Below are 60,948 nucleotides of genomic sequence, written 5' to 3'. Positions count from 1 at the left end.
TTTAACTGTTTTAAAAAGTAGAGTTGAGAGAAAGATTCAAACTTTAGCGTAAAGAGCGGGGCGTTGACGAGGGAAAAGCTCCTTCCGTTTGTTTTAAGCTTTAATGTCGCTCCTTATTTTCAGTTAAAAATTCTTTTTTTATTTAATACCTATTTAGAGCTGGGTCAACTCTGAATGTCCTTTCAGAGTCATGCCACTGAAATCGCTACAAACTTTGCCGAAATTCTGAATCGGTTCCTATTATTAAAAATTCAAAGCGGAGAACACATTTTCTCAAATATTTAAATCTTAAAAACGTGAATTGGGAAATGACTTCAGTTGACTCTTGTAAACTTGCTTCAAAAGCTGCAAGAGAGCTGACTGGACTGTTTTGTATTCACAAACCGTCTGGTATTACAACAGGGAGATTGAAATACAAAATTTTGCACAAGCTTTCCCATGGTTTGTTCCTCTCATAAATTTGTTTATTGGCTAGACCTAGGGTATACAAGGTTTGAACAATCATTTTTTGGCAAGCCTCTCTTATTATTTATAAAAATTATAGATAACCCAGTGTTTCTGCTTTTAAAGTAGGGTACTGAGCTAATGTAACATTACTTACATAAATAAATTCAAAGCCCAAGCTTTATTCTTGGGAAGGGGTATTCAAGCTCCTATTTCTAATTCCTGGAAAACTGCCTTGAATAGATGGTATAAGTTCTTATGGTAATTTTTTAGAATAGTAGCTCTTCAGTAGTAGAATAAAAAGAAAGACTTTTAGATTGCTAATGTATGTTCATTGTTCTGGTTTATTTGCATGTTAGACACTACATCCTAGCCTATCCTTCTAATGGGCTCATATTGCCCTAGGATATGTATAACTTAAGGTAAAATTCTAGTTAATTGACTTCTTGCTATCTTGGAAAGGGTTTAGGCTAGGAAAATGAAACTTTGAAGTGGAAGGAGTGGAAGTACCCACCTCCACTCCTTCTCCCTCTAGAGGACCCTGAAATTTGTCTACATGGCAGGTCTATACCTATTGAAATTTTGACAAAACAACATTTAATCTTAATTTTCAGGTACTAATTGCTTTTTCTCTGCCTTTAGTTCTGAAAATGCAATTCCTGTTATTTAGGTAGAATTTTGAGCCATATCAATTTTCTTTTTCAAAATTTAGGAAATTTATTTTCATATTTTTAAAACCTTATAAAATGGAATTGAGCAAAGTTATGAAGCAGAAAACAATTTTGTTGTACTTCAATTAAGCAGAAGATCTATTTTGCAAGGCTTTACATTTATAAGACACATATTTTAAAGGTCATCAAAGGTCAGGGCCCTCTAGAGGGAGAAGCAGTAGAGGCAGTTGTTTCAAAATACCTTCCTGGGGCATACTTTAGTCTGTAGATTCATCCCTGAAAGTTTCATTTTCCTAACCTAGACCCTTTCTGATATAGCAAGAAGTCAATTAACTAGAATTTTACCAAACTTAATAATTTAGGAAAATTGGGTAAACCTTTATATTAACAAGATCTTCAGATATCTAAGAAACAAACTTATTCTCTAAAATCAGAATTTCATCCTGAATCCAAAAATGACATTTTTCTCCATTGCAAATTGAATATTAAGGTCTGTTCAGACCCTCAAAGATTATACTGTTTTCTTGTATTTTACATACAGCTTATATAGCCTACCTGCCATACCATTAATGTTGCTATAAGTGGTTTACCTGTAATTTGAATTAGTGGTGACAAATTTGAGAATCAATAAACACATAGAAAATTTATAATATGGGCTATGCATTTAGGTAAGGGAAGATTTAGAAGAGAAATGAATATCATATTTGGATTCATGATGAATTTGCTGATTCTAGAGGTAAGTTGGTTTCCTGGCTATATGAATGATTTTTTAACATAAAGTTTCACCAAAAACTGATGGAAAAACAGATAAAATGGGGAAACCAAAGGACTATGATTCATTGATGTTTGCTATGTATTATAAAGTAAAAATTTCTTTGTTTTTTTGTTGTTATTTTTTTTATCTAGCCTAGGCCTATATTGTACCATTTGAGGGGGGTGGGACTAAGGATGTATTATGAAAATGTAAAAATTAATAATCTAAAAGGGTCTATCTTTTAATTCTAGAAAGCAGCTATTCTAAACCTTTTACTGTTATTACAAGTCAACAATTAGGCCTACTCAAAAGGAAATACTATGAATTTGTGGACACAACTTTAAAACACTCTGAAATGCTTACTTATATTAAACCACATCACTTTACCTTACCTCTCCCCTATGCTTTTGGTCAATCAGTAAAAAAAGAAGTTGGTAAAATTGTGGCACTTCACAATGCAATTTTTCCAATGCTGCTAAAATTTTTTCCATGTTGCGAAAATGGGACAGAAGTAGTTTTCTGTCCCAGTTTTGCACAGTCAATTTGGAAACACATTTTATTTGAATGCTTGCCCATGCTGGATAGAGCCTTTTAAGAGATGACAACAACAACAACAGCTAAATTGACCTAGAAATAAAGAGAAGAGGGGTCCAAAGTTCTTTTAACATTGCTAATCATTTGAAGAAAACTGGGAAAAAGGTAGACATTTTTAATCCCTGCAGCCAAAAGTGCAGAGTGTCTGCTCTATTAAACTAAGACTTCAAGAAAGATGATGTGAAGTCAACAAATGCATTTTAACTTAATTGAATGGCCCAGATGTTACCTTTCCCTTGAAAGAATTTAGTTCTTTCAGTTCTGAGTTCAAATGCACAGAACTTTCTCTTGACACTGAAATCAAATCCTGGTTTGCCCCATGATGCAGTTGAAAAGATCCTCACAGCTGTACAATCTTTTAACACAGAAGCTGTGCAGCAGATCCAAATTAAATTTCATTTCAGTGATGAAATTTAAAAATATGCAGAAAGAGTTGACCCTGTATCAGACCAGTCACTACAGCCTGGTTCCCTCCACTCCTTTGTTCAAAAGTATGGGAAAATATCATGAAATGGAAACTTAATCAAATAGGAGTGTAGGAAGCAAAGTCTCATCAATCTTGAAAATGTGGATATGGTTACCTACTGGTGTTTTTTTTTTTTTTTTTTTTCAAAGAAAAACTTCCAGAACTGAGGTATATGCAATCTAAAACTCAGAGTGATATTTGTGCTATCTCTTTTTTCTCAAATGTTGGTTGCCAAAAATTTTTTGAGTCCAACAAAAATCATAAAGACAGACAGGCAGAGGAAGCTTAAAACAGAAACATATGGAATTCTGAAAATAAAATATCATATGAAGTAAGCCCAATAAAGTGCCCCATGCACTTGTGGAGACAAGCTGCTACTGCTGCATATAGAAAGACTCAAGGCTTCAGCTAACATTAGAAAAAAAGATGGTCTTAAATCTGATTCTTACTAAAAATTGATTTTTTTTTTATCAATTTAATAGGATACTGCCAACATCTAATGGATTGTTCATACTGGTATGATAAACAGTGTGGCATACAACCCAAATTACCAAAAACAACCACATAAAATAAATATTTATTTATTTTGATCACCATATCCACTGGCATACTGACAACAACCAATTGCTGTGTCATGTCATGCATAACAGAAAACAGAATTGAAATCTATTTCTCTTGCTCATCTTTGTATATCAAATATGCCTTTTGCACCTTATTACACAAATTATGAACAGTGCCTCAGTATTGTTTTGTTTTTTAACTTTTCTATATTACTCAAAATACATCCTGAGCAACTTTCTATCCTTGAAGTTTAATATTCAGTTGTATTTGAGTAGATCTGTCAACAAACAATTTTTTTCTCAAACATTTTATTAACATAAACACAACTCAATATGAAAACAAGCAAGAAAAAAAAATAATAATAATGCTTGAAAAAGCAACCAGCTGGATATCATTAATGCCAATCCATTGTACCAATTAGAATGAGAAAAGGGGTATTCCAAAAACAATAGTAGAGAAAAAAAAATAATGGCAAAGAAAACAAAATATCTGCATATGGTCCAGAATCCAAAATCTGGCACAGGTCTTGAGTTGCAAAATAAGTTGTCTTGAACAAATGCTGTTAAAAGTCAGAATAACACAGCTTTACTTGTGATTTGGAAAGAGGTTAGAAAATGTTGAAACCTATAAGGATTCTGGTATTGAAAACAGGTGTTTTCCCACCAATCTTTTAGGGATTTCAAAAAATATGAAGTGGGAACACTGACTTTTTGCCCTTAAATCTGTTTCAACAAAAGAAGAGAAATGTGAAATACATAGAATATTTAATTTGAGCTATATGTTTGCTCATCATTATGGGTAAGTAAAGTAATTTTAGGAATGAGATAATTGAATATTTGATGATTTTTAAAAGTTTTTTTGTTAACTTTATGCATTTCCTTTTCAAATTAGTTGTTGTTGGTACTGGGATAATTTTTGAATCCTGTTTAGAGGTTTAAAATCATTGGCACTTGCACTGGTTTCTCCATCTTTAATTCTGCTAATTATACAAAATCTAAGAGATGATATGACTTCTGGATTTGACTGAGCACACATTAAGTGCTAAAAGCAGTTGCCCCAGCAACCATAGAGCCATTAGGGTAAAGAAACCAATGATTTGACAGTGTAAGTTTGGAACCACTGTTGAAATTTCCCTTCTAAACAGGATAACTCTGCTTAGTCATGACTTGGAACACTATCTCTTGAAGCTGTTGTTATATTTTGACAATGCAAAACATAGACGTTATGTCCATTACACCTAGATGAGAAAAGAATATTCAATCAGTTTCCTGTTTTTGACACAAAATCAGCTCCCAACAATTCTTTAGCTATGTAATGTTCAAACTGTCATTACTTGGTTATTCTTCTTTTTTTTTCAAAGTTGTGACCAGCACCAATGCATCAAGATGCATCTGGTCTTTGCTAAAATGTAACCACATTGACTTTTTCTTGATAACATTAAGTTAAAATGGCAGCTAATATTTTATTGACAAAACTATGTTCCAAGTGTCAAAAATTCTTGTCTGATGTTGTGGAATACCAGACCAACTAATAATGTTCCTTTTGCCTTCTACTATGGGATTCATTTCTTTTGAGAATATCTTGTAGTAACCTTGTCAAAATTTTTGATAGACAGCAACAGGCCCTGTCAAAACATAGGTGACTCTGTCAAAACTTTACTGAACATATAAAACAGATGAGAAACAATTGGTGTTGAAAGTCAAGGGTCCTCTGACAAAACATAGTTATTGAATTTACAGGTGCTTTATCAGCAAAGAGAGATCTTGATGATTATTATTTGCAATAATATTTCACATGAAAAAAACATTTAAAAAAGTTTTTTTTTTTAAATTGTAGTTCTAGATTTTTTCATCATCTGAGTAACTGCTATTTGGCCTCATACTAGTTTCATATTTTTAAGCATAGCATAGTATATATTTTTAAGATAGCATAAATTTGAAGTAGACCCTTTCTTAGTAAATTTTGTATGTTTTTCTTTCAAATTGATCCCAAGCCATAAAAAACAAAATATTCTCCCTGTACCCCTACCTAATTATTGTGGAATTCCTCAAGGAATCTCGTTAGGACCATTCCTATATGTAGTATTGATTAATGAAATTGGTAAGATTCCCTCAAAGGATCCTACATCAAATTCCCCATCAAAATCCTACCCCTGTTTTGGACAAAGCTAAGAATTTACATATGAAAGTAAATTCCACTGAGTCAAATATAATGACAATAATCTTCTTGAAATTCTTGAAATCCACCCAAGTTTTCTTAGACCCAAAAAGCTAATAAAGCATGTTAAACTCCTTGGTATCACAGGTTTCTAATAATCTTAGGTAGAACATGCATATTTCAAGAATTCTGAACTTTCCAATCAAAGGATAGTCAAAACTAAAATTGTTTAAAGTGGATTAAAATGGTAGATTAAATTAGAAATGGCCAAATGTTGACAACACTTTCACTGTGAACAACAAATAAATCTTTGCTGGGCCATTAAAGCTTAGAGGAAGTGGGCCATTCAAGATAGCATTTGTAGAGAGACCTATATCATATATTATATTTTAGAAACCTAGTTCACACAATTACACTCCAAATTCATCCCTATACTTGAGGCAATTTTTTCAGTTTTTTGCTTCCACTGCCTGAATAGTGTTTTATACATTTTCACATTAAAAAAAATTGAAGAAAAACGAAAAAATAAAGTAAAAAGAATAAGTATGTTGAATGTTGAATTCACAAGTATTCAAAAACAGGTAACTTTTTTGTTCTATTGAATTTGTCGGTGAAAACACTCCAATTTCGGAAAATCAGAGTTTTGTACCCTTTTCTTATAAAACATCAAACTTCTAGCTAAACAGTTTGATTCTTAGATGCTTTTTCTACATGCTGAAACCCAATTCAAACCAAAAGTCTTCAAATTAAGCCTTCCAGAGTAGAAAAAGTTTTTTTTTTTTTACAAAAACTGTCTATCATTAGTGCCTTTATCCTACTTACTTGATATATTTGTTTTTGCCAAGGGTACTTTTTCAGAACTGCTAAAAAGGCTAGAATAATTACATTGCATGAAGGAGGTACTCAAGTTGATCTTGCTAATTAGACCTATTTTCATTCTTTTAGTTTTTTCAAAAGGTTTTGGAAAGCCTTTGCAGCAGCTACTACTCCAGTTTTTAGAAAGGAAAGGGTTTCTTAATAATTGCTAATTTGGGTTCACAGTGCACACCAGGGCTTGCCACCCAAGATACACTAATGATATTGTGATTATTCATCAGTAAATCTCTGGATTCTTGTTGACTAACTGCTGCAGTTCTCCTCTGTGTCAGAAAAGAATTTGATAGTATTTGAAATTCAATTCTTCTTGAGAAACTTGAACAATTAGGAATGAGAGCGATTGCTCTGGACTTGTTTAGGTCTTATCTGAGGAAATCTCCCATTTATATGAGAGAAGATTCAGGAAAAAATGTACTCACTGATAACGTTGAGCATAACTTTTGTGAGTTTTTACTTCAAACATTTAAGCTGATGTAAGTCATGTTTCAGTTCAGCCTGGAAATATAGCCTTAGGGTAGCTCGAATATTAAAATTAAATTTAAATGGGGCCTTAGAAGTTTAAAAATAACATTATGGCTCTCATTGTTTGGAGACCCAAAAATAGAACCACTCTTGAAGGAGATGTTTCAAGGATTCTGCATTCTAGTAACTGAATTTTAATTTCCTTTTCTTTTTAGAACTGTCAACAAAGTTTAAGCCACAAGTTCCTCGGCAGTACTTTCAGATTGTCCCACAACCACAGCTTTCATCAGTATCTGAACATTTAAGAGTAAAAACTATTGAGAATACTGTAACCGAAAATTTGCAAGATGTCGAAAATACAAGGATACCTTTGGCAGAGGTGACTCCAAACAGCTCAGATCTAGTAATGCACACAGACTATAACGTTATAGTTAGACCAAACTTTGCAGACCTGCCTATAGTTTCTGGAGATCCAGTTTTGCCAGAAGATTTCAAATTTGGCTTTCTGAAATATCTTGGGTTTAATACATCTGGACTTTTACGTAAGTTGGTTCATCTTATCATAGTTGAAGAGTAGCTGCCTAATGAGAAAAGGGTGTACAGCAGATGGCTCTTTTTGAAATTTGTAAAACTGTATAGATTTCATATTATTTTAAATCAATAACAATTAATTTTAGCAGCATAATTAGTATACACTTTAGTAAGCTAAAGTGTCCAGAGATCGAAGGCTGCAGCTTTAGTCCTTCTCTCTTCTTGTCAGACTAGCCCAAAGATACAATATTTTCAACACTTGGACAAAATATTGGATTTTCCCAAAAAATGTATTTTTTTTTATCAAAAGCTTAAACCCTTGAAGATGTCTAGATAACTCCCATTCTTTCCTGAAAGACCATAAATGTAAAAATTACCAAATGCAAGATCATGGGAATATGACACTTTTTTTTGTAAGAAACTGTTTTTAAACCTTCCTTGCCACACGGAAATTTTTTTACACCCTTTTCCTGGAAAAACATTTCGGGTACCTTTTTACCTGGATAAAGCTTCTCAATAGCTGAATAGGCTACAGACAGCTCAGTGAGTTTGAAAACTCAATTTTTGTAGACGAATTTCATTTAACATAATATTTTTTTTCTCCTCTCTGCATATAAAGAACTGTAAAATAGATGAATAAATGATAGATGGAAAGAAGAAAAAGAGGACATGCAAATTAAAGACAATAGCTTTTAATATTTTGAGTTTATTAAAGTTTGACAAATTATTTGACATACTATTAAAGCTATGACAATGAACGCAAATAATGCATAATAATACAATTTAAAACATAGTAAACAAACAAATCGCTTTTGCTTCGTCTGCTAAAACCTGCAGGGATAGCACAATTATATCAGGATAATGGTAAAATATAACTAAAAGCTCTTCTCACTTTCTCCTCGAATGCATAGGATAAGTTATCTGATTTTGGCATGGACCTTTCCCTGTCTAGTTCCCCGAATAATGATCCAGACAGCCCTTTGGATTATATTGATTTATTAATCAGTGAATTTGTTGTATTGACTCAGTTTTTGTTGATGGTTAGTTATATTAATCTGACAAGTGTCTGTCTGACATTGTATGTCTGTGTCTGTGTTTTTCTTTCTTTTTTTCATATCTGACGTAAAACACTAATTCGGCGCCACGCGCTGTAAAACTTGTTTTAAAATAAAAGTCTCTCTCCCTCTCTCTCTGTCTCTCTCTCTCTGTCTGTCTGTCTGTCTCTCTCTCTCTCTCTCTCTCTCTCTCTCTCTCTCTCTCTCTCTCTCTCTCTCTCTCTCTCTTCCATCTTATAAAAATTCCAAAACACCAAAGTCCCTAGTGATGTGGCCTATGTGTTTCTCTCCCATGCTGAAGTCGTGTAGAAATTTTATAAAATAGATAAAAAGATAATCGAAAGTCTAAAAAACAGATTTTCCTATCAATAGATGCATCAAAAGAATTGGGTGTTAATGCTGATTATAAGAAATGCTTTAAGTTTAATTTTACCTATCAAAAGCTACGAGCCTGAGAGAATTTGGCTGATTTATGAAAAAGTGAGCCAAAGCCAAGGAATTTTATTGAAAAATGCACTTTCAGATTTGTCGTATCAAAAAACCCTACTGTAGAGTTTTCAAACTCCCATCTGTAAAAATCTGAAATTGTGTATGTTTTGCCAGAAGAAAGGTTGTAGATATATGTTTATTCTTTTTTTTCCATTTTTTTCTTTGTTCTTCTCAGGATGATCGTATTGAACCAATGGTCTGAGAAGACTGGGAGAAGGCTCATTTGAAAAGATATGAAAAGCTATAGTGCCCTTTTTAAGTGCCCCAAAAATTGGAGGGCAACAAGCCTTCTTCCCATGCCCTTTTTCCCAAAATTCGTCAGGTCAAAATTTAAGATGGTAATTTTGTTCAGTATAGTTGAAAGGTGCAATAACCTTGTCTTCAGGGATGACATAACCCCCAAAAACCCTGAAGGAAGGGCTGCAAGCTATGGAATTTGCCCATTGTTTACACATAGTATTTTGTATCAGGAAGTATACCGACATTTTTAGGGGGATTTTCTGGGCGATAGATTTTCTACAGGGAGAATTTTACATTAGGATGAAAGTTTCTGGGGCGAGCTTTCCAGGGGAAATTTTACAGATGGGGACTTTGCCAGAATTTATATACGAAATTCGTTTTATTTTTTTTTACTTTTTTGTTGGTAACCCCATTCGAACCGTAGAGATACTCTGTTGACCATCTGCGGAATTTTCAGCGAAGATGGAATTCTCTGGGAGATTTATACGTGGTGGCGATTTCACACAGGAAAAATTCTCCATGAAGGAATTATCACCAAGAGAAATTGTCTATTGAGAATTTTTCTGCAAGAGAAACTTTATACTGGGAGGAGAGTGATTTCGGAAAATATTCTCCACAGAAGTTTGCGTCATTATCTGAAAACGACCAGAAAAAAAATAGAATGAAAGTATAGTAAGGAGTATTTTTCAGGCGAAATCGTAAGCACGAAATTTTTCTGGGGAAGTTGCAGCGAGGATGAAATTGTCTGGGGTTATTTTTCCGGGAAATTTTTTTTCCTGGGAGGTACTTTCCATGGAGGAATATTTAGTAGGGGGATTTTCCGTAGAGAGGGAGGCGAATTTCCTGGAATCACTAGAAAAACAATTTGAAATTAAACTAATTTTTCTGCTGAAAATAAAGAGCAACATTATAACTTAAAGCGATTATATGTTATTCTGTATATGAGGAGGGCTGCGACCTGCTCGATACCTCAATCTACGCTGAAGTTCGATATTTTGTTCCTATTCTTTAAGAATAATTCCTGAAACACAAAGGCCGTTTAGTTAGATTCAGAACCTTTTTTTAAAGTGCTTAAGAAACTTTAGCGTGAAGATAAGGGCATTCAGGGGGCTGCCCGCCCCCTATAACACGGAATAATTTTATGTTTAATTTCCACAAAATTATGAGAAAAGGATGAACTTTTCATTAAACAAATTTCGGATTTTGAAGACTTACAAGTAAAATTTGTCTCTGGTGTCATGAATTTATGACAAAAATTGAGCTGGGCTTGACTTTGGAAAAAAGAGAGAGGTTAGGATATTGACGATTTGTTGTGCTCTATAGATTTGTTACTTTTAGGCTGGAATTCAGATGAATTTTCTTTTCTTATTTCTTTTTATCGAAAAGTCAAATGGAAATAATTGATAACCACATTGCAACAAACTGTGTCTGGATCGAGGTGGCTGGACCCTGGATCTACCTCTGGTATAGAAATTAAACCCCTATGCTGGTGGAAGTGCAAGATTATGTATGCTCGCAGAGATGTGGCATTTCATCTTTTTTCTGCCTAAAGGAACTTGATTCTTACAAAAAGAATAAAGATCCTCCGGAGCCATTGCTTGTCTATAGGGCATCGAATCGACGTTTCAGTTGCTGGGTGTTTTCACAGGGACAAGTAGCAAGCTTGTCGCCCAATTGATTCTTTAGTGTAAGAATTTTGATTGAAGGGATAAGAGGACTAGACTATGGAACGTTTCTTTTTAGTTTTGGACTAAATAACCAAAAAGCGCGTTGTTTATCTGATTGTTTATATTTTGAATAGGAGAGAGTTTACACTCCCTCCCTTTGGGTAAGACTTTAGAAACTCGATATAAAAGCCAAAAGTTATCTTTTGGGGGCCGGGCTGAGCCTCTAGAACTACTGTGTTTTAATCCGCTTTTCCGAAAAATTTCATTTTTCACCCTGTTATTTATTGATTTTATTTGGGTTATACCGCCCAAGCACACCCTGGAAATAGCATTAGTGATGTCAAATTGTCCTTAGAATACTATAATTTTTGGTTTCAACTATAATATAGAATATTCCAGTTGCTGGAATCAATTTGACTGGTCGGGCTATGAATGTTTTAAAAACTATGAAATGGGGAAGAACCTACCAAGTGCATGGGGAATTTGGAATTGCTACTGACACGTGTTGGTCTCCGGATGTTCAGCCAAGTCCGTTTCAAAATGGCGTGGGCCGAGTTCTTGAGAGGTCAACTTATGGCCATTTGACAGCTAAAAGACTTGAAGGCTTATTGGTTTCTGTCCAAGCGAATTATATGAAAGCTATGCTTATGTAAGTTTTTTTTAGCTATTTATTTTTTTGTGGTGTGACTTGTTTTGGTGTCTTACACCTCCCACGTCCTCATTTAATATTAAAATGAAATGGAAAAAGTGAAAAAGATAGAGTTTTTAATAAGGCATTAAACTTTTAAAGAAAAAACCTTTTCACACAAATAATATTAAAAATTCCGAATGTTTTGAATTCATATCTAGAAATTAAAGGAGAAGAAATGAGAAAAAGCTAGTTAATTTAGTTAACTAGTTAAAAACTAGTTACCAATCAAGGTTTGCATAAAATATGAGAAAGATCATAAACACGAAGAAAGACAAAGAAAAATACGGTTATAATCAAGACCAACAGGATAATTACAGTCATGCGACTAAGTAGAATCAATTGGTTCATGTTATTGTTTATGTCCGGATTTTCTCCTAAGAATGTAGCAATCTTTAACAATTAAAATGTAATAATTTTTTTTACAATCTTAAGTATAATTAATTTGACCTATTGTGCCATTTTGGCCAAAGCTAATATATTGTCTTCTTTCCAACATAAAACTGAAATAAGGATAATTGATTAACGGAATAAACACTGTAACAATGACCTGTCTCCCTGGGTTGCTGTGGTTTTGTCACAAGAGCGACGCAAATTATTAAATTAAAGTTTCTGGCAAATTAGTTAAAATTCCTAAATTGCAAAATTAGTCAGAATAGATTTCAGTTTCCAGAAAAGTTAGAGATATTGGGAGGAAAAATCCATTAAAATGATATCAATGATGGTTTTTCCTTTGTTGCTTCAGTTTGTAACCCTCAGTGAAGTTTGTTTGTCTGACATTATAAAAATGGATCAAACGGTATTTCCTAGCAGATTGATATTGAAAAGTGTACATGGATTCAAGACCAAGTTAGAGCCAATGCCTCACCCTAATTTCGGTCTTTAGAAGAAGAATATCTTATTGAATTGTCTTGCGGTAGTACATTGAAGATAAAATTTGGTAGAATGGAACTTTCTGATTTTTGGATATTAGTAAAAGAAGACTATCTGTAGCTTGGTGGTAAAGTTCTATAAATATTAATTCCATTAGCAACAAAAATATTATCAATCATTCTTACACTTTGTTTAGTTACTATCGTTGATACACCAATCAGAGGATACAAATGTTTTGAAATCATGAAGTTTAAACATCAACATGCTGATTGGGGAAATCTAATAAAATAAAATCAAAATCACCTGTGAGAAAAGCAGTGCACTCTGGCGGTATTTTAGCAAACAGCTTATCAAACCCGTCAGTGATATATCATCCAAATAAAAGCTATGCAGCTTATACACCGTCCTAATTAGATTAGTTTGTCCCTTGTCATAGTAATAAAATTATATTCCTTAAAAAGTGTTATCGTCATATCTCAACCTTGCTGCTACTCTTCGTCAGTTATCCCAGCTGTGTTTTTTTATCCTTATAACAAGTTTAGACACATTGGTTTCAACACAGGTATGCGAAAAGTTACAAAGCAGCCCGTAGCAGAACTCAACCAAATTGCAAAAGTTGGGGATAGTAGAAGCACTTGTATAGTAGAAGAACTCAACCAAATTGCAAAAGTTGGGGATAGTAGAAGCACTTGGAAAATTGTGTCAGACAAAATTTTCCGACGAATTTTACTAGGCCATGGAAACTCAACTTTTACTATGCTACCGTACTACCCAACTTTTTGCACGCCAGTTTCTAAGCCTGTAGAAAATCCTTGGTAAACTGCCTAATGTTTTTCCTACAATCCTATACGTTGGTTTGCAATGTCTATGAATTTGAGAAAAAACAAGTTTGAGGGCAACCCGCTTTTTGTTTATAAATACTCTAAAGGGGTAAATACAATGAAACAAACCCCAGCAGCTCTATCGGTAGAGTATGTGGTCGGGAGGACTCCTGATATGAGGGTCGTGGATCCGATCCCTACAGATGATGTGTTCTTTGATTGGTAAAATGTACTAATATTAATAATTCTTTCTCTCAAGGGATCAAAGAATTCAATTAAAGATGGATGGTTTTATCTTTCTTAAAGGAAGTGTTTCCAAAATTATAGCTTTGTTAAGTGTTTCTTGTTTTGTCTCATGGATTGGAGAAACGAATTGAAATTTTAGGGAATATTCTGGAGGAGGAGACGGGGCGACTTTCTCCTTATTTTGAGGGGAATGGGTCGGTGTGAGGGAGCTCCCTCTCCAAAGAAATAGCATGCCTCAAGTTCTTTTTCTAGGTACTTAGATTCTCAGTTTTGATAAAAGTAAGCGTCTGGTATGCCCCTCTGCAGTGCACACGAAGGGCACTGCAGTACCCTCCGATTTGTTGCGGTGGTTTTGCCAGATTTTTGGGAATAAATTGTGACATAACTTGTAAGTATGATGAAATTTACGCTGAAAATATGGTTCCTGTCACTAAAAGAATAGTTCCTGAGGTATGGAACGCCAAAATAAATACATACGAAGCCCGTTTCTTGTCATTCGACTGATTTTTCCCTTCTGTTACAAGGGGTTGCATCTGTGACCCCGCCAAGACCGGTGAGGATAGGGTTCATGTTCGTTTCTTGGTCATATACCTACTAAGTTCTGGTTAAAGCTGTATTACACACTCCATCTGAAGATTTATCTATTTTTATTGTGTATCTCCTTGTTTATTATTTCAGGAATGAAAAAATTGACCTTGAGTCCGAAGCTGCATATGAGCTAGCTGTTTCTGGTCTACTATTCCCGGGTGAAAATTTGAGCGATTTATCTGATCCCAGATATGAAAAAGACTCGCAAAGTTTTGGAATAACTGACATTCGCCTTGTAAACTTCAAATCCCCACACTTTGTTTTAGGTAAGTGAATCCTTTGAAGTAGGCCTAGGAGTAAATTGGCTATAGATTTAACGTGAATTTGTAGATTTTACGTTATTTTGACTGCAAGATTCATATCAAGTGTGGAGTTGGAGTTTTGGTACCTGTGAAGATCCAGTTGCTAGTTGTAGGAGTAGTAGTATCATATTCATCTAATCCATTAGAGCTTCATTTTACACATCATTTTGTAGCTTATTACGAAAAAGAGTTAGAACAGATGAAAGGAAACATGAAGCGGACTCGGACTAAAATCAATGAAACACTGGGGCATAAAAAGGAAAAGGACCAGATTAAAACGATGAATTTCAGTGAAAAATTGTTAATAATCCATAAGAAATTGCGAACCTTCCTCTGAATTTTTCAGAGGAAGGTTCTAAGCTGTGCCAAAAGCAGTTAAAAGATCAAAAGACCAGTCCCCAAACTTAAACTTCGTCATGTTACTTCTGAGTTCCTTTTTACAAATTGTGATGAAAATGAAATAAATGAAATATTTATGAGAATGAAATCGCAATCTTGTGGAGTAGATGAAGTATCGTCAAAAGTTGTTACAGCAACAAAAACAATTGTTATTCCTATTTTGACTCATCTGATTAATATATCACTTGAAGAGGGAACTTTTCCAGAAAGACTTAAAATAGCCCGAGTGCTATCACTTCACAAAGGGAAGTCAAAAATTGACCCGAGTAATTACCGACCCATTTCTATTTTACCTTTTTTTTTTCGAAGATTTATGAGAAAGTAGTCCATAAAAGAATGTATGAATGTATGATTCTGCTCCAAGAGCAGAATCTTCTTTGTTATACCCAATTTAGCTTTCGAAAAGGACTCCCTACGGACCTTGCAATTCTGAAATTGGTTGACTGGGTGATTGATGCATTTGATAAAGGCCTAATACCCGGAGCTTTACTTTTGGACATTAAAAAGGCATTTCAAACTGTTAATCATGATAAATTACTCCAAATTCTTGAATCAATTGGTGTACATAATGTGGCTTTAAAATGGTTTTGTTCGTATTTTACAAGTTGTAGAAAATGCAAATGCAATACCAGAGCGCCATCTTTTACCATGCGGAGTGCCACAAGGTTCAATAATGGGGCCACTAGTTTTTCTCATTTATATTGATCATGTAAAATATTGTTTATCTGAAGCTAATATCATAATATTTGCAGATGACACTTCTTTTTGTTGCATGTGAAAATCTACCTTCTTTATTTAGAAAACAAATGGAAATTGCTCTGTCTGAATTTGTATCGTGGGCTGATTCACAATATGTAACACTAAATCATGGTAAAATAAATTTTATTTTTTGTATAAATCGGATCAGTCTAAAAAGACCTCAATTTAAATGTATAAATAATATTATAAATAGAGTAAAAACCAGTAGATATCTTGGATTTATTATTGATGAGAATATTTCGTGGAAAGAACATGCCAAATTAATTGGTAAAAAACTTTCAAGGTCCCTTGGATTTATCCGCCGTCTTAAATTCCATTTTCCTAAAAAAAAAACCTGAAAATGATTTATCATTCTATTTTTCATCTCTATTTGTCTTATGGATGCTCTATATGAGCAAGTAACTCCATCTCATGTTATTAAAGAATCCAGATCATCTAAAATAGGGCCATTGAAATTATATCATCTCTTCAGCATTCAGATAACATTAACCTCCATTTTGAACTTACTAAAATATTTGATGTGTCAAAGATTAGGGATTTTCAGATCGCAACTTTTTGTTTTAAATATTTTTTGGCAACCTCCTTCCATCATCATTTGAAAATCTCTTCACTTTAAATCAAGATTGGCATACTTACGAAACGCGAAATCCATATGACATTGTCCACGAGACACCGTCAACAAAAAGAGCTTCTTTTTTAATTAGATTTTTTGCACCAGCCTTTTGGAATTTAATCCCCTTGGAATTCCGGAACTCAAATAACCTTATTACCTTAAAGCGAGTAGTGAAGGGTCATTACAGAGATACTGCTTAGATTTGTATATCGTGCGGTCCTCCTCTTTTCGGTTTTTTTTTTCTTTTCTTTCTCTTCGTCACATCCCCCCTTTTTTATCTTTTTGTATAAATTCAGTCGATTGGTTGTTTCTATTTGTTGTTTGTTTAATTATTATTTAGTTAAGTTTCTGTCCTAGCCAAGCACTTTTTGTGCTTTCCTGGCAGATTATGTACAGTAGTTATGTGTTTTTTTTTAATATATATGATTGAATTGAATTGAAATTGCTGTTGGTTATTAGTAATTTTCTACATGAAAAATGCGAGGTTTTTTCAAGAAGAAGGATAATAAAATCTTTTCTTTAACCGAGTTAATTAAATAAAAAATAAGAATCTTTTTTTTCCATTCATTATTATTTCTGCATGTATTAGCTAAAAAAAAAATTTTAAGTGGTGTCAGTACTCCAGTCGAGATTTTAAATTTTGTGGGATGTCTTATATGTCTCAATAACCTAGGGGACCTCTCAATGTGTTATAGCTCTATATTTTTTCTCAAAACATACAACCAGGACGCTAACTGTTAGTTTCCAACCGAATTCGAACGAGATCCAGTAATCTTTTAATTTGGGTGTATTGGTAACAAGACAATGCAAGAAAAACTCTTGCGGGGCAAACTAGCTCACAACATCCAATGTGTGAATTCTGATGTATGGAGTTTATAGACATAACCAATTATTATACGCTAACAGATGTTTTTAATTATGAAGGAGAACACATAAATTACAAAAATTAGGTAGTTTTTAGGTTTTGCAGGCAGCTGTCAATATTCTTATCAATATTTATCTGAGTTTTGGTTTAATCATCATTTCCTATGAATTTAGTAATTTAATCAATGGTTTAAAAATTTTAAATTTGGAAATCCTGGAGTTCCAGGCTATCCAAAAATTTATACTGGAGGTTTCCCAATCAATGTATCATGTATGTTAAAAAAAAGAAGGGTATAGATTTCGACTGTCCAAAGCTCTAAATATTCAATTCCTTTAATCCAGAAGTTTTTTGTTTTGCCCGTCTTCATTGTTTGACTTTGAAAATCAGTTTACAAGTTACCTGATTATTGATTATTATTAATTTTTCAAAGAGATAGACGGGTTAAAAACTCTATTCTTGCTTTACAAGTATATTACATAATTTTAGAACTTCATGGAAGGGAGTGAACGGCGAAGCTCTGAGGGTTTAATAGAATCCGAAGCTGAGCTAGCCTGCTATGGATGCTCTTCCTCTATTAAACTCTTGTCAGAGGTTCGCTCTTTACTCCCTTCCTTGTAGTTCTAAGATTACCTAAATTATGCCACAAGGGGAATTATCCCCTCCAAGAAAATTCCCAACGAGAAGATTCCCCTAGGAAAATTTTCCCCGCAGAGTATCTCCCTTCTTCCTCCTGGAAAACTCCCTTATGTATCAATAACGACCGTATTTTTAAATTTAAAAATATTTAAACATTTCCTCCAAAACGTTCTCCCTCCGACTATTCTCTTGCTGAAAACCCCCCTCAACTCTCTGGAGAAAATTACCTCCGAAAATGGCCCTTCATTAGGAATACAGTCCATAAATCGGAAAATACGACACCGCACTGAACCGATAAACACGAACATCAGTTTTTTCCCAACAATCATGCTCTTTCTAATAGAGCTAATGTAAGACTCAATAAAGTTGTAATTTATCCCTTATTTATGAAAATTCCCTAATTAATCTATATAATTTACTTATTCAGAGAGTCAGAAAAAGATATAAAATTCAAATTTATTTTAATACCGGAATCCCTCCCCACAGAAATCCCTCATTGCCTGTAAAATAATGACATTATTTTTGAATTTGGATTAATATTGTTGCATACCAAATCCAGAGAGTTTACTGAAAAAGAAATTTTATATTTCCGGAATTGCGTCAGATGACATAATTCATAGTTCACTGTAATTCACAGTTAACTAATCTGTTAATTGAAAATCCAGAAAGTGTAAATATTTTTACCGGAAATAGCAGTCAATTATTTTGTTCAGGGGGTCTCTACATTTAGTTAGCGTGGAAATTATTAAGAGGGTCTTGGGGGCGGGGGACTTAATACCTAAAACGTTGACAAAAATGCCGTCAAAAGCTTCTAAAAATTTCTTGGCAATGGGATGAATAGTAATGCATATGGGACCACCAGATAGTAAGATACATACGTCTAAACGTCTAAACGTCTATGCGTCAAGATACTATACGTCTATTCGATATATCTAGATTATTTTATGGACTGCTATTTGTATATATTATTTGGTTTTTGAAAGGCTAAGGGAAGAATTGTATTTCTGGTCCCTTTCCTAATTTTCCTTCAGTTCCCATGATTTAAAATGTAATGCTTGTGCCTGATGTTTAATTAGAAAATTGAATTAAAAATAAAGAATAAAAAAATAAACTATTAAGAACAGTTTAATTAAAAACTTGGATATAGATAGATAGATAGATATTTATTGCAACAAAAGCCACTTTGTGCCAGGCAAAAATGAAACAAAATAATACCCCATGATGCTAACTAACATAAAAAATGTGTAACAAATGGTATATAATAATAAAAAAAAGTATAACAATTGCAAACAAAAAACAAAAACAATAAGGCACATAATACCATAAAACTAACATAATTACGCAAAATGTCACAGACATTATCAATATATTTTAAAAGTTTTAAAGCTACATGGATCATGGCTGCAAATAAGAAAAAAGAAAATGCTTCAAGTACACCATAGAAAATAACTTTCAACGTTCGTTTTTTGTCCTGCCTATCGTCCACCCTCCAAAAATCTCTCTCTGTGGTGCATGGCTACACACACGTACCTCACATTCTTAATATCCACTTTACTTTTACTCTTTGAAATTCTGACTATCTGATCCGTCCCATTCACCCCAATTCCAAAACTTCTTCCCTCAAATCCTTCAAATAATTTCAATTGAACATAAAGTGCTCTAAGTCCTCATTTTCTCCGTATTTCGGGCAAAAATATAAACCCCTCTGTGATCTAAGTCTCACCGAATACTTCCTTTTTCACCAAAAGACCAGATTAAATTTGAAATTGTCATTTCCCTGATTTGACCATCTGGGGGGGGGGGGTGAGGGACGGTTAAATTGGAAAAATTAGAAAAAATAAAGAAAAATAAGCAGAAGTCCTAGATGCGTTAATGATATAACCGAAAGGGATTGGCTCCATTTGGAGAATTGGGGGGAAGGGCTAATTCTGAAAAATTAGAAAAAATGAGGTATTTTTAACTTACGACGGAGTGATCGGATCTTAATGAAATTTCATATTTAAAAGGAACTCGTAACTCAGATCTCTTATTTTAAATCCCGACAGGATCCAGCGCCATTGGGGGGGGGAGGAAGTTAATACTGGAAATCTTGGAAAACACTTAAAGCGGAGAGACCAGGACGAAACTTGGTGGGAAGAATAAAAACAAGCCCAAGATACGTGACAAACATAACCGGATCGGATCCGATCTCTTTTTGTGGAGTTTGGGGGGGGAGTCATATGGAAAAATTAGAAAAAATAAGGTATTTGTAACTTACGAACGGGTGATCAGATCTTAGTGAAATTGATATTTAGAAGAATCTTGTGCTTTGGACCTCTCATTTTAAATCCCGACCAGATCCGGTGACATTGGGGGGAGTGGGAGGGTGAAACGAATGGGTGATCGGATCTAAATGAAACTTGATATTTAGAAGGATCTTATGTCTCAGGTGCTTCATTTTCAATTCGAATCTGATCAGGGGACATAGGGGGCTGGAGACGGGAAACGGAAATCTTGGAAACCGGAAATCTTGGAAAACGCTTAGAGTGGAGAAATCGGGATGAAACTTGGTGAGTAGAATAAGCAAATGTCGCAGATACGTCATTGACGTAATCGTACTGGATTCGATCTCTTTGGGGAGTTAGGGGGTGGGTTTAGTGCTATGGCGAGTTTGGTGTTTCTTGACGTGCTAGGACAATGAAAATGTGTAGGCGTGTCAGGGAGCTGCACAAATTGAATTGATGAAGGCTTTGCTCCTTCAGACTCAATTATATTGCTCCGCTGCTTGAATTCATTCACTGATGTATCCATTCACTCTGACAATATTCCCAGATCCCCTCTGATCGATTATCCCTGTTGAGCTATTGGGTCACTCTTTTTGTATGTAAGCTCATTCTGTTAATCTTTGCTAGTATGTCTGACAAGTTTTGGGCTTGATTTTCTACTATTATTAGTTTCTTAATCCGAAATTATTTTAACAAAGAAAAGTACATAACTTTCTGGGGGCAGCCCCATTTACTTTCTTCCATTATACTCCTACGTCCCACTCAGCTACTATCCTGTCCAATTTAACTAGCAAAATCCGTATTATACAAGCTGTCTAATATCAGTGAAAATGTTAACTTATTCACTACTATCTGTCAAACGTAGCTTATTCCACTTCGGATTAAATCAGATAATGTGCAAAATCAATATAACCAAAAACTGGTTTTTTAACATGTAATCCTCTCAACATACAAGAGATGTTCACTGAATGAATACCTAGTTTAAACTGTGTTTGCCTAGTTTGAATGCCTATATTGGAAAGCAGTTTGCAGAAAAAAACCTGTTTGTAAAAAACTACTGGCTGAGATATTCGGGCAAAAGATTAAGCCTATATCTTCGTAATCTAACTTAGTTTTTTTTTCTTCTCGAATGAGGAAATATACAAAAAATCCACTCTTCACGTATAATCAAAAGTTGGTTCTAGCTTTAACCATTGCCCATAAATGTTTCATATAAATGCGAGTAAGTTCCAACCTACCTCTAGGGTTGCCAGTGCCACGGGGTGAGAACTTATTGTACACAGTGTCATGAAAAAGTAATTTTCAAATCTTTTAGGGACAGTGGTGGTTCTTGCCTCTCTCGTGCCCGGGGCAAAATCTTTATTAGTCCTCCCTCCGTCTTCCACAGAATTTTAAGGGCAACTTTTAGCAAAATTTTCATTTATTAACCAATTCTTTTAAATTAATTAATAATTTATTTTAATTATTTTTTAATTTATGATTTAAATTGTTTAATACCATTAATTAATTTAATTATTATTATTTCCTTATATTTCTAAAATTTACTTTATTGATAAATTAATAATTTTCATTTATTAACTGCGCCCTCTATTTTATTTTCACAAAGTAAAATTTCAAAAGCTACAAAATGATCATAACGGTCAGATTATTTATTTGAAACTTTGTGCCCCTAAAATTTCTGTGCCCGGGGCAAATGCCCCCTATCCCCATAAAACCGCCTCTGTTGGGGTTGGGGGACTAAAGTCAAAAAGCTATGCACGGAGTTAGTTTGTGAAGCCATTTCAGTTTGCCAGTTTTGCCAGAATTAATACCAATGATAGAAGTAACAACTACATTTTGTTTTTACTTTTGATTTTAAAGGATGTTTTGCCTTTTCATTTTTGATTACCATTTATATTTTTTTATATGTATATGAATTTTTCTTCAAGTTTTGTGAAAAACCTTAGCGTTATGCAACGGGAAAATGTACTTTTTGTAATTTATCTTAACAATTTTGAACCAAGGACAAATTAAATAAGGTTATATTATACTGCTGGAATTTGACTTGCCAAACTAAAACTCTTTCATCGTCCTCTCCCTCACACACCGATGTGTCCAGAAGAAATCCATACTCCAGTATAAATAAGTAAACAGTTAGATCCTGAAAACGTTTTTAGCTGGTTCGGTATAATATTTTGGGGAACAAGAAGAGGGGATTGCAGAAATAATTTACAACTTTTGACTGAAAACGAAAACAGAAATAATGTGCTGAAAAACCATCTGTGCAGAAAATTTTTCTATAGAACCATAAAACTCTTGATACCCGAATTCTCTTAACATCTCTAATGCTAATAGGGCTAAAATGTTGCAGAAACAAAGAAGTGGGGGAACCAGAGTTAGTTAACGTGATAGCCCTCAGATCCCTTAGTATCTTTTGTTTTCTTAGAGTTTTAAGTCGTAATGACTGTGGAACAAAGAAGAGGGTATTTCTGCAATTCGTCACTTTGAAATGGATTAAAGACAAACATAATGTACTAATAAATTATGTAGAAAAGAAATCCTTTTGATTTACTAAAGACTGAATATCCCTAAAGCCTCTAAATATCCCTGATTCTTCTAGTTATAATTCAATTTCGTACTCAAAAATTAGAGGGCGAGGGGTGGGGGTAACATATTTTTAGGTAATCCAGGGGCACTAATTAGTTTTTTTTATTTATATAATGAAAATAGCATAATTGTCTTTTCAATAAAAATACAAGAAAGATATTTTCAATGGATATACCCCAAAAACGTCCAACTCTTGGGGGGTACCTCCTCCCCCCTTACTGTCGTCACTGCTAAAAATGCTATGGTGAAAAAGAAGAGGGTATCTCAGAATCAATTCATAAATTTGGACTTAAAATGGAAATTTTAGTAGTTCGCTGAAAAATTATTTATCGAACAAAGGATGATTTAATATCCCTAGTTGTCTAGAGACAACTAGACAACTCTGAGACAATCTCAGAATCAATTCATAAATTTGGATTTAAAATGGAAATTTTAGTAGTTCGCTGAAAAATTATTTATCGAACAAAGGATGATTTAATATCCCTAGTTGTCTAGAGCAACAATGTGCTGTTGAAAAAAAATATGAGTGGGTTAAATAACTAATTCATTACCTTTGCCAGAAAGGGAAAGCAAACAATAGGCTGGAAAATTATCTGTGTAGGAAAGTTATTTGCTGAATCACGAACACTCAATTTTTTTTTTTTTTTTTTTTTTTTTTTTTTCTAGAGCTGCAGTGTATTGGTGACAAAGAAGAGTGGATTTCAGAATTAATTCATGACATTGGACTAAGAATGAAGACAAACGCAGTGTGTAGGAAAATTATCTGCATTAAACATGGACCATTTACAAATCAAATGGGCCTGCTTCAAAAACACTGGACCCATGCTCATATCCTGAATGCAATAGAAGATGCAAATGAAGTTTTACTATCTACAATTTAAGCTTAGTCCTTTCTCTAGGTTCTCGTTAGACCATTGTATTATGATATATCTGTATTATGAACTAGATTGGCGACCAAACTGATTAGCTCTGAAACCAAATAGTGTAAAATGTGAGAAGGAATATAAAGTGATCTGACGGTGGAGAATATTAAGAAATTTTGTGTTTGTTTATGTTTACAATTATGAGTATAATTGTAGGCTATATTAAATTTTGTACAATTATAGGCTACAAAATTAGTTTATTTGCAATTTTTGGAATTTTTTTCTTATGTAACTTTTGAACTATAAAATAGTAAAGTGTAAAAAAAAAGAAAAACCATCGATTTTAGCCAAGATTACTATGTTTAAACTAGAATATCTCGGCTCTTATTTAAGATAAAGTAGTGAAATATGTTTCTATTGCTTAAATAATATATTAATAGGCTGTGCAATATGATAGTACTTTTAGAAAAAAATTTTGTTGAAAAAATTCTTTAAAAAAAAGCAGTTTCAAATCCATATTTCTAAAACTTTGAGAAAAATAAATTTTGTGATTAAGATGAGATTTAAACGCATGCAAAATTTTGAACATTGCAATTTGAGAAGTTTTTTTGCTATTACCAAATAAGTACCAAGGGATCAGCAACTTTCAGAAATTATGTAAACCATGCGGTATGTACCAAGCATGGCTGAACTCTGTCTTGCATCGCGGGATTGTAAAGCACACATGGCGCTTTAATGGAAAGTGGCAACCCCGTAATGAGTAGAAGCAGGGTGAAAACCAGCTATAGACGTGCTCAAATGATGGAAAAATGTAGGCCTAGTAACTTGTTACTAAAAGGGAAATTCAAATGAACTGTCTACATCATTGAATAATTACGAACCAGGAAATTGTTCTTATTGAGGGGTCAGCTACTTTCTGCCTCCTAATGTACATCTCAGCTCATACTTGCGATAGAGACATGAACTTTTTTTTGAATTTATAGCATTTTGAATAAGCTTTAATATGATGTGTGGTAGCCTACAATTATTTTTGGAAATGGAAATATTCTGCCCAATAATTTTTCTAAAGTAGCTTAAAAAATATACCTTTTTAAAAATTTGAAAATATAGTTGTTGTTCATTAGTGTGAGTTTCTAACGTGTGCAAAATTTCAATATACGAATCTGAAATTTTTTAAGTTGTTGCCAACTCTTACTTAGGGGTTACCAAACTGTTCAAGAAGTGTACTTTTATTCGGAAGATCGGAAAACGATAATATTGCACACTCTCTCCCCTGACTCTTGGATTTTCACAAATTGTCGCCACTTTTCAAGAAACGTACTTTACTCGGAAGATCGGAAAACAATATGATTGTACCCTCTCCCCCTGACTCTTGAATTTACACAAAGTGACGCCACTGTTCAAGAAGCGTACTTTTATTCGGAAGATTGGAAAACGATAAGATTTCACCCTCTCCCCCCCTGACTCTTGGATTTCAACAATTTGACGCCACTGCTCAAGAAGCGTACTTTTACTCGGAAGATCGGAAAACGATAGGATTGCACCCTCTCCCCTTGACTCTTGGATTTACACAAAGTGACGCCACTGTTCAAGAAGCATACTTTCATTCGAAAGATCAGAAAACGATAAGATTGCCCCCTCTCCCCCCTGACTCTTGTATTTTCACAAATTGACGCCAGTGTTCAAGAAGCGTACTTTTATTCGGAAGATCAGAAAACGATAAGATTGCGCCATCTCCCCACTGACTCTTGGATTTTAACTAAATGACGCCACTGTTAAAGAAGCGCACTTTTATTTGGAAAATCGGAAAACGATGAGATTGCACACTCTCCCCCCTGACTCTTGGATTTTCACAATTTGACACCAATGTTCAAGAAGCGTACTTTCATTCGGAAGATCGACTTCGGCTACTGCAGTCTGATTTGAGTTATTTGGTTTTCTGATTGGTCAGTCAAATAGGTCAGGTTCAGATTCATTCTCTATTTGCTCATCCTTGTCGTCAGCCTTGCAGTACCATCTCGAAAAGCTGTTAAGTGATATGGGCGGAATCTGCCAACGGTCCACCGACGCAGCGCTGCGAGTAACCATCTGCTTCACATGGATGAGGGAATCCACAGTTTTCACTTCTTCAATGGGGCCTATGTTGAAGCATTATTTGCAGACATAGTTAAGGCTTTTGATAGTCTTGATCATAATGTAGTTGTGGAAGAAGCAAAGGCTATGGGTGCCCGTCCATTTGTTGTACGAATGCTAGCTAATTTTCTTTTTGAAAGATGTCTGTGTGTCCAACTTCCTGATCATGAGCCATCTGAATTTGTAAATATCTTTTGTGGTTCGCCACAAGGGACTAAATTAGGCCCGCTTTCTTTTCTTATTGTTTTTAACCGTATTTTAACAACAATACGTGAGCGTTTTAAATTTGCTGATGATTTAACTGTTTTATCACTGCGACTAACCCCTCCGACTACTGAACAGTCTGACTTGATCAAAATCTATCATGATCTAAAAGCTGAATTAGGAAAGGTAAAACTGGCGGTCAGTGAAACTAAGAGCTCTTATATGACATTTTCCTTCCTAAAGGGTAACAACCACTCTTCTCATAATTCCATACTGCCAACAAAGAAAACTGTTAAAATACTTGGGATTCTTTTGGACGATGATTTAAGATGGAATTTGCACGTTGACTATCTGACTAAAAAAGGCGCCTCGCTTTTACATTCATTTTCCAACCTAAAAAGATTTGGGACACCAACTGAGGTTTTAAAGTCTGTATACTGCAGCTATGTTAGACCTTCTCTTGAGTATGCATGCCCTGCTTGGCATCCGGGATTGACAAAAGATCAAACAGATAGACTTGAGACGATACAAAAAAGAGCTGTAAAAATTATACTTGGACAAAACTACTCAACTTACGAAGATGCACTGAAACAACTCAATTTGGACTCACTTGATAGTCGTAGACATAGTCGTAGACTTAACATATAGATTTGGACTAAATTGTTTAAATTCCCCAGCTCATTGTCGTCTACTACCCAACTTTGCGAGCCCCCCAACTGGATGACCAGTTACTAGACTTCGACAAATAAAAAACAATTGTCCACAGTTACTGACTTGCTCAGCATATAGTACTGAGAGATATCGCAAATCATTTGTTCCATATTTTACCCGTCATTTTAATAATATTGACGCGACTAATATTTAATGTTTGATTAAGATATTGTTTGTTTAAATTTTCCTGTGAGTGTTTTTGAAGGTATAAATTATTTTTGTCATGACATGCTAATGCTAGCTCTGGCTATTGTAGTGAATAAATATATTCTATTCTATTCCAACCGATTTCGCAACTTAGTTTTAATGTTTATTACTTGAGAAAACTGTCTTTCGGCACTTGCACTTGAGTGAGGTAACGCGCATAAGTTCAACAAAAAGTTTGATAGTTCAAAGAATTTGGGAGTGCCGTCGGGATTCTTCACATCTAGAAAAAGCTTCTAAAAATAAGATGGCGAGGACACTAGCTCTTCAACACCAGACTTCAGGATTATTTCTTCTTTGAAATCTGACAGGCTCAGCCACTGGTTTTCGAGAATGTCTCTAGCAGAGTCTATTTTGCTCTGACTTTTCCCCAGGAGTTCGCTAAATCTGCTGGTCAAAGGACTAATCGTTTCAACAGTTCCGTTCACGCGCAACTTTCGGGTCTAAGCACCCGAGAGCTTATCACGTCTTATATTTATGTTTGACCCGCTTTCTCATCTGCTTCACCAGTTCAACGTAGAATCCCAAGCACGTCAGCCTAAACTAGACAACAGCTTTCCCTGATGCTCCTTCTTCATTCAGATTAGCTTCTGTGTTGGGACCACACAACACATCTTTGTAGTCTCGGGGCTCAAGAGGCAACTCAAAAGCATCACTTCCATTCAGGATTTCCAGTTTCACGAAGCTCTTGATGGCTTTCAATGTCGATCTGAAGCTTGTTATCAAAGTGTGGATCATTGTGTCCCCAGACTGGAACTGTACGTTCAAGGTATTTACCTTACCAAGCAAAATGACAGATCACCAGATATTGGCTGTCAATGGGTACTCAGTTTATCCCCAAAGGCTCTTTATTCAGTGCATAGTGATGTTTCCAGTTCACAAAAATTTGTTAAGATAGTCCATAAGGTTAGATATGAGATTATGTGCCTTGAGGGTAGATTTAAACAATGGCACAAGAGTCAGAACTTGTCATAACCATTGTCAGAAAGACGAGAAAAAACAATGTTTCATTAGGTCAGCAATAACCACGAAAAAAATAAAAAAATACTGTTGATATGTCAGATTTTATAGCCGAACTAGGCCTTCCTCAGCAAAATAGAAACCTCACTTTTTCACATCTTCATGACAATGGTATAAAGAGGTCAATACAGAGTCGCTTCACATTTGAACTTCTTATGTTTAGGGGTGTCAGACAATCAGAACTGAGACACTGAGTGGTTACACAACTAATTCAATCTGAAAAGCTATCCTAACTGAAATAACCGTGTAAACATTATGCTAAAAAAAAATGGTGACCACATCTTGGTTAACTACTAGGTTTATAGGTATAGAATCTAAAATGCTCATAGAATGAACATCTGGTCTATACCCTCAAGTAGACATGCATCAAACTGTGAAATGAGGAAAAAACCCAAGTTGGTCAAGTTAGCATTGCCTTTAGCATTGCCAAGTTAGCAGTAAATCACCATACCATATGCCATCACAATGGCAGATGTTTATTGCCATCAGTAAACCCTCTTGGATATTGTGTGCCAGTGACTAACTTATATATGCCCCTTTATTTACGAAATAATTTCTGTTTATTTTAAGTTTTAATGTTTCTCCTTATTTTCAACTGAAAAAGCTTGTTTTTTATTTAAATGCAGGAGAAAAGACGGCTTGTTGCAAGTGTTCGATCCGCATTGACGGCTCATTCAAGTGTTTCTTATAGTAACTAATTTTTGTTCAGTATAAACCGATTCTTTACCATTCACGCCATTTCTGTTTTTGGAATTGCGGTGAAAGCAGTGTTGCCAGATTGGCTTGTTTCAAGCCCCGTTGGCTTATTTCTCTGGGCTGGGACGGGCATTTTTATCGCGGACTTGGGGCGGAAAACCGGGCTTATTGTTTTTTAATTTGGCTTGTTTTGGGCTTTTTCTACTCCAAAGAATAATATTTTTTTTTTTAGAATTTTTTTTTCAAGTTCAAGTTAATTCTTTTAAAAAACTTTCGAGGAAAGAAAGCGAACGGATTTAAGGAAAAGTTTAACTATACCCTACGATTCACTAAAGAAGAACAAGAAAATAAGTAAAGTGAGTCACAAAGAACTATTTATTACAGCAGATTACTAGTTACAACTATTGAATAGAGACGTTTCATTTACAAAAGTTAAGACGCCAAATACGACATTGTGTTTGAAACAGATGGGGATGGACTTCATAATCCCCCAAGCATGGAACATTCAAAATACTACCTTGTATTTGTGTTACCTTGTGTTACCTTGCAGTTGTGTTTGAAACAGATGGAGATGGACTTCATAACCGCCAAGCACTTTCCAAAAAAAAGTTGAAAATCCAACTAAAAAGCTTGATATTCTACGCTTTCCTGATTATTCTAGCAAATAATGTTGAAAATAAGATACGAAATTATTTTTTAATGGGAATTTTTTCAATTTTCATCTCAAGGTACGAATAGGAATAGAATAAGAAACCATCGGTTTCTTTAAAAAGAAAAACAAATATCGGAATTCTTCAGATTCTGTGAAATTCATATAAAAATGAGCTCCTTCAGTGGATTCAAAATTAGGAGTCTTCGGACTGGAGCCTGATTGGTAAAAGAAACCGATTGATAAGCTGCATCTAAAAACCAAAATGCTGTATTACAAAATAATCAGCTTTTGATATGCATATTTTTCCTAAAGTGATGACGCTGAATTTCTAAATTGTAATTAGCTTTTTAGTTGTTGTAGCATTTTTTTTTGTCAAAAGCTGTACATTATATTTCATTTCTCAGAAATTATTTTTAATTTTTCTTACTTGAGGTATTAAGAAAATGTATCAAAATTATTGAGAGCTTTTCAATCATTACGTTGATTCTCTTGAAGTTTTTTTTCCTTTGTGATACAGAATTTCAAGCTTCAATTATTTTCTTTTTTGCCCTCTCTATCCAAAGAAGTAATTAAGCCTGTGTATTTCTAGCTGTGATATTTTGGTCATGATTTGATTTTGCTCACTAAAATTATTTTGCTTTTGAAGAGATCTCATTGCGTTTTCTGTTACTCGTGAAATTTTTCACTTTCATTAAATTCACTTTCAGATTTCGCAACTTAGTTTTAATGTTTATTAGTTGAGAAAACTGTCTTTCGGCACTAGCACTTGAGTGAGGTAACGCGCATAAGTTCAACAAAAAGTTTGATAATTCAAAGAATTTGGGAGTGCCGTCGGGATTCTTCACATCTAGAAAAAGCTGTAAAATTCCTGTATTTTAATACAGGAATCTCCCCCCCCCCGCAGAAATCCCTCATCGCCTGTAAAATAATGACATTATTTTTAAATTTGGATTAATATTGTTGCACACCAAATTCAGAGAGTTTGAAAGAAAATGCTTCAAGTACACCATAGAAAATAACTTTCAACGTTCGTTTTCTAAAACAACCCCACGTTTCATACAACTAGTACGCTAACTGTTAGTTTCCAACCAAATTCGAATGAGATCCAGTAATCTTTTAATTTGGGTGTATTGGTAACAAAACAATACAAGAAAAACTCTTGCGGGGCAAACTAGCTCACAACATACAATGTGTGAATTCTGATGTATGGAGTTTATAGACATAACCAATTATTATACGCTAACAGATGTTTTTAATTATGAAGGAGAACACATAAATTACAAAAATTAGGTAGTTTTTAGGTTTTGCAGGCAGCTGTCAATATTCTTATCAATATTTATCTGAGTTTTGGTTTAATCATCATTTCCTATGAATTTAGTAATTTAATCAATGGTTTAAAAATTTTAAATTTGGAAATCCTGGAGTTCCAGGCTAACCAAAAAATTTATAATGGAGGTTTCCCAATCAATGTATCATTTATGTTAAAAAAAAGAAGGGTATAGATTTCGACTGTCCAAAGCTCAAAATATTCAATTCCTTTAATCCAGAAGTTTTTTGTTTTGCCCGTCTTCATTGTTTGACCTTGAAAATCAGTTTACAAGTTACCTGATTATTGATTATTATTAATTTTTCAAAGAGATAGACGGGTTAAAAACTCTATTCTTGCTTAACAAGTATATTACATAATTTTAGAACTTCATGGAAGGGAGTGAACGGCGAAGCTCTGAGGGTTTAATAGAATCCGAAGCTGGGCTAGCCTGCTATGGATGCTCTTCCTCTATTTAACTCTTGTCAGAGGTTCGCTCTTTACTCCCTTCCTTGTAGTTCTAAGATTACCTTAATTATGCCACAAGGGGAATTATCCCCTCCAAGAAAATTCCCAACGAGAAGATTCCCCTAGGAAAATTTTCCCCGCAGAGTATCTCCCTTCTTCCTCCTGGAAAACTCCCTTATGTATCAATAACGACCGTATTTTTAAATTTAAAAATATTTGAATATTTCCTCCAAAACGTTCTCCCTCGGACTATTCTCTTGCTGAAAACCCCCCTCCCCTCCCTGGAGAAAATTCCCTCCGAAAATGGCCCTTCATTAGGAATACAGTCAATAAATCGGAAAATACGACACCGCACTGAACCGATAAACACGAACATCAGTTTTTTCTCAACAATCATGCTCTTTCTAATAGAGCTAATGTAAGACTGAATAAAGTTGTAATTTATCCCACATTTATGAAAATTCCCTAATTAATCTATATAATTTACTTATTCAGAGAGTCAGAAAAAGATATAAAATTCAAATTAATTTTAATACAGGAATCCCCCCCCCGCTGAAATCCATCATCGCCTGTAAAATAATTACATTATTTTTAAATTTGGATTAATATTGTTGCATACCAAATTCAGAGAGTTTACTGAAAAAGAAATTTTATACTTCCGGAATTCCATCAGATGACATAATTCATAGTTCACTGTAATTCACAGTTAACTAATCTGTTAATTGAAAATCCAGAAAATGTAAATATTTTACCGAAAATAGAAGTCAATTATTTTGTTCAGGGGGTCTCTACATTTAGTTAGCGTGGAAATTATCAAGAGGGTCTTGGGGGCGGGGGACTTGTACCTAAAACGTTGACAAAAATGCCGTCAAAGGCTTCTAAAAATTTCTTGGCAATGGGATGAATAGTAATGCATATGGGACCACCAGATAGTAAGATACATACGTCTATACGTCAAGATACTATGCGTCTATTCGATATATCTAGATTATTTTATGGATTGCTATTTGTATATATTATTTGGTTTTTGAAAGGCTAAGGGAAGAATTGTATTTCTGGTCCCTTTCCTAATTTTCCTTCAGTTCCCATGATTTAAAATGTAATGCTTGTGCCTGATGTTTAATTAGAAAATTGAATTAAAAATAAAGAATAAAAAAATAAACTATTAAGAACAGTTTAATTAAAGACTTGGATATAGATAGATAGATAGATATTTATTGCAACAAAAGCCACTTTGTGCCAGGCAAAAATGAAACAAAATGATACCCCATGATGCTAACTAACATAAAAAATGTGTAACAAATGGTATATAATAATAAAAAAAGTATAACAATTGCAAACAAAAAACAAAAACAATAAGGCACATAATACCATAAAACTAACATAATTACGCAAAATGTCACAGACATTATCAATATATTTTAAAAGTTTTAAAGCTACATGGATCATGGCTGCAAATAAGGAAAAAGAAAATGCTTCAAGTACACCATATAAAATAACTTTCAACATTCGTTTTTTGTCCTGCCTATTGTCCACCCTCCAAAAATCTCTCTCTGTGGTGCATGGCTACACCCACGTACCTCACATTCTTAATATCCACTTTACTTTTACTCTTTGAAATTCTGACCATCTGATCCGTCCCATTCACCCCAATTCCAAAAATTCTTCCCTCAAATCCTTCAAATAATTTCAATTGAGCATAAAGTGCTCTAAGTCCTCATTTTCTCCGTATTTCGGGCAAAAATATAAACCCCTCTGTGATCTAAGTCTCACCGAATACTTCCTTTTTCACCAAAAGACCAGATTAAATTTGAAATTGTCATTTCCCTGATTTGACCATCTGGGGGGGGGGGTTGAGGGACGGTTAAATTGGAAAAATTAGAAAAAATGAGGTATTTTCAACTTATGAACAGGTGATCGGATATTAATGAAATTTGATATTTAGAATGATATCGTGTCTCAGAGCTCTTATTTTAAATTCAGACCGAATCTGGTGACATTGGGGGAAATTAGGGGGGGCCTAAAATCTTAGAAAACGCTAATAGTGGAGGGATCGGGATGAACTTGGTGGGAAAAATAAGCAGAAGTCCTAGATGCGTTAATGATATAACCGAAAGGGATTGGCTCCATTTGGAGAATTGGGGGGAAGGGCTAATTCTGAAAAATTAGAAAAATGAGGTATTTTTAACTTACGAAGGAGTGATCGGATCTTAATGAAATTTCATATTTAAAAGGAACTCGTAACTCAGATCTCTTATTTTAAATCCCGACAGGATCCAGCGCCATTGGGGGGGGGGAGTTAATACTGGAAATCTTGGAAAACACTTAAAGCGGAGAGACCAGGACGAAACTTGGTGGGAAGAATAAAAACAAGACCAAGATACGTGACTAACATAACCGGATCGGATCCGATCTCTTTTTGTGGAGTTGGGGGGAGTCATATGGAAAAATCAGAAAAAGTAAGGTATTTGTAACTTACGAACGGGTGATCAGATCTTAGTGAAATTGATATTTAGAAGAATCTTGTGCTTTAGACCTCTCATTTTAAATCCCGACCAGATCCGGTGACATTGGGGGGAGTTGGAGGGTGAAACGAATGGGTGATCGGATCTAAATGAAACTTGATATTTAGAAGGATCTTATGTCTCAGGTGCTTCATTTTCAATTCGAATCTGATCAGGGGACATAGGGGGCTGGAGACGGGAAACGGAAATCTTGGAAACCGGAAATCTTGGAAAACGCTTAGAGTGGAGAAATCGGGATGAAACTTGGTGAGTAGAATAAGCAAATGTCGCAGATACGTCATTGACGTAATCGTACTGGATTCGATCTCTTTGGGGAGTTAGGGGGTGGGTTCAGTGCTATGGCGAGTTTAGTGTTTCTTGACGTGCTAGGACGATGAAAATATGTAGGCGTGTCAAGGAGCTGCACAAATTGAATTGATGAAGGCTTTGCTCCTTCAGACTCAATTATATTGCTCCGCTGCTTGAATTCATTCACTGATGTATCCATTCACTCTGACAATATTCCCAGATCCCCTCTGATCGATTATCCCTGTTGAGCTATTGGGTCACTCTTTTTATATGTAAGCTCATTCTGTTAATCTTTGCTAGTATGTCTGACAAGTTTTGGGCTTGATTCTCTACTATTATTAGTTTCTTAATCCGAAATTATTTTAACAAAGAAAAGTACATAACTTTCTGGGGGCAGCCCCATTTACTTTCTTCCATCATACTCCTACGTCCCACTCAGCTACTATCCTGTCCAATTTAACTAGCAAAATCCGTATTATACAAGCTGTCTAATATCAGTGAAAATGTTAACTTATTCACTACTATCTGTCAAACATAGCTTATTCCACTTCGGATTAAATCAGATAATGTGCAAAATCAATATAACCAAAAACTGGTTTTTTAACATGTAATCCTCTGGGCATACAAGAAGTGTTCACTGAATGAATACCTAGTTTAAACTGTGTTTCCCTATTTTGAATGCCTATATTGGAAAGCAATTTGCAGACAAAAAATGTTTGTAAAAAATTACTCTCTGAGATATTCGGGCAAAAGACTAAGCCTCTTTCTCCATAATCCAACTTAGTTTTTTTTCTTCTCGAATGAGGAACTATAAAAAAAACACACTCTTCACGTAGAATCAAAAGTTGGTTCAAGCTTTAACCATTGCCCATAAATGTTTCATATAAATGCGAGTAAGTTCCAACCTCCTCTATGGTTGCCAGTGCCACGGGGTGAGAACTTCTTGTACAAAGTGTCATGAAAAAGTAATTTTCAAATCTTTTAGGGACAGTGGTGGTTCTTGCCTCTCTCGTGCCCGGGGCAAAATCTTTATTAGTCCCCCCTCCGTCTTCCACAGAATTTTAAGGGCAACTTTTAGCAAAATTTTCATTTATTAACCAATTCTTTTCAATTAATTAATAATTTATTTTAATTATTTTTTAATTTATGATTTAAATTGTTTAATACCATTAATTAATTTAATTATTATTATTTCCTTATATTTCTAAAATTTACTTTATTGATAAATTAATAATTTTCATTTATTAACTGCGCCCTCTATTTTATTTTCACAAAGTAAAATTTCAAAAGCTACAAAATGATCATAACGGTCAGATTATTTATTTGAAACTTTGTGCCCCTAAAATTTCTGTGCCCGGGGCAAGTGCCCCCTATCCCCATAAAACCGCCTCTGTTGGGGTTGGGGGACTAAAGTCAAAAAGCTATGCACGGAGTTAGTTTGTGAAGCCATTTCAGTTTGCCAGTTTTGCCAGAATTAATACCAATGATAGAAGTAACAACTACATTTTGTTTTTACTTTTGATTTTACTTTTGATTATATCTCTTCAAAAGCAAAATAATTTTAGTGAGCAAAACCAAATCATGACCAAAATATCACAGCTAGAAATACACAGGCTTAATTACTTCTTTGGATAGAGAGGGCAAAAAAGAAAATAATTGAAGCTTGAAATTCTGTATCACAAAGGAAAAAAAACTTCAAGAGAATCAACGTAATGATTGAAAAGCTCTCAATAATTTTGATACATTTTCTTAATACCTCAAGTAAGAAAAATTAAAAATAATTTCTGAGAAATGAAATATAATGTACAGCTTTTGACAAAAAAAAATGCTACAACAACTAAAAAGCTAATTACAATTTAGAAATTCAGCGTCATCACTTTAGGAAAAATATGCATATCAAAAGCTGATTATTTTGTAATACAGCATTTTGGTTTTTAGATGAAGCTTATCAATCGGTTTCTTTTACCAATCAGGCTCCAGTCCGAAGACTCCTAATTTTGAATCCACTGAAGGAGCTCATTTTTATATGAATTTCACAGAATCTGAAGAATTCCGATATTTGTTTTTCTTTTTAAAGAAACCGATGGTTTCTTATTCTATTCCTATTCGTACCTTGAGATGAAAATTGAAAAAATTCCCATTAAAAAATTATTTCGTATCTTATTTTCAACATTATTTGCTAGAATAATCAGGAAAGCGTAGAATATCAAGCTTTTTAGTTGGATTTTCAACTTTTTTTTGGAAAGTGCTTGGCGGTTATGAAGTCCATCTCCATCTGTTTCCAACACAACTGCAAGGTAACACAAGGTAACACAAATACAAGGTAGTATTTTGAATGTTCCATGCTTGGGGGATTATGAAGTCCATCCCCATCTGTTTCAAACACAATGTCGTATTTGGCGTCTTAACTTTTGTAAATGAAACGTCTCTATTCAATAGTTGTAACTAGTAATCTACTGTAATAAATAGTTCTTTGTGACTCACTTTACTTATTTTCTTCTTCTTCTTTAGTGAATCGTAAGGTATAGTTAAACTTTTCCTTAAATCCGTTCGCTTTCTTTTCTCGAAAGTTTTTTAAAAGAATTAACTTGAACTTGAAAAAAAAATTCTAAAAAAAAAAATATTATTCTTTAGAGTAGAAAAAGCCCAAAACAAGCCAAATTAAAAAACAATAAGCCCGGTTTTCCGCCCCAAGTCCGCGATGAAAATGCCCGTCCCAGCCCAGAGAAATAAGCCAACGGGGCTTGAAACAAGCCAATCTGGTAACACTGCTTTCGCCACAATTCCAAAAACAGAAATGGCGTGAATGGTAAAGAATCGGTTTATACTGAACAAAAATTAGTTACTATAAGAAACACTTGAATGAGCCGTCAATGCGAATCGAACACTTGCAACAAGCCGTCTTTTCTCCTGCATTTAAATAAAAAACAAGCTTTTTCAGTTGAAAATAAGGAGAAACATTAAAACTTAAAATAAACAGAAATTATTTCGTAAATAAAGGGGCATATATAGGTTAGTCACTGGCACACAATATCCAAGAGGGTTTACTGATGGCAATAAATATCTGCCATTGTGATGGCATATGGTATGGTGATTTACTGCTAACTTGGCAATTCTAACTTGACCAACTTGGGTTTTTTCCTCATTTCACAGTTTGATGCATGTCTACTTGAGGGTATAGACCAGATGTTCATTCTATGAGCATTTTAGATTCTATACCTATAAACCTAGTAGTTAACCAAGATGTGGTCACCATTTTTTTTTTAGCATAATGTTTACACAGTTATTTCAGTTAGGATAGCTTTTCAGATTGAATTAGTTGTGTAACCACTCAGTGTCTCAGTTCTGATTGTCTGACACCCCTAAACATAAGAAGTTCAAATGTGAAGCGACTCTGTATTGACCTCTTTATACCATTGTCATGAAGATGTGAAAAAGTGAGGTTTCTATTTTGCTGAGGAAGGCCTAGTTCGGCTATAAAATCTGACATATCAACAGTATTTTTTTATTTTTTTCGTGGTTATTGCTGACCTAATGAAACATTGTTTTTTCTCGTCTTTCTGACAATGGTTATGACAAGTTCTGACTCTTGTGCCATTGTTTAAATCTACCCTCAAGGCACATAATCTCATATCTAACCTTATGGACTATCTTAACAAATTTTTTTGAACTGGAAACATCACTATGCACTGAATAAACAGCCTTTGGGGATAAACTGAGTACCCATTGACAGCCAATATCTGGTGATCTGTCATTTTGCTTGGTAAGGTAAATACCTTGAACGTACAGTTCCAGTCTGGGGACACAATGATCCACACTTTGATAACAAGCTTCAGATCGACATTGAAAGTCATCAAGAGCTTCGTGAAACTGGAAATCCTGAATGGAAGTGATGCTTTTGAGTTGCTTCTTGAACCCCGAGACTACAAAGATGTGTTGTGTGGTCCCAACACAGAAGCTTATCTGAATGAAGAAGGAGCATCAGGGAAAGCTGTTGACTAGTTTAGGCTGACGTGCTTGGGATTCTACGTTGAACTGGTGAAGCAGATGAGAAAGCGGGTCAAACATAAATATAATACGTGATAAGCTCTCGGGTGCTTAGACCCGAAAGTTGCGCGTGAACGGAACTGTTGAAACGATTAGTCCTTTGACCAGCAGATTTAGCGAACTCCTGGTGAAAAGTCAGAGCAAAATAGACTCTGCTAGAGACATTCTCGAAAACCAGTGGCTGAGCCTGTCAGATTTCAAAGAAGAAATATTTAAGAAAAGAAAAGAATTCGCTCTTTACTCCCTTCCTCGTAGTTCTAAGATTACCTTAATTATGCCACAAGGGGAATTATCCCCTCCAAGAAAATTCCCAACGAGATGATTCCCCTAGGAAAATTTTCCCCGCAGAGTATCTCCCTTCTTCCTCCTGGAAAACTCCCTTATGTATCAATAACGACCGTATTTTTAAATTTAAAAGTATTTAAATATTTCCTCCAAAACGTTCTCCCTCGGACTATTCTCTTGCTGAAAACCCCCCTCCCCTCCCTGGAGAAAATTCCCTCCGAAAATGGCCCTTCATTAGGAATACAGTCAATAAATCGGAAAATACGACAACGCACTGAACCGATAAACACGAACATCAGTTTTTTCCCAACAATCATGCTCTTTCTAATAGAGCTAATGTAAGACTCAATAAAGTTGTAATTTATCCCACATTTATGAAAATTCCCTAATTAATCTATATAATTCACTTATTCAGAGAGTCAGAAAAAGCATGATTGTTGTATGTATATATATGTATCAATAACTTATGTATCAATAACGACCGTATTTTTAAATTTAAAAATATTTGAATATTTCCTCCAAAACGTTCTCCCTCGGACTATTCTCTTGCTGAAAACCCCCCTCCCCTCCCTGGATAAATTCCCTCCGAAAATGGCCCTTCATTAGGATTACAGTCAATAAATCGGAAAATACGAAATAAATCATGTTCTTTCTAATCTAAGACTCAATAAAGTTGTAATTTATCCCACATTTACGAAAATTCCCTAATTAATCTATATAATATACTTATTCAGAGAGTCAGAAAAAGATATAAAATTCAAATTTATTTTAATACAGGAATCCCCCCCCCCGCAGAAATCCCTCATCGCCTGTAACATAATGACATTATCTTTAAATTTGGATTAATATTGTTGCATACCAAATTCAGAGAGTTTACTGAAAAAGAAATTTTATACTTCCGGAATTGCGTCAGATGACATAATTCATAGTTCACTGTAATTCACAGTTAACTAATCTGTTAAATGAAAATCCAGAAAGTGTAAATATTTTTACCGAAAATAGCAGTCAATTATTTTGTTCAGGGGGTCTCTACATTTAGTTATCGTGAAAATTATTAAGAGGGTCTTGGGGGCGGGGGACTTATACCTAAAACGTTGACAAAATGCCGTCAAAAGCTTCAAAAAATTTCTTGGCAATGGGATGAATAGTAATGCATATACGTCTATACGTCAAGATACTATGCGTCTATTCGATATGTCTAGATTATTTTAAGGATTTCTTTTTTTTGTATATATTATTTGGTTTTTGAAAGGCTAAGGGAAGAATTGTATTTCTGGTCCCTTTCCTAATTTTATTTCAGTTCCCATGATTTAAAAAGTAATGCTTGTGCCTGATGTTTAATTAGAAAATTGAATTAAAAATAAAGATTAAAAAAATAAACTATTAAGAATAGTTTAATTAAAAACTTGGATATAGATAGATAGATAGATATTTATTGCAACAAAAGCCACTTTGGGCCAGGCAAAAATGAAACAAAATAATACCCCATGATGCTAACTAACATAACAGGGTATATAATAATAAAATAAAAAGTAGAACAATTGCAAACAGAAAACAAAAACAATAAGGCACATAATACCATAAAACTAACATAATTACGCAAAATGTCACAGACATTATCAATATATTTTAAAAGTTTTAAAGCTACATGGATCATGGCTGCAAATAAGAAAAAAGAAAATGCTTCAAGTACACCATAGAAAATAACTTTCAACATTCGTTTTTTGTCCTGCCTATTGTCCACCCTCCAAAAATCTCTCTCTGTGGTGCATGGCTACACGCACATACCTCACATTCTTATTATCCACTTTACTTTTACTCTTTGAAATTCTGACCATCTGATCCGTCCCATTTGCCCCAATCCCAAAAATTCTTCCCTCAAATCCTTCAACTAATTTCAATTGAACATAAAGTGCTCTAAGTCCTCATTTTCTCCGCATATCGGGCAAAAATATGAACCCCTCTGCGATCTAAGCCTCACCAAATACTTCATTTTTCACCAAAAGGCATAAAATTACCCTCTATTGAAATCTGTCTTTAAGAGACAGATGAAAAGTTTCTTATTAAAGGCTTCTTATTAATTGTTTCTTATGGTTTATTTTATTTTTTTTATTTTTTGGGTTGTTGGTGTTGTATCCTCGATGACGCGAGAAATTTATTTTGTATTTTATTGTCGGGTGATGTGAGGGTCGCTGTTTAGTGGGGACTGCCAGTGAGTTGATTTCTTTTCCTTATATATTTATATTTAGATGTTGGTCAGTGTGTTTATGACAAGTTTTATGATTCTTTTTTTATTGTATACCGTTTCCCAAATAACGGGCCATAGAGCCCTTTGGGATATTGTTTTTGTTATTGTTATTTTATAAAAATAAATAGAACTTGAAATATATCCTCCCCCTAAAGTCCCACTTTAAAATAATATGTCTCCCCCCATACCTCATTCACCTCTACGTACACACCTAGAGACGATGCTGCGGTCCGACCAGCCTGTTATAACATCCTGCTCTTGCAGTATGATCTTTACCTCTTTTGCCACGGATCCTACTTCTTCTCCTATGCCTACCCCCCGATTCCAAATTCCTGACATCCCACAACTATTCAATATTTTCCTTATTTGATTCGGCCATGAATTATTTCTATTATCCTTTATCATTTCTCTGTATGCTACCTTAACTGATCTATCCTCAGGCAATGATGTTATCCTTTCCCAAAACTTAACCATTTTTATCAGTTTATTATTCCTAAGGGTATCTAGACCTAAATCTGCTCTTACTACTAGACTATTAAACCTATCATTTAAACTTGACAGTCTCTTTAAGTACCTAAGCTGAATCCTTTCTAACCCCATTTCTTTCTCACACCCCCACAGTTCTGATTCATAATGTACTACTGAAATCAAACTTCCTTCAAAAATGCTCTTCTGCTGCTTAATATCATTTAGGCCTAATACTAATTTAGGCTAAATACCCCTTCCTCTATATGCCTCTTCTATTTTCCATTAGCCATTAACTTAATTCATAAATAATTAAATTCTTCAACTACTTTTATTTCCTCCCCTCTATAGCTAAATCTTAGCCTCCCTATTTTCCCGCTTGTCAAAAAGCTACAAAAAGCTCATATCCCTTTTTCTTAGCGTATTTTTTGATTAAACTATGCCAAATTAAGCACCTGGTCTACTGTACCGTAATTTTCTCTAAATCCTGGTTGAACTTCCTCCAGTCTTTTTCCTCTTTCCAACCATTTATCTAGCCTTCTGCACAAAATCGTAGAGAATAGCTTACTTAATGTGTTCCCTAATGCTATAAGCCTATAATCGTCATGTTCTTCTTGGTTTCCTTTTTATGGCACTTGGTATCTACCAAGTGACGTAAAGCGATCGCAAATTCTGTCGGTCGGTCTGTCTGTCTGTCCAGGTTTTGCTAGTTTAGGCACTTCTAGGTAAGCTAAGACGATGAAATTTGGACGGCGTGTCAGGAACCAGACCAGATTAACTTTGAAATCGTCGTTCCCCTGATTTGACCATTTTTTTTTTGGGGGGGGGGGTGAGGGACGGTTAAATTGAAAAAATTAGAAAAAATGAGGTATTTTTAACTTATGAACAGGTGATCGGATAGTAATGAAATTTGATATTTAGAATGATATCGTGTCTCAGAGCTCTTATTTTAAATCCAGACCGAATCTGGTGACATTGGGGGAAATTGGGGGGCGGGGACCTAAAATCTTAGAAAACGCTAATAGTGGAGGGATCGGGATGAACTTGTTAGGAAAAATAAGCAGAAGTCCTAGATACGTTAATGATATAACCGAAAGGGATTGGCTCTATTTGGGGAATTGGGGGGGGGAAGGGCTAATTCTGAAAAATTAGAAAAAATGAGGTATTTTTAACTTACAAAGGAGTGATCGGATCTTAATGAAATTTCATATTTAGAAGGACCTCGTAACTCAGATCTTTTATTTTAAATCCCGACCGGATCCAGTGTCATTGGGGGGGGGGAGGGGATACTGGAAATCTTGGAAAACACTTAAAGCGGAGAGACCAGGATGAAACTTGGTGGGAAGAATAAAAACAAGCCCAAGATACGTGACTAACATAACCGGATCGGATCCGCTCTCTTTTTGTGGAGTTGGGGGGGGGGGAGTCATATGGAAAAATTAGAAAAAATAAGGTATTCGTTACTTACGAACGGGTGATCAGATCTTAGTGAAATTGATATTTAGAAGAATCTTGTGTTTTAGACCTCCCATTTTAAATCCCGACCAGATCCGGTGACATTGGGGGGAGTTGGAGGGTGAAACGAATGGGTGATCGTATCTAAATAAAACTTGATATTTAGAAGGATCTTATGTCTCAGGTGCTTCATTTTCAATTCGAATCTGATCAGGGGACATAGGGGGCTGGAGAGGGGAAACTGAAATCTTGGAAACCGGAAATCTTGGAAAACGCTTAGAGTGGAGAAATCGGGATGAAACTTGGTGAGTAGAATAAGCAAATGTCGTAGATACGTTATTGAGGTAATGGTACTGGATTCGATCTCTTTGGGGAGTTAGGGGGTGGGGTTCAGTGCTTTGGCGAGTTTGGTATTTCTTGACGTGCTAGGACGATGAAAATATTTAGGCGTGTCAGGGAGCTGCACAAATTGAATTGATAAAGTCGTTTTCCCCAATTTGACCATCTGGGGGGCTGAAGGGAGAGGAAAAATTAGAAAAATGAGGTATTTATAACTTACATGTGGTTGATCAGATCTTAATGAATTTTGATATTTAGAAAGATCCCGTGACTCAGTGCTCTAATTTTAAATCTTGACCGGTATTAAGCCTCTGATTTATCTTTTAAATCAATCTATTGATTCTTGGAATTTTGCTAAAGCTCATACCATATAAGCTCTTGGCTCTTCCAGCCTCGTCACAAGTGCCATATGAGCTCTTAGCTCTTGTTTTAAAGGGGTACCACTATTGACGAGACCCATTATTCCAGCCATTGGGGAACATCTATTAACTTTGAAAAAATAATCGCTATCATTGTTATTGCCCTAATCCATGTCCACTTCCAAATTATTGCCAGTATTTCTTCTATTCCGGGTAATGGAACATCTCATTATCTTTTTTAGATTTTCGTATCTCATCTTTGGTTACAGGCTGAAAAAGCTCTTGATCTTCTTCTGGAAAAGGTCTGTCTGACTGCTAACTTTCTAACCCTATTATGTTCTTTATATTTAAATTTTCATCTTATCCACTATTCCCTTGCCTTTCCGTTTCCTCTAAATAATCTGGCCAACCTTCAGCTGGTAGAATCCTCCTTTCTTTATTCCTACACCCTAACCAACTTATCACTAACTTCTAAAATTCTCTACGATCCCTACCTCTAAATGCTTGTCTAATTTTTTTTACTCCTCTCATATTCAAATGAACTCTTTTTCCCCTTTATAAACCTTTTATACTCTCTCCTCTCCATCCTATATTCCTCATAATGCTTATCAAGCTGCTCCTTCCCTCTGTACTATTTTACTAATATAATTAAACTATTCAATATATTTCTCCTAGCTCGACACTCGCTGTAAAAAAAAAAAACAACTTGTCGGACCTCTCTTTCCCAGTTGCAACCCTCTCTCCTACTGAATATACTACTTGACTCATATGCCTAAAGAACCTTCAACTTCCCCCATCTTCCGCTAATCTGAGCCTTCTTTCCCAACTTTCTTGCTCATTTGCTTCTATTATTTTCTCCTGGAGTGAATTTTCACCTTAGTAGACACTTACAGTGTATTCTTCATATTTATAGACTTGTCTTCTTTCCTATTTTCTAATGTCTGCTCTTGCCCATTATCCTACTTCCTTTTTCTTTTTTCTCTAAGTTTAATTCTATCTTGGCTCTAATTGGCATATGGCCAGACCCCACCAGTGCCAGAATCCCAGAATCAACTTGGAATCACTTGGAGACCTCCCACTATAACAAGCAAATTCTCCCTTGCCCTTATCCATTCCTTTTCTCCCAATCAAAATTACCAACTTATCATTATTACAAAATTCCAGTAACTTCCTTCCCCAATTATTATTTCTGTGGAGGTGATCCCCATTCGCTCTCCACAGAATAACCATATCCCTATTATTCCTGTTTTTTTTCCACCGGTACATTCGTGCAGTCATGAACAGACCAGAGCATCTCCCGTGTCGATCCAACGTACGCGTTGAAATATCCTAGAAAGCAAAAACAATCAGCAGGATGCAGTTTTGAAAAACCACATTTCTCCCTCTTAAGAATAGTCCAAGTACCCTCTTTTAAAAATGAACTGGACTCTTTTGGAATATGTACAGCACAGAATATTATATTTACTTTTGAAAACAAACTCTAATCCACACTAGATTACATGACGCACTTTTCAGGTTTGATGCTTTACCCTCCGCAAAAAATTCTTTGATGATAGAAGAGCAACACCTCCATAAGCTCTTTCAATTCTTGATGTTTTCCTGTTGACACCAAATTATAGGTATTCTTCTATTAACGTAGGACTTCCAACCAAGTCTCAACGACTGATATCCACTTGTAACTACTTAAACTAAATAAACCACGGATTTTGTCTTCCGCTAACCCTTGAATGTTCCAATGCACAATATTTATATCTTTTTTTATACTCTCACTAAGTATTTTAAAATACTTCACTATTTTCTCTCTGATTAAATCCCAGACTTCTTGGCGCAAAATCTTGCCTTTCATTACTAAATGAGTTTATACGGTCGCCGATAAAGGGTCTAGTGTTCCTTCCACTATGATATGTCGGATCATTAGGGCCAATAGCTTCCGCACTTGACCTTTTAGAGGCCTGACTGGAAGCAGACAGGATAGTGTTTTTATGCCCTGCGGTGGATGGGGTCAACTCATTTCTACTGTCGAAAATGCTATGCGCACTACTAAACGACATCTGCGAATTAACGCTCTCCAGAGACACTTGGGAAGCACTTCTCTCTCTAGCTACATTACTTGCCATTTCCACTTTCTAAATTACCTCTTTGCTGTTCCCCATTACTTCTTTTTCCCCACAGTCTCATAGTTCTCTAGTTCTTCAGTTCTGCCTGTTTCAAAGTTATAATGATAGCATTTGTTTCTAGTAATCAATTTCAAACTGCGTAGCTTCATTTCTGATTGACTATCGTTTTTTATTTTATCCATCTCGATTTTTAGTTGGCTTCGTTCCAACATTTCTCGTTTTGTCTGCTGCGGGCTAACTGATAATTTGTGCTGACGCATATAAACGTTTGATTTCAATACAAGTTTCTGGCAGATACAGTACAAAATTTTATTAAGACAAGGGGAAACCGCAGGTTGATTTTAGACGAAATGTATCTCTAAAATCACTAGGGCGCATTTGTGTGTTCAGGATATTGTTGTTAAAAGCAGAAATAAGATCATCAAAAAGCGACCAACCTCTTCTAATTGGATCAAAGTTATATAAAATGAGGTTACAACGCTTATCCTCAGCTTCAAGCTACTTTAACTTTGATTTTGTTAGCTCGAGTTATTTTATAGGCTTGCCGCTTCAGACTGAATTATATTGCTCCGCTGCTTGAATTCATTCACTGATGTATCCATTCACTCTGACAATATTCCCAAATCCGTGCTGATCGATTATCCCTGTTGAGCTATTGGGTCACTCTTTTTATATGTAAGCTCATTCTGTTAATCTTTGCTAGTATGTCTGACAAGTTTTGAGCTTGATTCTCTACTATTATTAGTTTCTTACTCCAAAATTATTTTAACTAAGAAAAGTACATAACTTTCTGGGGACAGCCCCCTGTACTTTCTTCCATCATACTCCTACGTCCCACTCAGCTACTGTCTTGTCCAATTTTTAACTAGCAAAATCCGTATTATACAAGCTGTCTAATATCAGTGAAATGTTAACTTATTCACTACTATCTGTCAAACATAGCTTATTCCACTTCGGATTGAATCAGATAATGCGCAAAATCATTATAACCAAAAACTGGTTTTTTAACATGTAATCCTCTCAACATACAAGAGGTGTTCACTGAATGAATACCTAGTTTAAACTGTGTTTGCCTATTTTGAATGCCTATATTGGAAAGCAGTTTGCAGAAAAAAACCTGTTTGTAAAAAATTACTGGCTGAGATATTCGGGCAAAAGATTAAGCCTATTTCTTCGTAATCTAACTTAGTTTTTTTTTTCTTCTCGAATGAGGAACTAAACAAAAAATCCACTCATCACGTATAATCAAAAGTTGGTTCAAGCTTTAACCATTGCCCATAAATATTTCATATAAATGCGAGTAAGTTCCAACCTACCTCTAGGGTTGCCAGTGCCACGGGGTGAGAACTTGTTGTACACAGTGTCATGAAAAAGTAATTTTCAAATCTTTTAGGGACAGTGGTGGTTCTTGCCTCTCTCGTGCCCGGGGCAAAATCTTTATTAGTCCTCCCTCCGTCTTCCACAGAATTTTAAGGGCAACTTTTAGCAAAATTTTCATTTATTAACCAATTCTTTTCAATTAATTAATAATTTATTTTAATTATTTTTTAATTTATGATTTAAATTGTTTAATACCATTAATTAATTAAATTATTATTATTTCCTTATATTTCTAAAATTTACTTTATTAAACAATTAATAATTTTCATTTATTAATTGCGCCCTCTATTTTATTTTCACAAAGTAAAATTTCAAAAGCTACAAAATGATCATAACGGTTAGATTATTTATTTGAAAGTTTGTGCCCCTAAAATTTCTGTGCCCGAGGCAAGTGCCCCCTATCCCCATAAAACCGCCTCTGTTGGGGGACTAAAGTCAAAAAGCTATGCACTGAGTTTGTTTGTGAAGCCATTTCAGTTTGCCAGTTTTGCCAGAATTAATACCAATGATAGAAGTAACAACTACATTTTGTTTTTACTTTTGATTTAAAGGATGTTTTGCCTTTTCATTTTTGATTACCATTTATATTTTTTTATATGTATATGAATTTTTCTTCAAGTTTTGGGAAAAACCTTAGCGTTATGCAACGAGAAAATGTACTTTTTGTAATTTATCTTAACAATTTTGAACCAACGACAAATTAAATAAGGTTATGTTCTTCTGCTGGAATTTGACTTGCCAAACTAAATCTCTTTCATCGTCCTCTCCCTCACACACCGATGTGTCCAGAAGAAACCCATACTCCAGTATAAATAAGTAAACAGTTAGATCCTGAAAACGTTTTTAGCTGGTTCGGTATAATATTTTGGGGAACAAGAAGAGGGGATTGCAGAAATAATTTACAACTTTTGACTGAAAACGAAAACAGAAATAATGTGCTGAAAAACCATCTGTGCAGAAATTTTTTCTATAGAACCATAAAACTCTCGATACCCGAATTCTCTCAACATCTCTAATGCTAATAGGGCTAAAATGTTGCAGAAACAAAGAAGTAGGGGAACCAGAGTTAGTTAACGTGATAGCCCTCAGATCCCTTAGTATCTTTTGTTTTCGTAGAATCGTAATGATTTTGTAACAAAGAAGAGGGTATTTCTGCAATTCGTCACTTTGAAATGGATTAAAGACAAACATAATGTACCAAGAAATTATGTAGAAAAGAAATCCTTTAGATTTACTAAAGACTGAATATCCCTAAAGCCTCTCAATATCCCTGATTCTTCTAGTTATAATTCAATTTCGTGCTCAAAAATTAGAGGGCGAGGGGGTGGGGGTAACGTATTTTTAGGTAATCCAGGGGCACTAATTAGTTTTTTATTTATTTATATAATGAAAATACCATAATTGTCTTTTCAATAAAATAACAAGAAAGATATTTTCAATGGATATACCCCAAAAACGTCCAACTCTTGGGGGGTACCTCCTCCCCCCTTGCTGTCGTCACTGCTAAAAATGCTATGGTGAAAAAGAAGAGGGTATCTCAGAATCAATTCATAAATTTGGACTTAAAATGGAAATAAATGTAGTTCGCTGAAAAATTATTTATCGAACAAAGGATGATTTAATATCCCTAGTTGTCTAGAGCAACAATGTGCTGTTGAAAAAAAATATGAGTGGGTTAAATAACTAATTCATTACCTTTGCCAGAAAGGGAAAGCAAACAATAGGCTGGAAAATTATCTGTGTAGGAAAGTTATTTGCTGAATCACGAACACTCAATTTTTTTTTTTTTTTTTTTTTTTTTTTTTTTCTAGAGCTGCAGTGTGTTGGTGACAAAGAAGAGTGGATTTCAGAATTAATTCATGACATTGGACTAAGAATGAAGACAAACGCAGTGTGTAGGAAAATTATCTGCATTAAACATGGACCATTTACAAATCAAATGGGCCTGCTACAAAAACACTGGACCCATGCTCATATCCTGAATGCAATAGAAGATGCAAATGAGGTTTTGCTATCTACAATTTAAGCTTAGTCCTTTCTCTAGGTTCTCGTTAGACCATTGTATTATGATATATCTGTATTATGAACTAGATTTGTGTTTTCACCCGAAATTGAATGGTTCGGCGACCAAACTGATTAGCTCTGAAACCAAATAGTGTAAAATGTGAGAAGGAATATAAAGTGATCTGACGGTGGAGAATATTAAGAAATTTTGTGTTTGTTTATGTTTACAATTATGAGTATAATTGTAGGCTATATTAAATTTTGTACAATTATAGACTACAAAATTAGTTTATTTGGAATTTTTAGAATTTTTCTCTTATGTAACTTTTGAACTTTAAAATAGTAAAGTGTAAAAAAAAACCATCGATTTTTGCCAAGATTACTATGCTAGAATATCTCGGCTCTTATTTAAGAAATAATATGAAAAAAACTTCGTTTTCTTAAAGAGTTAAAGAGGCTGCGTCCCAAAGTCGAACCTTAAAACGTACAGGAATTAGAAGAGGCAGTTGGGGGGCTACCGCCCCCCAAACCCCCAGCTTTTAAAGACTTTTGTACAGGTTTTTTTTTGTGGGGGGACTTCATTGTTACTAATTACTAGTTTCGGCGCAATGGTTCTCCTGTCCTCTTGTGTTTAACATTTTTCGAAGTTATTCCATTATTCATTCATTTAAATTTTTTGTTAATTAAAAGAGGGCCTTTCCGAAGCCAAGAGCGGGGGGTTAGCAAAAAAAAAAAAAAAGTGTACAAAAGAGTCTTTAAAAGCTGGGGGTTTGGGGGGCGGCAGCCCCCCCAACTGCCTCTGCTAATTCCTGCACGTTTTAAGGTTCGACTTGGGACGCAGCCTCTTTAACTCTTTAAGAAAACGAAGTTTTTTTCATATTATTTCTGTACGTTTTTCTACAATCCATGGTGGATGTAATTTAATAATTCCTGTACTCCTCGTACAGGAATTAGGAGAGGAACTTGGGTGGCTGCCGCCCCCCCCCCCCCCCCCGCTTTTAAATCATTGTATAAAATAGAAAAAAAAAATAGATAGAATGACCGAAATGTTTCTTTTGCTCATAAGAAGCTAATATTCTGTTATCTCTCAATTGATAAGCTGTCCAGGTGTTATCAAAATTATACACTTTTATTTTGATGTTGTTAAAAAAATCCGCCCGTAAGGGACTTGAACTCTTGACCCGAGGATTAAAAGTCCCACGCTCTACCGACTGAGCTAATCACTTGCATGTGTGTAAATGTAACTTCTTAAAAATTTCAAATAAACATGGGCTCTTATGGAGAGAAATGCGTTAATTAAGTAGCTAATGCGTGGTTTCTGGAAAACAGGGAAGGAGTTATCGGATCGAGCTGAAATTTCGCGGATAAGCTCCTGGGCCGTAGGGGACATTAACTAATGAATTTCAGCCCGATCGGACAACGTTAAAAGGGGGAGTAAGGTTGGGGGTCGAAACTTTCGGGGGGTTAAGATTTTCCTACGAAACTTTCCAGGAAAATTACTCGGAGAATTCCGCATCGAATGAGTCTTCGTACACCCAGATCTGATGTCGGCTGTGACCTGTAGGCGTCTAGGAAAAAAAAGAAAATGAATTTTAAGTGGCTATGCGTGGTTTCTGGAAAACAGGGAAGGAGTTATCGGATTGAGCTGAAATTTCGCGGATAAGCTCCTGGGCCGTAGGGGACCTTAACTTATGAATTTCAGCCCGATCGAACAACGTTAAAAGGGTGGGGTAAGGTTGGGGGGTCGAAACTTTCGGGGGGTTAAGATTTTCCTACGAAACTTTCCAGGAAAATTACTCGGAGAATTCCGCATCGAATGAGTCTTCGTACACCCAGATCTGATGTCGGCTGTGACCTGTAGGCGTCTAGGAAAAAAAAGAAAATGAATTTTAAGTGGCTATGCGTGGTTTCTGGAAAACAGGGAAGGAGTTATGGGATCAAGCTGAAATTTCGCGGATAAGCTTCTGGGCCCTAGGGGACCTTAACTTGTGAATTTCAGCCTAATCGGACAACGTTAAAGGGGGGCTGGGGTTGACGGGTCGAAACTTTCGGCCAGATTTTCCCCATGAAGGAAAAGGAAAAGTTGGAGGGGGGTGAAATTTGGCAGGTTTCTTAGTTGGAGCTCGGGCTACGAAATGCATCCCTCCCCATCCCTCTGCGACCACTGGAACCGAAGATCGCTTAACATTGTCGTGGGTCGCCTCTTTATAGAGGCACGAGTGTGCCTTCTTGATAGACTAGTGAAATATGTTTCTATAGCTTAAATAATAGGCTGTGCAATATGATAGTACTTTTAGAAAAAAACTCTGTTGAAAAAATTCTTTAAAAAGACAGTTTCAAATCCACATTTCTAAAACTTTGAGAAAAGTAAATTTTGTGATTGAGATGAGATTTAAACGCATGCAAAATTTTGAACATTGCAATTTGAGAAGGACTCCACCCGTTGTTTTCCAAAATAAACCCGACCCCATCCCTCTCAGACACCCTCCACTGTACCGCCCTCTCCCAGCATCATCTTGCATTACTATTCCCCCCTATAAAGTACATTCCCAATTTGACTTCTACATAAACAATAGTTTTATTTCAGTACTCACATACAACTTCTGACAGGATATTTCCAACATAAGATTGTATTGACTATATTGCATCGAAGTCAGAATAGATCTAACTTCCAAAGTCTTACCACAAAAACTTATTATAAGAAGACAGGATTTCTAAATCTTGTCTTATTTTCGTAGTTCGACCTCCTCTAAAAGAGGTATTACAGTTTCGCAATCCAACTGGTATTTCTTAACAACAGTATGTGTTTTGACCTGCACTAAAAGAGTTTTTCCCCTTAAAAAATATAACTAGTATTTCCCACTCCTGCTCACTTTTCTCGTTATGGAATTAACAAGGACTTCCTTGTTCAGTTCGTTGGGGTCAAATAAACTAGTTTTTTTTAAAGAAATTGTATTCTTATTGGCTTGTTCAAAAAGAAACACTTTTGTTTGCTGTAAAAAGAACAACAAACAAATAGTAACCGTGAATCTTATTTTGAAATTTGCTTAAGGAGAAATGAATGAATTTCGTATGGGGGATTTGCAGGCATGTATGTCACACAACAATATTCAAGAAACGACAAGAATTAAAATGAATAAAAGCAACTTCTTCATGTGAAGGAAGGAACAACATCGAAACTTGTTTTAAAAAGAACAGAAATTATTCCGTATATTAAAAGGGTTTTCCTCTCCTCAATAAGTCATACTCTAAAGTATGACTTTCTGTCACAATACTTTATATACGACTCCTGATACACATGGGCCGTTTAATTATACGCTTGCCCTATTCATACAACTTGATTTCATTATCCCTGGTACTTTAAAAACTTAGACCGCCATCTACTCGAATCTAAAATTAATTTAAAGCTAAAATTTTTAAATAATAATTAATTTTCAAATAAACGACGGTTTAAAGAAGTACATAATATGCTATTGGGAAATATTCAAAAAATTTTCAGGGTAAAATTTTGTGGGGAGGGGTTATTTTTCACGGGGAGAATTGCCAAAGGGAAGGAAAGTTTGAAGTGGGAGTTTTTCAGAGACAAGTTACATGGGAGAGAGGAAATGGAAATTCATGGCATTATTTGAAAAACGGGCAGAAATTAAATTAAAAAACACAAGTGATTTTAACTGTTAATAGGGAGCAATATTTAACCTTGTAACGAACAGAAATTATTGCGTATGTGAGGGGGGCTGTCCCTTCCTCAACTCTAGCTCTTTACGCTAAAGTTCAACTTTTTGATCAGATTATTTAGGAAAGACAATAGGGACCTTTATTTTGAATGGGAAGAACTTTAAAAATAAAAACTTATTTTATCATAAAGATCGGGGGTTGAGTAAAGGGCACCCCTCCTCATATACAAAATTACTTTCTGTTCATTTAAGTCTTAATGTTGTTTCTTACTTCCAGTTGATTGGAAAACACTTATCTTTTTCATTTAATTAAATGAATATACTAGAGTATATAAGAAAAAAAAATTCCAAAACAGAAATATTGACACTTTTATAATAATAGTAAAAGTACTTAAATAATGAAAATATCAGAACAGAAACTGCATAAGGTTTGGATTAGATTCCAAATCGAATAAGTCCGTTAAACAAAATGCAATGAAATAAGAGAAAGGAAGGTCTATTGAGATCTTAATAATGTATAATTTTGTGGTAAAAGCTTTTAAGAGGTTTTCGTGTTTACCTATGTGTGTTGGTTTCCAAGATTACCTGATTATGTTCATGTACCTAAGTTAGCCCAATAGACTTAAATGTCTTAGTGTTCCAATAGACAACAATATTTTTTTGTATATTTTTGTTGTATAATGTGGTTTGAAATGTGTCTGGTTCAGCTGCAATTAAATCCTTTTGAAAAAGGAGTGTAGGTGACGCCTATGGTTTAAAGTAATTTTTTTGTTAAATTTGTCATCACTGAGTTGGGCGGGGTTGGAAATTTTTAAATAATGATAAAAACCGACAATAACATTTTTCTTAAGGTATTAATTCTTGTATTTAGGGTAACGATAAATTATTATTAAAGTTTTGTCCGAAAACGAAAGACAGAATTGAAAAATCAGCACTTGCAATAACTGAAATAAGAAAGAAAAGAACATGACCATCAATAAATTTTGTTGTTCCTTTATATTTTGATCGATTTAGTCTGTAGTCAACAAATGATTCATCGGATTTTTTCAGTTGCTCCAAAATTTGGTTGTCCAACTTTTGCTTCTTAACAATGGATCGGAACCTCTTGAAGGTTATTCAAAGCAATTTTAATATCTTTTCGAGCTTTTCGTGCTATTGATAGCATTTTAGGGTCATATGTGCTTGCAAGATCTTTATCAAGAGAATGTAGATTTGTTTCTAATTCCTTTATTTTATCATCTACAGAAAGTGATGTGTTGCTTTCTGTGGGGATAATTTTCTTATCTTTCGTAACCCGGGGCACGAGAGGACTCTGTATTTTCTCATTTTTAAAAACTTTTAGTTCCTCAAATGGTATGTATATATTACAAAGAAAATTCGAGTTAAAAACATCTGCATCGTCGTCATTAATAGCTATTTTAACGTTTGAATCTTCTGGCCATTCTATGTCGACGTGCTTATTTCCATCAATAGTAAACTTAGTATTCTTCTTAACACTACCACCATTCTCTTTTTTTAAATAGTCTAGAAAATCTTTTAGGTCAGATATACTACCCTTTGTAAGTTCCCCGCCCATACTTTTACAGGTTTCTGAAGCTTCATCTCTTTTTTTGGGTTGTTGAAAGGCTGTTATGCATTTGCATATTTCATTCGATTTTTCAGAACAGTCGTACAACTTTTGTATCTTTTTGATCTTGCAAGATTTTAAATCCTTGAGGTCTATGTGCTTAACATTGTGTTCAGTGTGTACTTCACAAAGGAAAGCCATGTTTTTTGTTTCATCTTTTGTTTCCAAAATAGTTGTTCTGGTTTCCAGCTCTTTCGACCAGTCAACATCTACGTATTTGCCATCATTTATAATAAATTCAGTGTATTCTTTTATACTTTTATCATTATTTTCTTTTAAGTGCAACATATGTCTTTTAATCCTATCTAAAGAAGCTTTACTAAGTGATCCATCCAATTTCTCACAAAATTCAACTGCTTCTTTTCTGGATGTTTGACTAAGCAGAGCTGTCATGCACAGGCATTTTTCTCTAACATTTCCAACGCATTCATAAGACTTTTGAATTTTTTTGTTCCCGCAATTTTTGAGTTCTGTGTAGTCAATGAAATTTATATCGTCTTGAATAAATGAAACACAGAGTGAAGAAATTTCATTCATTGTTTTATCTGTTATATCTTTTATAGTTATGCCACTTTCTAAATCTTTGGACCAATCTACGACGGCGTATTTATTATTTCCAATGAAGAATTTCGTCTGCTCTTTTATAATGTCTCCATTTTCATCCCTAAAATTTCTTAAAAACTTCTTGAAGATATGAAATTCTGAATCTGAAGACATGAATTCTTTAATTAGCTTACCTTCATCCCATTGCTCACAAATCTTAGTAGCGTTGTTTCTTGGTATTTTATGATTAAAAGCAGTGATGCACTGACACTTCCCTCTCTCATTTCCGATACAATTAAACCGCATCTGAATTTTTTTATTTTCACAAGCTTTCAATTCCTGGATACTTATACGACTTGGGTCGTCTTCTATCATGTAGTCGCAAAGGAACGACATTTTTCTCTTATTTGATTTAGTGGTAGCCTCTTGCATAGTTATAGTAGGATCAGCTTTTGACCAATCAACGTCCACATATTTGTTATTTCCAATCATGTATTGACTATACTGTTTTATGGTCTCATCATTTTTAGTCTTTAGATGAATAAAGTATCTTTTCAGATATGATAAATCGCCATTGGTAAGCATTGCACCATCGTTTCCACATATTTCAGTGGCTTGTTCTCTATAGACAGGAAGTTGGAAAGCTGTCATGCAAGGGCATTTCCCCCTAGTATTTCCGACACATTTATAAGGACTCTGTATTTTCTCATTTTTACAAGCTTTTAGTTCCTCAGATGGTATGTATATATGACAAAGAAAATTTGACTTCGTCTTTTTTTTCTTTGCATCGTCGTCGTTAATAGCTATTTTAACTTTTGATTCCTCTGGCAATTCTATGTCGACGTGCTTATTCCCATCAATAGTAAACTTAGTTTTCTTCTTAATATCATTCTTGTTTTTTAAATACTCTAGAAAATCTTCTAGGTCAATATCCTTTGCAAGTTCCCCGCCCTTATTTTTACAGATTGTTGAAGCTTGTTCTCTTATTTCGGGTTGTTGAAAGGCTGTTATGCATGTGCATAATCCATTCGATTTTTCAGAACAGTACAACTTTTGTATCTTTTCGATTTTGCAAGATTTTAAATCCTTGAGGTCTATGTGATTAACATCGTCTTTAATGGGTATGTTACAAATAAAAGCCCTTCTATTTATATCTGTTGTATTTTCTGCATCTTTAATAGATACTCCAGTGTCCAAGTTAGACCAATCGATGTCTACCTGTTTATTTCCTTCAAGAGTGAATTTGGTAAACTCTGTAATAGTGTCAGCATTATTAACCAGTAAGTGCCTCGAAAATTTCCTTAGTGCCAATAGTGATCCTTCAACGAGTGTACCCTTAGCTTGACGACATTTATCTGCGGCTTCTTCATTTGACGCAGGAAAAAGTAAAGCTGTCAGACACTGACACTTCTTCCCTGAATTGCCAAGACAATTATAATGCATTTGTGTTTTTTTATTTTCACAGAACTTTAGATGTCTAAAATTTATTCGGTCTTTCCCATCCTTTATTTCTAGGCTACAAACGAAAGGATTTTTAGGATGTTTAGTGTAGCCTAATTTAATTTTGTATAAATAAAATGTCTTGCCTGTTGTGTTCTCAATTTGGCTATAAAGAGAATCCGAATTCCCATCGGTAAGGTTAAGGAGCGTACCACCTTCTAATTTGCAAATTTTTTCGGCTTCTTCTCTCGTTCTTTGCTCCCAGAATACGGTCATGCATTGGCATGAGTTTTTAGCATTCCCAACACAATTATACGAAGTTTGAAAATCATTGAAGCTACAATCTTTAATTTCCTTGGAAATTAGGGGCAAGTCACGTATAAAACTTGATTTCTCTGAACATGTTTCGTTTACTACAGTAGAACCTTCTACCTTAATTTCAGAATCATTTGATAAGTCAACATTTCCAACTTTGTCATCACCAAAGCTAAATTTGGTATATTCTTTTATATTAACCTGGTATTTAGCCTTCAATCGCCCAAGCAAACGTTTTAGGTCGTTGCATGACGTCATACTCACCATACCTGATAAAAAGGTTTTAAAAAAGCTGTCAGAACTGTTATAAACCATTTGAATTTCCTTATTTCTACACTTTTTTACTTCATCTGAGCCTATAAAATCAATATTGTCATCAAAAGGAATGTCACAGAGGTAGGCCATTTCATTCATTTTAGCTGGTAAATTATTAACAGTTATATTATAAGTCTTCTTTTTTAACCAATTAACTTCTATGTACTTTTCATCCCCAACAAAGAATGTACTATTCACCCCCGACACAGTATTATTTTTTATGGTGTTAAAAAGCTCAGTGTTTAAATCCTGAATGTGCCTGAGCATTCTTATGAAATCATGAGAAGACCCATCAGAAAATTTACCATTTAAGTAAGCACAAAATTCACCTGCTTCTTCTCTTGATTTATGATGCTGCCATACAGTCATGCAAGTGCATGTCCTGTTTGGAAGCAGGAAATGTCCACTGCAGTTATAAGTCCTCTTTGTATTTGGTGCAGTTGACACAGCTTTAACTTATCTGTATCTACAGACTCTGTAACATCAAAGGAAGCAAACAATGTTGCTACCATTATTAGGCTTACGATTATTTTCATGAGCATTTTTATCACTTTTCATCCTAAGTCCTTACCGTCTCGAACTAAACCTCTTAAACTGGAAACTCCGAAAGTTTTTCTATAAAATTTCACGTTGTGTTTGTTTTCTCAAAATTTATAATTACTCGTTCATTTGTATCACATACAATATTTTGGTACTTTTGAAACTTCTGGTAACAAATTATAAAGCTAGGAGGTACTTATGTCAAACAACATATTTCACAAAACACATTTATTACATCATACGGCTACGAAATCAAACAAAAGTAAACAGCAACATATAAAAATGCTATAAATTCTCCAGAACTACTAATGACACATTATATCAACTTTTGTCAACGTTTTAGATGATGCGGCTTTTCTACAGGGACAGGTAGCGAGCCATTCGTCAAACATTTCAGCTGCTGAGATTAAACCCCAAGCCCCACACTACCAGAGATCAACTTACTCAAGTAAAACAAAATGGTATTAAAACAGAAAACGAGTAGAAATGATTGTAGGCCTACATAGCTTCAAATAAAAACAAATTTTATATTTGAGTGTATATGACGATGTAAAAGTATCATTTTTATCAAGATTCCCCAGTTTTCGATAATGGCTTTTTTCTGAATTGCATGTCAATTGTACCTTTCTTATGAGTTATGAACTATGCACATTCTTATAATAAGAATTTTGGCTATTTTAAGAATTGACCTTTGCTTACAAGAAAAAAACAACAACAAAAAAATTAGACACGTCACTGCTTCCCAGAAAAAGTGATTTTGCTTGTAATTAAAGGTGGGGGACTGTAATTGCCCTAGTTAGTTTTCAGCTATGGTGATCCCAATGGCACAATTTTCATTTTGATTTTACACCATTTATTTGAAGTTTCAGGCTATTTTTCCAAATTGCCATACATTTGTTTTCGCAACATACTTTTACCGTTGAGAATAATCGAAAAAACAACTTTCCTTAATTAGAATTCAACGGAAAGTCTTCGTCACTTGACAGTTTTCTTTTTAAAACACATTTTTATTTTTTTGGTTACTATCGAGGAGACTTAGTTCTCAACGTGGGTGCGGCAGATGCTTCAACCAACATTCGTTGTCAAAAACTGTTAAACTTAAGAGGTTCAAATGCCCAAACTTTGATTGGGAGCATAACTTCACGTTTAACTTGAATAAAATTTCAGCTTTAAGATCAGAACAAGTAAACTTACCTTTTTCTTCTTTATAGATTTTGTAATTTTGTTTTTCTTCTTTTCTTATGACTTTCCGTAGAAAAATGCATTCACAACACCACTGTCTCTTTTGGACACCAATGCAACTTACGACATTGCTCCTTTTTTATTCTTGCCATTTTGTAATAAATCATACACATTACGGTACTTCCGACAATTTTGTAATTAGTGTTTACATATCTTCTTTTTTTGGTCTTCAATTTTTCTTGAAATACAGAAATGGTCTGACTCAGAAGTTTCATCTATGAGACCGTTAGACCATTTTCAGACCTTCGAGACCTTTTACCATTCAATCTATGAGAACTTTAAGACCTTTTGCCATTCAATCTTTCACTCTATTCAGAAGCAGTTCTATCTGTTTGCTGTTTCAAATCGGTAATCGGTCGGTATATCGGTAATCAAATCGGTAAACAGTGAGATAAATGGTATGATACTTACAAATCTATATATATAAAATAAGTTGTCTGTGTGTGTTTGTCGAGTGACGTCATGTATGTTTGTCGACTGAAGTCATTATAATGATTGAGCTCTATGCGTCATGAAGTTGTTGATGACTGACGTCATGTTTGTCAACTGATGAAATTACATACCGGGACACAAATGACGACCGGGACACAGGGAATGTAAATGCCGACCGGGAACCTCAAAGAGAAATTACAGACTGGGACACCCGGACACAAATCATGACCAGGACACAGGGAATATAAATGACGACCGGGACTGGGACACAGGGATTGTTCGAATAGAAATTGCAGACCGGGACACAATTGACGACTGGGACAAAGGGAATATAAATGACGACCGGAACACTCAAAGAAAAATTACAAACTGGGACACCGGGACACAAATGACGACCAGGACACAGGGAATATAAATGACGACCGGGGCACAGGGACACATCATTAGAATAATGAGGTATAGATCTGAATACGGATTGTTTTTCCCATGGACAATTATATGTTGCATGTTCAAGAGTCAGTAAACCTGACAATCTATTTTTATGCTCAGACAATGGGACAGCGAAGAATGTTGTATATTCGCATGTTTTACGAAGTTAAAAACACACACATATATATATATATATATATATATATATATATATATATATATATATATATATATATATATATATATATATATTTATATATATTCACAGGACGGACATAGGGACACAACTACAATGGCGCGTAACTAATATGGCACGTAACGACTTACGCACGCGGGGGGGCTTGGGGAGGCGCGAAGCGCCCCACTAACTAGGTGTTGGGGTGGCGCGAAGCACCATCCCAACAGCTAGTAAATATTATAAAAATCCCCACGTAAGAGTTCTATCAAATGAAGGCAAAAAAAAACTCATTTTGTTTTGAAATAAAACACAAAACTCATTTAAATAACAATTCCCAAAGAATTCCTGAAAATCCTTAAAATATTCCAGGTTTATTAGCCCTTTACGTTTGGTTCAAAAAGTTGAGAGATTACATATTTTGAATGATGGCACTTTCAACACAGTTCCGTAAGTACAAAGACACATTCCTAAAGGACGACCCCGCTAATTAAATTCTAATTTTATTGTTGAAAACGATAAGTCATTGCACAAGAATGAATTTTGGCCAACCATCAAACGTGACGAGACCAAGAGAACGACCGGGAAATCGCGAATCTACCATTTTTGATAATAAACAGCATGGGTCATCAAACCTGACAAGGCCATTCCAAAAGCTAAAGCAAAGGGCATGGGAAAATATATGAAGTATTAATGAACAAAAATAAAGAACAAAGAAATATACGCTTAGAGGACAAGCAACAGCAATGATCAAAACAAATAACAAACGAAAGTACAGCACAATGAGATATGTGGTTACAAGATTTGCTACAACGATAGTCAAAACGAAAAAAAAAACAAAGCACAAAGAAATTTACGGTTATGTGGTTTTCCCCCAATAATTATTTTTGCTTATTATCTTGTTGCATAATTCAGTTTTTTGTTTACAATTCATTGTGATTCTCGCTCTTTGTAAATCATTTTACTTATGATCTTAAGTGATACTCACAGTCACTTTTCTTTTAACCTTAGATTTTGCTGTCCATCATTCTCATTTGTTCCTTACGATACTTGCTATTGCATGTCTAGTAACCATAAATTTTGTTGTGTTTCATTTTCATTTATTATTAACGCAGCAGTTTTCACAATACCTTTTGCTTTAGCTGTTCGTAATTATTCACCATCTTGTAAAATTTCAACGACATTGTAATTTTGATTTCTCCTCTAACTGCACATTTCGTTTGGCAACATAAAGCGTTCCATGGAAAAGACATGCAACACTCCTGATCGACTGATAATGCTCGTTGTCACATGTTTTCTAACGACAAATATTTCTTGTGCTTAATTTTCGTTTTGAATTCGTCAAGACACAACAGGCTTGTATAACCTATATGTGATTCTGGCTTTCGCTTGTCTTCTAACTGCAGACTGGTTTGACTTCTTTACCAGCTTTTTCGTTGGCCTTTTTTTACTCTATGGGTCTTATAACTTTTTGGTCTTTTCACTTTTTTTACTTTTCACTCTTTGATCGTCATTTTATTTAATACTAGCTGTTAGGGTGGTGCTTCGTGCCATCCTAACACCAAGTTGGTGGGGGCAGTTTGCGCCCAAAGCAAGCCCCCCCGCGCGCTTAAGTCGTTAACCGCCATATTAGTTACGCGCCATTGTAGTTGTGTCCCTTTGTCCCACCTGTGAATATAGATAGATATATATATGTTTTTAACTACCTAAAACTTGCAAATTTACAATATTCTTGGCTGTCCCATGCATATATAAAGCCTTATATACTTATAATGACGTCATATACAAACACTCTTTTTACAAACAAACAAACATGCATACATACAACTCATCTATCTAT

At 34.8% G+C, this 60,948-nt stretch overlaps 1 protein-coding gene and 1 long non-coding RNA gene across 4 annotated transcripts; one reads left to right on the top strand and one right to left on the bottom strand.

The window, feature by feature from the left end:
- The first annotated feature begins 245 nt into the window (after positions 1-245).
- LOC136028865 (pseudouridylate synthase TRUB2, mitochondrial-like) lies at positions 246-48,730 on the top strand. 2 transcript variants are annotated; one of them, XM_065706807.1, is made up of 5 exons: positions 246-441; positions 7,201-7,527; positions 11,367-11,616; positions 14,274-14,449; positions 23,274-26,796. In XM_065706807.1, exons 1-5 carry the CDS (start codon positions 309-311, stop codon positions 23,486-23,488), a joined length of 1,101 nt encoding a protein of 366 aa, XP_065562879.1. In that variant the 5' UTR covers positions 246-308; the 3' UTR covers positions 23,489-26,796. The 2 variants fall into 2 exon arrangements, with proteins under 2 accessions (XP_065562879.1, XP_065562878.1); XM_065706806.1 differs by lacking the exon at positions 23,274-26,796 and adding an exon at positions 48,184-48,730 and having other exon boundaries at positions 262-441.
- On the bottom strand, positions 4,445-11,561 carry LOC136028866 (uncharacterized). 2 transcript variants are annotated; one of them, XR_010617895.1, is made up of 3 exons: positions 11,435-11,561; positions 7,354-7,490; positions 4,445-4,727 (listed from the first exon to the last, which is right to left on the bottom strand). It is a non-coding gene; the product is annotated as an uncharacterized LOC136028866 (long non-coding RNA). The 2 variants fall into 2 exon arrangements; XR_010617894.1 differs by having other exon boundaries at positions 7,354-7,566; positions 11,435-11,523.
- Positions 48,731-60,948: the final 12,218 nt, after the last annotated feature.

Source organism: Artemia franciscana, chromosome 7 (genome assembly GCF_032884065.1).
Source record: "Artemia franciscana chromosome 7, ASM3288406v1, whole genome shotgun sequence".
Classification (NCBI taxonomy): domain Eukaryota; kingdom Metazoa; phylum Arthropoda; class Branchiopoda; order Anostraca; family Artemiidae; genus Artemia; species Artemia franciscana.
Note: the sequence above shows the minus strand (reverse complement) of the source record. Positions and strands in the feature narration are given on the sequence as shown.

Excerpts from the sequence above, each read along its gene's own strand:
- LOC136028865 (XM_065706806.1), top strand. The coding sequence starts at position 309 with ATGACTTCAGTTGACTCTTGTAAACTTGCTTCAAAAGCTGCAAGAGAG. Across the intron at positions 11,617-14,273 it reads TATATGAAAGCTATGCTTAT|GAATGAAAAAATTGACCTTG; the intron begins GTAAGTTTTTTT and ends TTATTATTTCAG. Across the intron at positions 14,450-48,183 it reads ATCCCCACACTTTGTTTTAG|AGCTGCAGTGTGTTGGTGAC; the intron begins GTAAGTGAATCC and ends TTTTTTTTCTAG.